The following is a 62,322-nucleotide window of genomic DNA, read 5'->3' as shown; positions in this document are numbered from 1 at the left end:
CCTTATGCAGCCCTTAGGAAATCGATGTTTGCTTCCTGCCGCCGATGGCGCTTCGGGACACATCGGCTTCCAGCGAACACAAATCGCAGTATCTGCCCGATGACGTTGCGGCCCTGTCGAGTTCGCCGCCTCTCAGGAGGTCTGTAGAGAGCATATTTCGGTTAGTTCCTGCCAGTTAGCTGCTTCAGGTCACCGAAGCCATTTGGAAATTTATAGCCGAGGCCAGTCTCGAGGGACTTGTCCCCATAATGGCATATTTAGACACCCCGAGGGGTCTTCAAAATATATCCTAGGGGGTCCTGCTTACAGTGGAGCTAATATACAAATATTATCTACTAAGGGTGGTTCACATGTCGGCCAGCCCCGAGCAGGGTCGGTTCTTGGAACAGGAAGTCTAGTCCCTCTTAACACAGGAAACCTCAAAGTGGGCTCTTCCTAAAAGAAAAAGAGAAAAAATGGTTACGGGAGCCTGGGTTCTACAGCTGGCACTTCATAGTTCCTATGAGGGGGGGAGTTAGGCCTTATTTTGGATCTCATGGTACTGGATCAACCTCCGAGGGGGTTCAGATTCAAGTTACCGACTGTCAGTCAGACCAGCTCCGAGGACTGGTCTGTCTTGATAGATCCACAAGCTCCTTAACTCCTCTTTCCCTTCTAACCCTATCACAGGAAGTTTCCGAGATCCGCTTTTGGGGGGAAAAGCGCATCAGTTCTGGACTCTTCCAGTCGGCCTAGCCTTATCCCCTCGCACCTTCACTAAATGTATGGACACGGCCCTTGCTCCATTGAGACTTCAGGGGGTCCGTATCTTATAGATGACTGGCTCATTTTGGCTCAGTCGAAAAGAACTAGCAATTCAACATCGAGATGTTGTTTTGCGTCATCTGAGGTGTGTGGGGTTGAGACTCAATGTGAAGGAAAGTTCCTTAACTCCTCTTCAGAGGACTACGTCCCTGGGAGTAGAGTGGGACTTAGTCACGCTGCGGGCACAATTGTCTCCTGCTCGTATAAATACTATCTTAAACACATTGAAGAGTATTAGGTTAGGCCAGGCTATCACTGTCAAACACTTTCAAGGAGTTTTGGGTCTTATGGCTGCAGCTTCCACGGTAGTACCCTTTGGTCTGCTCCATATGAGGGCCTTGCAGTGGTGGCTCAGGAACAAGGGTTTTTGTCCTCTGGGAAACCCTTTTCGTACGATCAGAGTTACGCGCAGATGCCTTCGTTCTCTTGTCGTATGGAAGAAACCATGGTTCCTGTCTCAGGGCCCGGTTTTGGGAGCACCATGTGAGAGAAAAACTCTGACCACGGATGCGTCCCTAACGGGCTGGGGTACGGTTATGGAGGGCCGTTACACCCGAGGTACTTGGAAAGACCATCATCTCACATTGCATATTAATCGCTTGGAGATGTTGGCCGTATTTTTGCCCTGAGGCACTTCCTTGTAGACCTCAGAGGCCATCATGTTCTTGTTAGGACAGACAATATGTCGGTGGTCTCTTATATCAACTGCCAAGGGAGGATTGAGATCTCGCCCTCTTTGTAGACTGGCGCATCAAATTCTTCTTTGGTCCCAGGACAAATTTCTCTCCATCAGATCTATTTATATTCCTGGGGTTGATAATATGGGAGCAGACATCCTGTCGAGGCAGGGGCTGAGGCCCGGGGAATGGCGGCTCCACCCTGAAGTGGTTGAGCTTATATGGAGAGAGTTTGGCCGGGCGGAGGTTGACCTGTTTCGCTTATCATGAGAACTCTCATTGCCCGCTCTGGTACTCTCTCTCACATCCAGCTCCTTTGGGCTTGGATGCCATGGTACAGATGTGGCCGAGGTCACATCTGTACACTTTTCCCCCGATCGCTCTGCTCCCTGGGGTTCTAGAAAGGGTCAGGAGGTACGGAGTGAGACTACTCCTTGTAGCTCCGTACTGGCAGGCCCGAATTTGGTTTTCGGACCTTATTAGTCTCTTGGAGAGTTCTCCATGGAAAATTCCTATTAGGAGAGATCTTCTGTCTCAGGCTGATGGTACATTATTTCATCCCCGACCAGAGTAATGGAGACTATGGGTCTGGCCCCTGAGGGGGTCCCACCCATAATTAGGTTGCCCTTTCCACCGAGGTGGTCAGGACATCCATACTAGAACCCCACTCTACTAGGAACTAAACAATTAAGTTAGGGAGGGCATTGAACCCAGTTTATTACTGCCCACTGGCTTCAGTACTGGTGTTCCATCCCGCTCTCTAACGGGATCTCCTGTTCATGCTTAGGGCCTCTGTGGCGGCCTCAGTGCCCTCCGCAAGCCTCTAAGGGTGTTCTCGAAAGGACGTTCCCACTGAAACTCCATGTTCCTGTAGATTGGAGGATGAATCCTTTTCATCCAGCCTATTGGCATCAGGCTGATGGGTTATCCCTGGCACCCATCATGTCCTGTGGGTGAGGTATACGAATATATATTTGAGATATATAAGTATATATAGGAGAATCTATTGAGTCTGCTTCCTGCTCGTCTTACTCCCTGGAAGAGTGGTGGTGCTGCCCCCTCTTACTTGCTAGCGTGGGAGCCACTCAACGTTATTTTTGCCCGGTACTGAGGTACCTGTAGGCAATGTTAAGATTCTTCGGGTATTCCATCCTCCATCGCATGTGTCGGATGGTCAAGGTCGTAGCCTTTGAGGTTCCTACATTAGGCCTTAGGCTGAGAGGAGTCAGTCCATCTAGTTATGCATCAAGGGTTAGGAGCTATTCCCTTTATTAAGAGTACAGTTGGTTATCTAAAACCACTTATATTTGAAGTACAAGGTGCGCTTTTGCCTTCACCTCTCATCTAATATTTTCTACGGTCTGGGGCTCCCATCCATGAGGTCAGTCGAGCCTCCGGCTCCAGACCTCCCCTTCTTGCACCAAATCTTATGACAAGCTAGTTTGGATCTGCCCTCTACTCATTCTATCGTCCGTGAGTGTGCCAGATGCTTTACACCAGGGCGTTTTCTCTCAGTGTGGCGGCGTGGGTATTCGTTCCCCAAAGTATCGAGTATCGATGCAGCGGGAGTTCCCTTTACGAAAGGGAACGTCTCGGGTTACGTATGTAACCCTCGTTCCCTGAGTAGGGAACGAGACGCTGCATCCCTCGGCCACACTTTTCGCGCCCCTGAGAACGACTTGCTTTGACCAATTAGAAGCTAACATTTCCTGGTTCCTGTGACCCTTTTGTAGCTTCCGGATCACCGTCACATGCGACGTCACGGGTGACGTTGCACCAATCAAGATTGGAATAGTTCCATAGTTGACTTCAGACGCTTCATGCCGAAGGCATTCCCCAAAGTATCGAGTATCGATGCAGCGTCTCGTTCCCTACTCAGGGAACGAGGGTTACATACGTAACCCGAGACGTTTTCCTTCATTCCAAAAACTCAAATTGATCTATGGTCATGTACATCCATGGCTAATGTCCAATGCTTCCATCCCCCCGTTTCAGCAATTCATCTTCACAATGTTGCGTTTACGATTGAATGTGACTTTGACATTTTTGTGTTACCTGTTTCACATAAGTAATTCTGTAGGTTCAAGAATATTTCAGAACTGCACTAATATTTTGTATAAAAGAATTGTACCTTTGTTAGTTAAATGGCCAGGAAGAGATGAGCTAAGGTTAACTTTGCCATTCTCATTTCGAAATGGATTTAGTCGATGTACATGCATTATCGACTGCTTTGAGATATTTACAGAGAAACCTCAGCTCTATTTAGCAAGATCCCAAACATATTCTTCTTATAAATCACACAATACAATGAAATATATGATTGGCATTACTCCCCAAGGCACTATATCTTTTATTTCAAAGGAGTGGGGGGGCCGGACATCTGATAAACACATTGTGGAGAACAGTGGCTTTTTGAATAATTTACTTCCTGGGGATCTGGTATTGGCAGACAGAGGCTTTGATGTTGCTGATTCAGTTGCTCTATTCAATGCTGAATTGAGGATACCTGCTTTTACGAGAGGAAAGAAACAACTGGATCCAATAGACATAGAAAAAACTCGAGGGTTAGCATCTGTGCGGATCCACGTGGAGCGCGTCATTGGCCTTACAAGACAAAAATGTACAATTCTTGATGGACCCATTCCATTGTCTTTGTTAGAGTCTTCGAATGGAGAAATGCCATTGGACAAAATAGTACATATTTGTTGTGCCATTACGAATCTTTCTGAATCAGTTGTACCATTTGAATGAAAACTGTGCCTCATATCAACAGATTCTATCACGCTTGTGTTTGAATCCTGCGGTGGGACATTCCAGGTTGCTGCTTAACGCTTATTAGCCATGAGGTCTAATCCTACAAGGTCGCACTACAAGGTCCCTAAACCCAAATATATGAATTACTTTTTTCAAGAATTTGAAATGTGACCCTGGACCACAAAACCAGTCTTATTGGTATTTTTTTTTAAATTGAGATTTATACATCATCCTAATGATTTTTGGCATAAAAGATAAATCGATAATTTTGACCCATACAATGTTTTGTTATCTATTGCCACAAATATACCCGTGCCTCTTAAGACCAGGGTCACATATGTGTACAGAATATCTGTCTATTGTAACAATGACAGTAAATAACAATGGGTTGAAATATATATCATGTTTTATTGCTAAATAACTTTGTAGTCAAGTTTACATTCATGTAAGTTGTTTGTGATATAAGGTACAAGAAGTAAAATGTAAACAAATTATAAAAGTGCATGTAAAATAAATAAAATTTAGATGAAATTATACAAGGTTACTTGACTTTTTACGTCTATTCAGTTTTTGTAACATGTCCATGACAACATCTAGTGTTAAATAAGTGCATAGTGTACCAACTAACCCTAACCCTAACCCTAACCCTAATGCATAAAAGAAAGTCACCAACCCTAAGACCGATAAATGTACTCTTTTAGAGATAAAAAAAAAAAAAAAAACTGTATTATTAATCAGTAATAATACTTATTACTTCTTAATAAGAATGTAACACAATCTTTATCATTTGTTCAATTAACTGGGTCAGTGGAGGGAGAAGTAGATATCATTTTCTGTGACATTCTTTTTTCCTTGTTTAGTTTTGTCCTACATCCAGGGCTGCGTTTCCCAAAAGCATCGTAAGCCTAAGTTGATCGTAAAAACGATCGTACGACTGATCTTAATATTACGGTCTGTTTCCCAAAAGCATCGTAGCTTAAGTAGCACTTGAAAATCTTCGTAGATCTACGAGTGCTCTGGAGTAATCGTACATCACCAAGTTCATCGTAAGAAGACAGATTTATGAGGACACCTGCAGGACAACCGACAGATTACACCTTTAACTTTATTCAAATGCAATGTGATTATAATATAAGGTTTGATTGTACTTTATTGTACACTTTATTACTCTTTTTTTGTTGTTGGTTAAATTAATGTATAAATTAAATAATTAAAAAGGTCAGAAAACAAAACAAAAAATAGAAATAATTTAATCTAATAATTTTAATCAAAATTAAATGAATGAACAAAAAATAAATAAAAGAAATCTTTTTAATCTGTTAAAAATTACATCTTTGTTTCACTCTATCTCCTCTAAAAGGACATTAATTTAATCTTTTTGAAAGGAATCTTTTTATTTTATTTTATTTTTTTAGCTATTTTGTCAGTGCCTCCGCCTGTAGGTGCTTTATATAGACTTGTCTTGATTGCTAATCCACAACAGATGACAATTATTAGGTTAAACGTTCCATATAAGGTTATATTTCAGCACTTCGCGAATGGACAGCGACTCTTAAGTAGCACGTAGAGCGCATTCTCGCGCGTTCATGTTAAGTGCATTTTTGGGAAACGCTCGTGGAATTGCTGCGAGCGTTCGTAACCTTGCACGTAGAAAGCGCTCTTAAGAGCTAAGATACATCGTTATCGGGAAACCCGGCCCAGGACAGTACCATCTTTTAGGTATTTTCATTATCTTTAAACAGCCTTCTCCACAACAGGAACATGAAACACAGGCATCGGGGGATGCACCGATAAAAGGATATTGAGGGCTAATCCGAAATCCAGCATCAGTTATAATGAAATCATCATGGCTGGTTCTCATATTGATTTCATATAATTTCCTTGCATTTTTTTCTTGATTACATCCCCAGTTGGTTGCCTCACTTGAAAATTTTGTGGACTCGGGGTCACAAATTTTATTGACTAGTGATTTGGAAGGGTTGTCAACAGATGTGCTTAAAACGGCTTTGACAGAAGAAGCAGTAATACGACCTGCCCTTTGTTGGTACCAAAGCCTACAATTTGTTTGCTTCCTTGTTTCAAACTCAACAAGGTCTGACTGATTCTTAGTGATTTAAATTTTCGCAAAAACATTGTCACTTTTTGCCAGTAGTTCCTCATTTGTGAGTTTGCGATTACTTACATCAAACAGATCTGTGAGTGGTTTTGGAATATTTGAGTTGCAAATGCGTGGGACATATGAGTCAGCATAGCCTGGTATGATTGACAAAATAGCGGGCTTAACAGGCTTGGACTCAGACTTGCATGTTTCAGACAATTCATGATAAAACATTTGTTCCTCATCTGGAGAAAGAGGAGGAATATCAGGCAACATATCAGGCTTGAGTCTCTTGCATTTTATGAACTGAATATCCTTGCCTCGTTTCGGCTCAATTTTGGTGATCGACTGTACACCTGACCACTTGCACTTTTTGGAGGTGACAGAAACAGATCGTTTCATCTCAGCTTGAGCCAAAAGATGGAAGAGAGTTGCAGACACATGTGAGCAGGCTTCTCCCAATCCAGCCATGCAGTTACAGTGAGCAACTTGCACAGATCCATCTCGATTAACAGCAACCCAGGGATGCAGAGGGGGTTCATTCACTTTCATGGAGTGTTTAACCTAAAAATAAAGACATTAAATTATATCCAGTTTGCAGTAAACAGTTGCTTGGACCTGATTAGCAATGACTGTGAACACTGCGCAGCATTGGGTCTAAACCCATACATGCATTCCTAGATCAGTTAATTCGTTAGGCGTATTATCATATTCAATTCTTTCGTTTTCAAATACCAAAAGCTGATCTTGTATTTTATTTGACACTTATTATAAATCGTTAGAAACACAGGTTGAGACAACAGTCTCAATGACAGTTTATCATACTACAGTCAGTATAAAAAAGTATATAATCATATTATTTTATTATTTTGAATCAAACTAGATTCAACAAATTCATTTAAGATACACTTAATCTTGTTGGTGATTTGTTTTGTGTTTTTCCCTGTAAACTCCATTTAAAATTTTTTACAATTTGGTGATAAAAATACATTGACCAACCTTTGCGGTAATGATTGAAAAATCCTTCCCCGCTGGCGTCCAAATCAAAGAGTTGCTGACCCATCCGGACTCGTGATACCGATAGCCTGCTAAGCTTTTGTATGCTTTTAATGAAGCTCCGGTGTAGCGTGATGGGAAGTGAATAAGGTAGCTGTAAATGTCACCGAACTCAATGTCAGGAAGTTTTTCCACACATTTAATGCCTGTAAAAAGAACTTGTGGTGCTTCATATGGATCTATGATCCCTAATTCCTTTATCTTCCTCTTGTATATTTCTTTTTGTGTTGACATGACGTGAAGAGTTAGCTGACGGCCGCTGCGCTAATAATAGATAGTGGTCAGTGTTCGTCTTTAACCAGTGACCGCGACGCTGAAGTGTGTGAGAACCATAGAGGTGAGAACAAATGAATAACATCAGTGCGAACCATGAACATTTATTTATTCACTATTTACATGTTTATGCCCAAAATGCTATAATATTCAAAGTAGTTGACTGTCGTTCTCCTCTACATTAGGCTATTGATTAAATAGCCTAACGTTAGCCTATTTAACATCGTTACAGGCACCTCGCGAGCATTCATTCATTCAACTATTTTAAAAGACGGGAATGAACACCAGCACACACAAGCAATCTTTTTTTATAGTCAATTTAATAAAATAAAAAAATTAACAACAGGTATGAAATGTCAGAAAGACAAAAAAAAAAACTGTTAATGGGAAGACGAGCATAGGAGTAGGACTGCTGCAGCTTAGTGGATAAATATTTTTAGCCTATTTATTATTCAGATTGCACAGTTGGAAAGAAAATATATTTATAGGAACACTTCAGCAGGCTCAAGATAATTAATACAGTGACCATTATTCATTATTTTAATCAATTCGCAGCCATAAAACATGATAATCCGCATTCTCATGTATGTAGGTGCGCTGAACGCTCTAACCATAGTATTCCGTCAAAATGGCTGACACGCGGCTAGGGGTCACGTGACTGGGAGATCCCTATATCTCTATGGTTTCTACAAGCGAGACCGAGGATAGCGCAGATATTACGTCATTGATAGGCAACAATGACAGAGGACGAGCCATTTTTTAAAACTGGAATTTCTCTGGATTTACAAATCCTTGGGAACTTTTGGGATAACAACTGCATGAAATATATCACACTGTGCAAGTGTTTTTTTTTTATATTTTATTAAACAAATCGTACATATTGTATCTATAATGGGACCTGCCACCTGTTCATATCATGTACACACGCATCACTGTGAATGACGTCACAATCCAATAAATAAGAGTGAAAATAAGAATTAAATAATTTCCTTGTTTTTGGAGTAAAATATGACTTGGAAATCTGTTGACTCCTTTTGAGATTCATCCATTCACAGTATTGTTTAAAGTAGATATTGTGCAATTTACACTGCTTATTTAAAGTGTTCATACCGTATATAACTATAGCATGCAATAAAATACGCTATAGATTTTTCTCTTCAATAAAATACTTGCTTTATATCCACCTCGACTCCAGTGACGTAAAGCTGTTTTAGGATGAATCGCTTTACATGGTGAAGTTTCAGTCAGAGACAGGCAGGCTCTCTCTCTCTCTCTCTCTCTCTCTCTCTCTCTCTCTCTCTCTGTCTCTCTCTTCCCTTTTCTTTCTGTTTCTTTAATTTCATGATCCATCCACGGCTCTATTTCTCCTCCTCACACAAACACAGAAGGCTTGTTCGACTTCATACAGCTCTGCGCAGACCGATCGGCGGTTGACTTGAAGCAGTGCATGCCCGCCACGTGACTGTGACATATGACATCAAAGTACCGCGAGAGCATTTCCAGAGTAGCCGGAGAACTCAGCCAGCGCAGCTTCTCAAGAGCGGCTGCACTGGGCTGCAGGAGCATAGACATGTATAGAAAGGCTAGATGGCTCAAGGCGGAGTCAGCTGTGTCGTCACTTGGCGGCCATCTTAGGTCAGGAGACTGCGCTGCTGCTCCCTGCTGCTGTGGACGGAAGGTGAGTGACATACGCCAACTAAAATGCTCGTAACTTGCTGAATTCTTGACGGATTTACAAACGGTTTGGTTTATTACAAACCTTATTAACGTGGCTATGATTTGTGCTGATGCCGTTTGTGGCTATAATTTTTCACAAGTATGCAGTTAAATAGCCGCATCCCTGACGTCTATGACACACCAAGCCGTTTGAAAATCGGTTGAAAATTGAGCAAAATATAGTTATTTCAGCACTACATGCACAATAGACTTTAATGTTATAACTGGACGAGCGGTCCTGTCCTAAGATGGCCGCCGTGTGACGTCGTCGGGTCCCATTGGCTCTCAGCGCCGGTAAGCTATCTAGCCTTTCTATACATGTCTATGTGCAGGAGGGCTGATGACGACACAGCTGTCCCACGATTGGCCGGATTCACCGCATGACAACGATCACGTGTGTTTCGTGTTTATTCGAACACCCTTTAGTTACTCTAAAGCTCACAAATCAGTTTTTTATAACAGTAAACACTCTTTTCATGTCGTATGTTATATTGTGTCATGTTTATCAAATTAAAACTGATTAAAAAACGTATAGACTCCACTTCATTAATAGTAGCAATTATGTTGAACTGTATTCTTGTTCAAACAGACGCTGTATGAAGCAGTACATAAAGTAGGCCTATTGAATGAAAATGTCTCTGAAAATCTGTGTATTATTTGGCCAATATTACATTTATTTCACTTCAGCTGTGGTAAAGTACGCGAACACCACGTGAGCGGTCACTACGGGAACCAGAAAGTGTCCGACTTCACGTCTCCGTTTGCAGCTCCTCCCCGCCTGCACGCGGCTACTCTCGCCGATCGGTTACATCCAGCCGCAGCCGATGTCCAACACACCTACAGACTCGGCCGTTTGTAAAAATCACTCGACAGCTTGTTATTTTGCAATGACTTGTAAATGGGTGATGAATGCTCCACAAATATGGAAAACGTCAGAGATGGGAAAGGTTAATAGACAGTAGAAGTTTTCATGTTTTTTTGTTTTGATAATGAAATTCAATTCACTTCCAATGTATTTGTATAGTGCTTTACAAATCGCTTTACAGAGAACAGAAGAGTGTCGTAAACCCCAGTGAGCAAAACCACGATGACAAGGGAAAACTCCCGTTTCATGCTGAGGAAAACAACATGTACAATATAAATATGATGTGAGTCAATGACACTCGGTGATTATTACAGTATTTACGCAGCAATAAATATGAGTGTGTTATTTATGTACTGCTCAGTGGGATTGTAACGGTGGCTGTTGAGGAACGAGAGTGGGATTCAGATGCAGAAAACTTTTTTTCAAACAAACATAATAAAAGTAAATCCAGGCAAAACTGATAACATGCAAGAAAGGCAAACAAAACTGACAACAAGCGCGCACACACACACACACACACACACACACACACACACACACACACACACACACACACACACACACACAAACAAACAAACACAAACAAACATGGCACAGAACAGGAAATAACAAAAGTCCACACAAGACAGGAATCATGACAGGTATAGTCTAGTGGCCTGTACCATGAAGCCGGTTTAGGGGGATAGCCAGGTGTGTTTCAGGTTAGTTTGCACCAACCCTGGGTTTTAGGCACTATGAAAGTGGTTTGGCTTTTAGCGTGTTCATCGCCATAGTAACTAACGCTCCACGGTAACCTGGTCCGGGTCAGGTGATGTTCCAGGTGAGAGGTCGCAAACCAAACTTGGACCAATCAGCTGTGAGCAAAGTGTCACATGTCTGATGCGATAAAGTCACTCCACTTGTTTCCACTCCAAATTAAAGATCACTACACAGCAAATCACTTTTAAAGACAAAATCGTCCGGCTTTTAGTAATGTTTTTAGAATCATAACTTTGTATGATTTAGATATTATGTAATTATTGTGCCCTTAATCGATCACACATGTACCATTTTAGTTGATCAATTATTATTACGCACATTATTATTTATTATATAAATTATTATTTAATTTAATAAATATATGAAGGTAATATAAATACGCTTTAGAATCAATAGATAAAGCTATTAAATGACTGCATGTGAGCTTAAATGTGACCCTGGACCACAAAACCAGTCACATGGGTCAATTTTCTTAAATTGAGATTTATACATAACCTGAAAGCTGAATAAATAAGCTTACCAGTGATATATGGTTTGGTATGATATGACAATATTTGGCCGATATACAACTATTTGAAAATCTGGAATCTGTGGGTGCAAAAAAATCAAAACATTGAAAAAATCTCTTTTAAAGTTGTCCATTTGTGTTCGCGATTGTGCTGCATTCACTCACAAAAATATTTTTTTTATATTTACAGTAGGAAATTTACTCAATATCTTCATGGAACATGATCTTTACTTAATATCCTAATGATTTTTGGCATAAAAGAAAAATCGATAATTTTGACCCATACAATGTATTGTTGGCTATTGTCACAAATATACCCGTGCGACTCGAGACTGGTTTTGTGATCCAGGGTCACAATGTTCAATTCTCTCTATACCTTTATCAACTGTATAAACTAACTTCACAACTTTTACTTGCACTGAAATAGCAAGACTTTTTCTTTTAGTTGTCCTCTTTCATAGACAGCTAATTTCTGGTTGCTGTGTAAATTTGTTTAAATTCTTTATATTTTTCAATCTCGTAATATTCTGTAGTGAATCGAGCTGCTTTTCTCATGAGAAATGAATCTCAGTTTCCCTCTTTCTCAGCCTGTGATTGGCTGTTCGCTACTGATGTCACTCCTAAACTCCTAAACTCCTAAACTCAGGATCAGTTGACAGAGAATGTTGATGAACAGCATCATGGTACCAACAAAGCCTGGTTGGATTGGTTTGGTTTTGTCAACTCATCCTGTAACCCTGAGTTTGTTCAACTACCATCATGGTACAGGACACTGATGTTGTTGTTTGACCTGTTTCAACACACCTTGATCAGAAGCTCCACCCTCTTACAGCACTAACCAGGAAGAGACTGACTTGTTATTTCTCTTTTCTGCCATGCTGACTTTGTCTCGACAAAAGCAATAAAGAATCAGTGATCAGTGGCGTACGAAGGGGAAATACTTTATAGAAGAATTTGAGAAGTTTGTTTCTGAACAAGTTTGTTTCTGATCTTTGTGATTCTCATGGGGATTTGTGTTTTAAACCGTCGTTCAGAAAGTGAAAGTAAAGTTTAGTTTGCTGGAGCTCAAACAGTGAAAATGGCTTCACTAAATGTATCTGAAAAAGAACTTTCTTGTCCTGTGTGTCATGAAATCTTCAAGGCTCCTGTTCTTTTATCCTGTAGTCACAGTTTCTGTAAAGAGTGTCTTCAACAGTTCTGGAGAACAAAGGAATCTCAGGAGTGTCCTGTCTGCAGGAGAAGATCCTCAAAATCTGATCCTCCATGTAATCTTGTGTTAAAAAACTTGTGTGAGTCGTTCCTGAAGGAGAGAAATGAGAGGCGTTCATCAGGGTCTGAGGAGATCTGCAGTTTACACAGTGAGAAACTCAAACTCTTCTGTCTGGAGGACAAACAGCCTGTGTGTTTAGTGTGCAGAGATTCAAAACAACATGACAATCATAAATTCAGACCCATCAGTGAAGTGGTTTCATCATATAAGGTAAGACAAATGTTTCTTGATTCACATGTAAAGAGCCATTACAAGTCATAAACACAGATCGTTCCGGATACTAACGAAACCTCGGTTCCATGAGCATTGCATCAGTAACTGACGCTTATGAGGAAAACTTAGTTTTTCCCTGAATACTGAAGCCTGATTGGTTCACGTCAGTGTATCTGCACAGACAAATGACTTTGCAGTCCGCCAAAACGGACAGGACCGACTGCCTATTTAAGTCACACCGAAAGCTGAATCTTTCTACTGATAAGCGGCAGCGTCGACTTGTGTAGAGTAGCACAACAAACTAGACAATACTCATTCCTGTTATCTCAGGGAAACAGGGTTACGTTAGTAACTGGAACATTCCCTTTTGATACGGTTCATTCCCCTTGCATAAGTAGCTGACACTTATGGGGAACACAATCCAATAGCGTCGTGCTACTAGTGCAGAATGGAAGAGAGCTTTATGACCTGAGCTCTAAAGGCCGTGGAAAGCATCTTAAGCACATAGCCTTGTGTTGGTCTAAGGAGGACTTTACTGTCATTAGGCCCAAATTCAAGGCAGAATGTGTCCACTGAAAGAGCCTGCAGATCACCAACTCGCTTGACCAATGCCAGAGCCAGCAGAAGGGCGTCTTTAGCGAGAGAGGTCGAAGGTCGGCCGTTGTGAGGAGCAAAGATCTTTGTGTGATCAGGCCTTCGATTAGGCCAAAAACAGCCAATCATTGAGGTAATTCAGGATGCGAACTCCCATCTGTCTCAGGGGGAGAGGGCCGCATCCACGAATATCATAAGAGTGCGTGAAGCAAGAGACAGTCAGAATGGTAGGATTGTCTGTGATAAGGGGAAACTGTGATAAGGGGAAATTTGGATATTAAAGTATGTGTCTTTCAGATCCACTGATAAAAACCAATCAGATCTGTAAAAGGAATTGTTTCAAAGTTAGCATTCTGAACGGCCGTCTTATCAGAGCACAGTTCAGACATCTCAAATCGAGGATAAGCCTGAGGCCGCCATCCTTCTTTGGAACGAGGAAGAAGCGGCTGTAAAAGCCTGAGTCACCCTTCACTAGCAGAGCTTGTGCTTCAGCTCGGAGGACGTGAGAGTCGCTGTCCGAGACTGAAGTGTTACCCCTTATTTCCACCAACTGCGGAACGGCTTCGGATACGCTCCGGAACGGCGGCGGAGTCAATAGGTTTCCATGAATTTATCCATGAATAAATAAACGCCTGTTTCTCCAGACTCGCGCTTATCGGTAGCTTAATCCACAAATCACATCACTTTCATAATCACTAAGCCATAGCGATTTCAAATTTATTAAGATGAATTGTTCAGCATTAAGCATTTTATTATTTGCATGGTTGAATGATGTCTTCCTCTTTTCTGAGTGACCATGAATAACTGAGTATTTTAAGATAATCCATGCGGTCCGTGTGATCATCGAATCCAGAGGATTAAGTTAACTCAATACAATATTTCAACTTTCCACATCCACCCCAGCCTGTTTACCTTCAGGAGTAAGAAGTACCGCGACTACTGTACTGTCCTCGCTTATGAAATCAGTCTGAGGCCAGCCGCGGGAGTGGAAGGGGGATCGAGCGGGATTCTTTATTAGTGTCGATTTTCAGTCTCTTTTTAATGATAGGCCTTACACATCTGTCAATCATCCCCGCTTGCTATATGGGGAATGAACCCAGCGCTATGATTGGCCGAACTCCGCTTATTTTGCTGTTGCTTGATTTGAGAACTGCACGTGCACAGTGGCGTCACCAGGTTTTTGCGTAGTTTAGAGTGACAAATCGTACCAGCGTACTTTGAAGTCAAAATGAAGAAGAAATCGCATCATATGACCCCTTTAATAATGATATTTTCTCCTGAAGAGTTGGATAGCCGCAGGGGAAAAGCACAGAGCTACAGGTGTCGAAGCGCCGTTAATCCACTGCTTGAGGCTCGTTTCAACGGTGAGCAGAAAGGCTCCTATCTTCTATTTGGAGACAGCGAGGAGATAAACTTTGCACTTGAAGGAGAACAATTCTGATGAAATTAGTTTTCAGCAGAACTTAAATATGCAGTCGGCCGCGTCCGTTTTAGCGGGCTGAAAAGCCATTTGTCTGTACAGATGCACAGACGTAAACCCATCAGGCTTCAGTATTCAGTGTTGATTTGATTGAACAGGACTGCAGTGATCAGGACTGGATGTGTTTAGTCCAGCTGAACTACATTATAAATGCAGTTTCATAGATTTGAGGAATTAGTAACTACGGGGGCAAATACATTTTCACGCCGGCCCAGTTGGTATTGGATAACTTTTTTGTTTCAATAAATAAAATTGTCATTTACAAACTGTACATTGTGTTTACTCAGATTGCAATTTCTGAATCAATTTAGTATGAGATCAGGATGGGGGCAAATACTTTTTCACGGCATTATATGATCGTCTCTGTATTGTCTTCTCGTCATTGTAATCTGGAGTTTTATGTATTTTTGTTCAATTCTAGGAGGAGCTCAATACAGCACTGAAGTCCTTACAGGAGAAACTTAAACGTAATGAAAAACTGAAAGGAGAGTTTGAGAAAACAGTTCAACACATCAAGGTGAGGAAACAGAAACGAGAGTCATTTTCCTTACAGCTGTTGGATCACTATATACAGTTATGATTTGATATAATCGATTCTAGTTTATTATTTCTGTAAATGACTAGCATCAATCTGCTTCTGGATCCGTTTTATGTTGGGTATCCGAGTTTATCTTGGATATTAATGATGTGTGTCGATCAGGGTTGGGGAGTAACGGAATACATGTAACGGCGTTATGTAATCAGGATACAAAAATCCAGTAACTGTAATCCGTTACAGTTACGTCAAAAAAATTTAGTAATCAGATTATAGTTACATTTTGAAAAAAGGGGGAATACTTTCAGGATTACAATGGTTTCATTTAAAACTAAATAAATAAGTATTTTGGCATAATAACACTATATTAAGTGCTGCTTGATTATACAGTAGTTCTTGGTTCTGGCAAATAACAGCTTTCTACAATCTCCTCAGACGCAGAGTGAATCACTGCTGCTAGTAGAAACGATGCCTGCGGGTAAAATCGCTTTTAATTCATAGAAATTCAACTGCTATTTTGTAGAAATTAGGAGAGTAGCTTTTTTAGTACCCAAAATGTCCTTTCTTAATCTTTTCTCACGTAATGGGGTGTTCGCTGTCTAGGTAACGTAGGGGAACTCCCACTGCCAACGCCCCACGTCCAGTCAGGCAAATTAAGAAAGATCACGGCTTTAGTCAACATGTAGGCCTATTTTAAAATAAACTAATATGTAGATTGTGTAAAATGTTTAAATGTTGTGTTTTTATTTTTTATTTAAAAATAAAACAAAATAATCTGTAATACCATACATTAGCCACTAGATGTCTGTATAGCCCTGTACATAAATATATATTCAGGCCTGTGTGTATATTTTGCAAATATTGTACACTGGACCAAATTCTTAATAAATAAAAGTTTTTATTTTTTTATTTTTTTAAATAATATTTCTTCTTGCTTGACTTTATTTATATACGTGACCTTGAAGTAATCCAAAAGTAATCAGTTACATTGCTTTCATATTATAGTACTTGGATTACGTTACTGAATACTTTTTTTATGAAGTAATTTGTAACTGTAACGGAATACATTTTTAAAGTAACCCTCCCAAGCCTGGTGTCGATTGAGATGATTGAAGTGAATGTGCTTTGATTTCAGTCTCAAGCTGAGCACACAGAGCGTCAGATTAAACAGCAGTTTGAGAAGCTTCATCAGTTTCTCAGAGATGAAGAAGAAGCTACAGTCACTGCACTGAGGGATGAAGAGGAGCAGAAGAAGCAGAGGATGAAGGAGAAGCTGGAGGAGATGAACACACACATCTCAGCTCTTTCACACACAATCAAAGACATGGAGGAGATGATGAAAGCCAATGACGTCTGCTTTCTGAAGGTCTGATTTCAGATCATTCGTTGATTGATTGATGATTGATTGAGTTCTTGATGATAAATGGTGTGTTTGTTCTGCAGGAGTTTCCAGTCTCAATGGAAAGGTGAGTGATCTGCTCCTGTCTCTGGTCTCTCTGGTTCTGATCCAAAGCCACTGCAGTTCTGACTCCTGAATGTTCTTCCAGAGTCCAGAGCTCACAGCCGGATCCACAGATGGCTTCTGGAGCTTTGATTCATGTGCCACGATACTTGGGCAACCTGCCGTTCAGAGTCTGGAAGAAGATGCAGGACATCGTCCAAAACAGTGAGTCTGACAGCAGGAGATCTGAGCTGGACATGATGGATGGGTGGAGAGTTAGAGGCTCTTCATGACAGAGATAGATAGATAGATAGATAGATAGATAGATAGATAGATAGATAGATAGATAGATAGATAGATAGATAGATAGATAGATAGATAGATAGATAGATAGAGTTTGATGTTGGTTAGGAGGTTACAATTTAAAAAAAAAAATTGTCTCAGAATAATAATAATAATAACTAGAATGTACTTTTCCTGAAGAAAATGAGTGGTGCTTGCAGTGGCAAAACTTGAACCTAGGTAGACGCTGACACAATTAGCATTTTGCTAACATGATGCTAAAACATTTATCATGTTGTTAACATGATTAGCATGTTTTTAGCATTATGCTAACATGATTAGCATTTTGCACACATGCTTTTAACCAAATGCTAACAAGATTAGCATGTTGCTAGCATGATGCTAACACAATCACCATGTTGCTTGCATGTTTTAACAAGATGCTAATATGATTAACATGATGCTAGCATAATTAACATGTTTTAACATGGTGCTAATGTGATTAGCATGCTGCTACTACGTTTTAGTTAGCATTGTTGACACTTAGTTAATCGGTATTAGCATGTAGCTATTCTGCTAGCATGTGAAGCATAATGGAAGTCCTGTTTGCTAGCATTAGTCAAAGGAGCCAAGCACCATGTCTCTACATTGTTCTGGTGCAGAGATATAGGTCTTGCTGAACAGTTGCTAGGGTACTCTGTTTAGTTGCTAGGGAGTGGCTTGGCAGCTGCCAATGATGTTACTTCAAAGGCTGCTTGCCAGTATGAATGATATAAACCAACCGCAACTCCTCTATGACATTCAGATTAGAAGATATCCCTCTTTGGATTGGGTTGCTAGGGTGCTCGACAATGGTTGCTAGGGCGTGGCTAGGAAGTGTTGAAGGAGATTCATGATTGTAAGTCAAACACAACAGACTGTCATAATAAACTAATTTAAAACAAAACACAGACTATAAGAGCCAATTAAATGAAGATGATCAGATGCTGCTGAAGATCAGACACACACTTACAGTTCTTCATCTACAGCATAAATCTACACAGATCTCATTGATTTATTGTTATTTAACTTTCCCAAAGTATCAGTTTCTCTTGATGGACACAAATGTCTGAATCTCATATTTAATGTTTGTAGTTGATGCCGTTAAACGCTGATGATAAAAACCAGTGTGAAACTAATAACAGCACTGACAGTGATCAGAGGAAAATGTGTTTGATCAACAGGACGAGTGTCATAATTCATAATAATCTGTGTTGGGTTCACTCTTGATCATTATATGAAGATCAGAATAAAAGCATCTGTTGATTGTGTCTCATCAGCTCCTGTTATTCTGGATCCAAACACTGCAGATCCGCGTCTCGTCCTGTCTGATGATCTGACCAGTGTGACAAACAGCTGGAACAAACAACCTGTTCCTGATAATCCAGAGAGATTTAACGGTTATTCCTGTGTTCTGGGTTCAGAGGGTTTTAACTCAGGAACACACTGCTGGGATGTGGAGGTTAAAGAGAGTTTATACTGGACTCTTGGAGTAACTACAGCATCAAACCAGAGGAAGGGAAGTGATTTCTTCAAGACTGATGTCTGGAGTGTGGAGTACGGATGGTCTTTAGCTTCTGGTTTTCGTGTTAAACAGGATCTTGATCGTGTGAGAGTGAATCTGGACTATGACGGAGGAACGGTGTCGTTCTCTGATCCTGTAACTAACACACATCTACACACATTCACAACCACCTTCACTCACACACTCTTTCCATTCTTCTGTAATTATAGATCTGGCTCTCTAAAGATCTTACCGGTCAATAGTCAGTAAACGTCACTCCTGTAGATCTGGATCTTCCTGCTTTCATCATGTTTCCAATATTTAATCCATATCACATGAGTAAGAGTGCTGTTGATCTGAATATCAGTACGGTGGCTGTGATTGGGCCGTGATGATCACATGACTGATATCCAGCACTACAGCAACACTCAGATCAATAAACAAGAAGTTTTCATTTATATTCCACTTCACACAATTAGACCGATTAGAGACCGTTTTAGCATTCATGTTTTCAGGATAATTGACATTTACCAGATTATTTCAGTCAGTGTGTGTTTATTAATTTCTAAACTTTTTGCATCATAATTATATATGATAATATCACACAATTATACCAATTAGAGACCATTTTAGACAATTACAGAAAAGTACAATGCAGAAAGTTCAAGACAAACACAAGGCATCGTCCAGAGTATGTACAACAAAGAATAATAATAAAAATAAAAAAATAAATAAAAAGTTGCTATATAATATTACAGCATGTAACATGAATTTGAAATGCTTTAGCTTTTTGTTTTGTGATTTCATGTCTGAAAGAGTTTCAAAGTATGTTATGAGATCAATATTATAAAAGGTAAAATATAAGTGTTTCTTTTGAGTTATTTTTGTGTGTTAGAATTTAAAACTATGCCAAAATAATTAAGATTAATCATATAAATTTGTTTTTCAAAAAAATATGGGTTTTGAAATCAAACAAAAAATGTCATAAAGTTCTAAATTAAGAGTTCTGTTGAGTTTTTGTGTGTCATGTCTATTTTAAAGTCAGTCCAAAAAGAAATAGAAAAGGGGCAATAAAAAATGAAATGTTCAATATCTTCAAATTATGTGTTACAAAAAGTACATTAATGACAAACAGTATGAATATATCTACTAATGGCTGCATTTACAGGAGAACATCTATGAATAATTTTGTAAATGATTTCTTTTATTTTATTAGAAATAACATATTTATATGGTAATGCTAAGATATACAATGAGGTTTAAGCCATTTTGATTTACATGAAGGATTGGATCTGACATTAAAGGAATTTCTTATAAAATTGTTATTAAAACGTTTATCAAAACAGGAGAGACCATTTACAGAAAGTTGGGGATTTTGTAAGATTATTATTAATATATACATTTGAGAACTGTGTTAAGATAATTATGCCATTGGGGATAGCCTTAATTACTTTAACTCTTTTTCATTTACAAAAAAAAAATATATATATATCTTGAAATAAAATGAGGGGAATTGTCATCATTATGTAGTTTATCAGTGTAAGCTGTGTTCTATTATTATCCTCGTGTGTGTTTGCTTTATAAGTTCATCTCTCACATTCATTCTCTGTTCGGTCTATGTTGTATTAAGTGTGTGTTGCCCGTCCTGTCCTGGTGTTATTGGTATTACTCTCATTAAACTATTCTAACTTTTCTACATTCTCCATGTACAACGACTTCTTATTATGAATGATATCACCATTGTTCCAGATAAAACACCAAAACTGTGTTTGTACAAAAGTGAGCAGAACAGGAATGCTTGTTTGTGATAATTGGCCAAAGCAATAGGAAGTTTTAGTTTACCAGTTATAGAAGGACATTGCAACAAAAAAATTAATACCCTAAATTTAAATTTAAAAAAAGAAGGGGAAAAAAGGGACGATATTGAATATATTTGTTTGATAAAAAAAAAAAAAGTTAAGCCAATTAATTTAAGATTTGATTGAAAATAGTCAAATTAAGAACATTTAACCCACCATCAGATAATTGATCATCAAGGACACTTTTCTTAATTTTATGAGGTTTGTTTCTCCAGATGAAATGAAAGAGTAATTCCTCTATTTGTGAGCATTTCTCCTTTGAGGCACTAATGAAGAGAGAAGAGCTGCTCTCCACATACATTCTGCCTTACTCACTATTCTCCCTGAAATATAGAGATCTCTTGTCAACCATGAGTTTAAAGGGTGTTTATCATATTACTCAACACTTGAGCTACAACTAAAAACAGGAATGCAGAAATTGGACAGCCGTCAGATGCCTCGGTTTATTTTAAAGGTGCCATTGCATGGATTATTTTGTTATTTTAGAATGTTTCCTGGGGTGCCCTTATAATGTTAGTATGTTTTTTAGATCAAAAGTTGTTATAATTTAGAAATAAAAGGCATATTTCCTAGCCTGATTTTAGCCTCTGATTTGAACACTCTGTTTGAAGGGGCGTGTCTGCTGTGAGACTTCAGTGTAAACGCCCACAGCTGTGATTGGCTGTGAGACTTCAGTGTAAAGGCCCTCTGCTGTGATTGGCTGCGAGACCTCAGTGTAAAGGCCCTCTGCTGTGATTGGCTGTGAGACTTCAGTGTAAACGCCCTCTGCTGTGATTGGCTGTGAGACTTCAGTGTAAAGGCCCTCTGCTGTGATTGGCTGCGAGACCTCAGTGTAAAGGCCCTCTGCTGTGATTGGCTGTGAGACTTCAGTGTAAAGGCCCTCTGCTGTGATTGGCTGTGAGACTTCAGTGTAAAGGCCCTCTGCTGTGATTGGCTGACATGCTTGCATATGAAATATTCACATAACCCACATGTGGAGCTCTCTCGAAAACGTTTACTATTACAGCTATTATACGTTTTTACTATTACAACTATCGAGATTAACGAATCGTGAGAAGTTTTTTAAGTATTTAGATCTATTCCCATCACATAAAAGGTTGCAGTGATGAGCATTGAGCAGATGACAGCCTGTTGATCACGTGAATGAAGATCTTATCATTTGTGTCCAGATAAATTTGCGCTGTGTGATTGACAGCTTGGGCGATTGGAAAGGGATTGTTCTTTGATCGCTTTCTGTATATTAATCACAGTTTAAGTACGATTATTTTCATCCTACCAAGAGAAACGATGTGAAGTTGATCGTTTAGTCACTGGCTTGATTTACTGATGCATAAACAGATTGAACGACTTTGAGAGAAAGATTATCTGTCTGAACTTGAACAATTACACATCAGAACTTACCGCTTGCGGGAATATAGTTGGAATTGCCCCCTTCTTCAGTATGAGATACTGCTTGATATTGTCCCAGGTTAGAAAAACAGTCCGTGGTGAAATGGGCAGAGCAAACTAACAACTTCGAATTAAACTGTTGCGGTATCCGATTATAGATAAACATCACCCACGCCTGTTGACATTTGACTGTTGACTGCGCAGTTCTGCCTGGCATTGAACATGGGCTGGCATATGCACATTTTTGGAGGCGTACATATTAATGATCCTGACTATTTTTCAGGGGTGTTTTTCACAAATGAGATTTAAATAAGGAGAAAACAATGGTGTTTGAGACTCACTGTATGTCATGTCCATGTACTGAACTCTTGTTATTTAACTATGCCAAGATAAATTCAATTTCAAATTCTAGGGCACCTTTAAATCTGGGAGATGTTCTGTTAGCGAGTTTAATAGAGCTATTACTGACATAGTCCATCGTTTTTACACTTTTGATGAAACCAAAGAATTTTAAGGAATCAAATATAACTATGGCTGACTGTATCAAAAGTTATAGAAGTGAAATGATCATTTGTTCATTGAAATAAATGGATGTAAAAGCTCTTGCTGATCCACAACAATGTTGAATGAAATAGAAATACTTAATATAGAAATACTTGATTCAGATGTTTATAAATCTGATCCTCACAACAGATGATCAGTCACGGGTTGTTCCAAGTGTAATTTATACATGTGTGTTTCCCCAAGGGTTAGGACATTTCCACCTCAGGGAACAAAGAATCTTCTGAGAACCTCTAAATGCACTTTGACTGGAGAAACCTGAGAATAATTTGAGTTCCAGAAAAATAGTTACAGGTGTTGTTTATTATTATTAAAAACAAATGTAGGCGGTGTTGTTGTAAGAGAAACATACAGAGAGTGAACCAATTGAGGGCATGATGAAATGAGAGCATGAGAACAATTTACTAAAATTATCAACACAATGTAAAGAATAATTTTGTCAACTTGTACTCGCACTCATGTCATTCCAAGCCTGCATGATTTCTTCTGTGGAAGATGATATTTTGAAAAATGACTCAAAAAGTCGATGGGATCCAATGGGATTTTCATTGTATGAACAAAACAGATTAACAATCCTTTTAATGTCTTTAACTTGCAATCATTGATAGCTTTAACTTGCAGCCTGAATATGTCATTTTTATTTTAAACAAATACAGAGAAAAAATGTACTTGTACAGAAAGAGAGTGACCTGTGCCTGAGTAGCTCTTTTGGGTTTATTTAGCTGTTTGACACACATCACAATTGAGGGAAAAAAAGAGAAGACAACTGAATATTAGTCAAATATTACATAAATCTATACAAATAAAAATGATTCTTTTTTTCATCAGTGATTATTGACTAATTAATATGTCAGGAGTTCTCAACTCTGGTCCTCGAAGTGCACTGTCTTTCAGTTTATGTCCAGACCTGATCAATCTCACTTGCTCTTTTAACCAGAAGAGCTGGATTAGCTTGTTCAGGCAAGCTGGACCAGGGTTAGTGCTAAAGTCTGCAGGACAGTGGTCCTCAAGGGCCAGAGTGGAGATCCCCTGCACAATGTTCTGAACATGATTAGATGGATCACTTACAGCAGTGGTGTCCAGTCCTGGTCATGGAGGAGTTTAGCTCCAGCCTGTCTATAGTTTCTGCTGATCCTGAAGACCACGATCAACTGGTTCAGGTCTGCTTAACTGGGGTTGGAGCTCAATGCTGCAATCAGGATTAGATGGCAATAAATACTGAAAAGAGACTGGACAAACAACATTTCAAATACAGTATTTGTTCAGGGGGTGAGGAACATCTCATTAAAAAAAAAAATATTCCCAAAATATTAACATAACATAAGCAAAATGTTTATGAAAATACAGTTATTTATATGGTGCAAAGAAAGTTTTTGTAAATGTCTATGACAAATCTACAATGCAAACACTGAGAATGTGTCAGACAGTGATTCCCACAGAATACTTACACAGAGCAGCACCAATTATCTGATTACACACGTGGAAAAGGGAGAAAAAGAAACAAAAATTTATATTTCAGTCAAATATTTACAGTATCTGTATGGACAAACGTTCTGATGAAATGTATACATTCAAAAGAAATTATTAAATGAATGAATAGTATTTCATGGCCTAAATGTTTTACTTCCATTATAACTTTACATAATTAAGTTAATTAAATATTACAGATGGTTGATTTCATTTCAGTTATCAATTAAAGTTAGAATTGTAAAATCTGTTATTTTTAGGTCACGTTAACATGATAGTTATGACCCCATGTAACGCTATATGTAAGATAACTTAATAGCCGAACTGATTTGCTGTCTGTCAGCACGCAGTGTTTATCGGTGTCTATCAATTATGAGCAATCATAATCATATTTAACGAGATGTAATAAGAGTGTGTAGCTTATGTATTGTATTTACGCTACATAAATCCTCGTTTACATCGCTATTTAAAACTTTAAAACAAAGACATGACTTGACATGACTTCAGCCCGGCCATGTGTCTGGCTCGGCCCTATTCATCACGTAAACGGGAAAACAATAATAAACCAAATTATAATAACACCAAAAGTGTAAAGCACGTACAGGTAATGAAATCATGCAGTATTAAAGTATACATTACCTCGAAGACTGTCTGAGCAGCTAACGTTAGTCGACCGTTATTACCGTTTCATTTAAACAGCAGCAGAGAAACGTTAGTGTAATGGCATGTTATGGCCACAGTGGGGCACTGGAGAGGTTTTAAGAGTAAGTAAGGTCTGTAAGAAGAAGAATAAAAAGTTATCTGTTTTCATCCCGATAGTTGTGTCCTTGAATACAGAGTATAGAGGAACAATACATGGTGTCAGAGTCAGAGACGAATAACCCACGACAGACAGAGTCTAGTGGTACAGACAAGAAGTCGGAGCAGCTTTAATGGTGTGTAGAGTGAAAACGCGGGACCTGTAGAGCAAGAGAAAGAGCGAGTCGGCGAGAGCAATAACAGCTAGTGGCAAGCTAAAAGCACACAGGATGGACCACATATTCACTATCACACCACCGGGACCATTCGACTTTGAGCCAAGCTCGTGGCCCGCATGGATCAAAAGGTTTGAACGCTTCAGAATGGCGTCTGGACTGAAAGAAAAAGACGGCGCATACCAGGTGAATTCTCTCATCTATACAATGGGGGATAAGGCTGACGATATTCTGAGCTCGCTGTAGTTGACGGATGAGAAAGAAAAGGACTTTGACGAGGTAAAAAAAGCCTTTGATGAACATTTTGTAGGAGTACATAATGTAATTTACGAACGAGCCAAGTTCAATAAACGATGTCAAGACGTCGGCGAATCTGCAGAAAACTTTATCACCGCAGTGCACAAGTTAGCTGAACATTGTAAATATGGCGTCTTACGTGAGGAAATGATTCGAGATAGAATTGTTGTTGGCATACGTGATGCTAAATTGTCTGAAAAACTTCAGCTCAACCCAAAGTTGGATTTAGCTACAGCTATAGTTCAAGTGAGGCAGCACGAGGAAGTGAAAAAGCAACAAGCTGTTCTGCGGTCAGCTGATTCACCAGGACAAATAGATGCACTGTCTCATAACAGTAAAAGACTGGCTCATAGAAAAAAATCTTTTCAACGCGGAAAATATTCTCAGCCTCACCCTACCTCATCAAAGACAAAACAGTGTGGGAAGTGTGGTAAAACCCCAAAACATTCATGGACTGAATGCCCAGCAAAAGACGTTGAGTGTAGAAAATGTCAAAAGAGGGGACACTTTGCGGCAGTGTGCAGATCAGCTCAAAAGATGGATTCAATTGAAGTGGATGAGGCGGCTTATCTGGGTGCGGTTGATTATCCACAGTCATCCACATGGACTGAAATACTCACCATAAATGGTGGCCCGTTGCGCTTCAAAGTAGACACAGGTGCGTCTGTGACTGCTATCCCAGAGACAGAATTCAAACAGGATAGATATGGCAGACACTCAGCGCCGTGCAGACCCCTGCTGGGCCCCGCCAACCAACCTCTGGAAGTAAAAGGGCAAGTGCATGCAGTCATTCAGAGAGGGGACAGAAAGATTGAGGAGGAGGTGTTCATCGTGAAGGACCTGACCATACCCTTATTGGGCCTCCCAGCTATCCGCAGACTACAGATGATCCCTCAGCTCAATAGCATTGACGATGCAGAAAAACACTTTCGCTCCACTTACCCTGAGGTATTTAAAGGGCTGGGTAACCTAAAAGGGGAGTATAAAATTAAGCTGAGAGACAACGCGGCACCCTATGCCCTCTCGGCCCCGCGACGTGTGGCCATTCCTCTCCGGGCCAAAGTCAAAGAGGAACTAGACCGTATGGAGAAGATGGGGGTCATAGCTCGTGTAGAAGAACTGACTGAATGGTGTGCGGGCATGGTCCCTATAGTGAAAACGTCTGGAAAAATTCGCATTTGCGTGGATTTAACCCATCTGAACGAGAGCGTCATCAGAGAGAGACACATCTTACCGGCAGTGGATGAGACACTGGCCAAGCTGGAAGGAGCCAGAGTCTTCACAAAGCTTGACGCGACATCAGGCTTCTGGCAGGTCCCACTCCACAAAGACTCCATGCTGTTGACTACGTTCATCACACCAGAGGGGCGCTATTACTTCAAAAGATTACCTTTTGGTATATCATCGGCACCCGAACACTTTCAAAAGAGGATTTCTCAACTGATTGATGGTGTTGACGGAGTCCTATGTCACGCTGATGATGTCCTGGTCATAGGAAAAGACCGAGCAGAGCACGACGACAGACTGCACAGGGTGCTACAGAAATTCAGAGAGGCTGGGCTCACTCTAAATGAGAAATGCCAGTTTGCCCTGACAGAGATCCGTTTCCTGGGTCATGTCATAAATTCTCAGGGCATCAGAGCAGATCCAGGAAAAATAAAGGCAATCCTGGAGATGCCAGAGCCAAAGGATGTGGCGGATGTTCGCCGTTTCATGGGCATGGTGAACTTTGTAGGCAAATTTTCGTCACGCCTGCCAGATCTGACAAAGCCCATTCGTGACCTTTTGAAGACGGAGAACAGCTGGACATGGGGAGCACCCCAACAGAAAGCATTCCTGGAGACAAAAAAGGAATTGGGATCAGAGACTGTGTTAGCCCAGTACAGCCCAAATCACGAAACCATGGTATCGGCGGATGCTTCGTCATATGGACTCGGAGGTGTCCTGACACAAAAACAGACAGATGGAGAGTGGAAACCTGTCGTCTTCATTTCTAGAAGTCTGAGCAAAGCCGAATCAAGATATGCCCAGATAGAAAAGGAGGCTTTGGCTGTGACCTGGGCATGCGAGCGCTTGCGTGGATACGTGAGTGGCCTGGACTTTACCATAAGAACTGATCACAAGCCACTCATAACACTTCTGAAATCCAGAGCACTAGATGACCTCCCGCCGAGGATTATCAGATTCAGACTCAGGCTGCTCAGATTTAACTTTAACATTATCCATGTTCCAGGTAAAAATCTGATAACAGCTGACGCCCTGTCCAGAGCACCTCTTCCAACCGCAGCCACAGAGGCGGAGCAAGACCTGGAAAGAGAATGCAAAGCTTACCTGGACAGCGTAGTTGAAAGCCTGCCAGCCACACCAACAAAGCTGGAACAGATTAAGAGTGCACAAACGTCAGATAACACCTGCAAACGTCTCAGCCGATACATTGCAAATGGATGGCCGGGACACAGACGAGATGTACATGAGCAGCTGCTGTCCTACTGGCCCAATAGGTCAGTTTTGCATGAAGGAAGAGGACTGCTCATGAAAGGAGAGAGACTTATAATCCCTGAGTGCATGAGACCTGACATCTTGCAGAGACTGCACCAGGGACATCAAGGTATCAACAAATGCCTAGCCAGGGCCAGAGAATCAGTCTGGTGGCCAGGTATCACGTCCGCTGTAAAGCAAATGGTCGAGAGATGTGAGATTTGCGCACGTGAAGCTCAAACACCAGTCGAGCCTCTGCTGACAACAGAACTACCAAACAGACCATGGCAGAGGGTTGCTGCTGATCTCTTCCAATGGCAGAATGGGAACTATTTAGTTGTGATAGACTATTTCTCTCGCTATATCGAAGTTTGTTCCCTACCTGGCAGCACATCAGCAAAACAGACAATTGCCAGACTTAAAGCTGTGTTTGCCAGATATGGATGCCCAGAAGTGCTTGTCACGGACAATGGTCCGCAATTCTCCTGTCACGATTTCGCCCAGTTTGCACAGGATTACGACTTTGCCCATGTGACAAGCAGCCCCCGTTACCCCCGCAGCAACGGGGAGGCTGAACGGGCCGTTAGAACAGTGAAGTCTCTTTTAGTGAAAGAGGGAGATTTCCACAAAGCTCTGCTGGCCTACAGGGCCACTCCATTGGCACACGGGAGCTCCCCAGCACAACTGCTGATGGGGAGGAGAATTAGAACACCAGTCCCCATTTCATCGGAGCAGTTACAACCACAGGGGCCCGATCTTGAGAGGTTCAGAGAAAAGGACACCGTGTTGAAATTGCAACAGCAACAAACGTTCAATCGGAGACACCGTACTCAAACCTTACCACCTCTCCAGCCTGGACAGCATGTGTGGATCAAACCCACACACACAAAAGGGACTGTTGTTAGTCAGGCACATACACCACGCTCATACGAGGTGGAGACCCCGGAGGGAGGACAGCTGCGACGCAACCGTTCACACCTCAGGGAAGTTCCAGTGCCTCCAGCATCAGGTGATATGACGGTGACTAGGTCAGGGAGACTGTCTAAGGCTCCTGTGAGACTGGACCTTTGAACATGAAACACATGCATACACACCACAGAGGATAAGAAAAAAAAAAGTAATTTTCTGTTTGAAAAGTGAAATGTTCATTAGAAAAGTCTTGTTCTGATTTATTGAATTTTCCAATTAATTTAGGATAAGGTCTACAAAAAGGGCTACTGTGAAGTAAAATATCTTCGGTTCATTTCTCTTTGAACGCTTTTAAGTTTGAAAAAGGATTTGAAGAAACTCGTAAAATCATAAGTTAAGTGAGTGAAATAACTAAGTAGCCATACTGTTGAAGGTATTGCGTTATTTAAAGGTTCTGTTAAAACAGTTAAACTTTCATCTAAAAAGGGGAGATGTAATGGCATGTTATGGCCACAGTGGGGCACTGGAGAGGTTTTAAGAGTAAGTAAGGTCTGTAAGAAGAAGAATAAAAAGTTATCTGTTTTCATCCCGATAGTTGTGTCCTTGAATACAGAGTATAGAGGAACAATACAGTTAGCTATACTGTATAGCTTATAATCATAACAATAAAATGAGTGTAATTTAATACTAATGAATTAATTACCATTTCGACCCATTTCAATCATTTTAATAGAAAACTCAAATTACTATGGAAATTTAAGCTTACCCGTTTGGGGCAAAGCTGGGCGGTACCAGTCGAGTCCAGAATGACAGCTCCTTAACATGCAAAGTTCCAGCAGTCTCATTGGTTAGAATTAATCACGTGATGACGCCATCTACTATATTACTTATCTTTTTTTTGTTGCAGTTTTAAGAAATATAATATTATATAAAAAATATATAATTTATCAGTGATGTATTTATTAGTATAAAAAATTTATATAATTTTATAATAATATTTATAAAGATGCAACCTGCATTGCTATAATGTTATTATGTTATTTATGAATGTATTAATATATAAGTGCTGTGATTTATTGAGGTATAATAGTCTACTGGTGTTTAAACTACTGTAATGTACTGGTCTGTCTGACTTTACCAGTCTGTCTGGGAACAGCTGCTACAAGCAAACAGGTAACGATAGTACTTGTCTTGCTATCTTGTTGACTGTGTGCAGTTTTAGTCAAGTATGGGATGGACTGTTGAATGAAATAACATCTATGACATTTTACGGGATTGTTAAAATAGTTTGATTAACCCTGAGCTTCTAATCTTAAAACAATGATTTAACTGTACTGTTATGGTGGGTTGCCCACAGTAAACCCTCATGGTGGCCCCACAGTGAAAAACAGCTATGGGTCCTGCAAGCCCACAGTAAATCCTAATGGGAGCCCGTGTGGGTTTTCTTTGGGCAAGCCCACTGTGGACTTGCCCACAGGAAGCCCACATGGGGCCCCAAAGGGTTTGCCCTTGCCCACACTGTCCCACAGAAAACCCACACTTACCCACAGTGGGCCCACACTGGTATGTTTGCTGGGGGTGTATCGAACTGTTGTACCAGTCTGTGGCAACGACAACTTTGATGTGATGACTTAATGAACAGCTGAGACAAGACAGTGAGATGTCGAAAGGATGGCAGGGTAATAAACAAGAAAAGTTTCAGCGCGGCCCAGGAAAAAACTCAGGAACTTTCTGGAACAAAATGGCACAGCTCAGACCAGCTCGCACGCGGCACGCACATAGACAGTATATAAACTCGACACAACTCCATTGGATTCAACTGAGAAAAGTGAAGTCAATTAGAAGCTCTTACTTCCTTATGGCTGAGCGTACTGCGCAGACTCAAACTGAGCTTGACGACGTAGATGTGACGTGAGCAACCCGTCTGTCTTCTAGTAGCTGTGCCAAGAGAAATCTAAATCATTCCCATCCGAAACTTGCAGAGACGGAGAGTGTGAGTAGGAGGTGTCCATGAGCTAGGAGCAGGAGAAACTTTTGCTAAGTATTCTGATTAATTATTTTGTCATTTTGCCTCCACGTCCCCCCGATTGCCCGTGAGCTTCTCCTCCTGTCCATACGGTAATCTCTCTACTGTGCGACAGAGAGTCGTGTGGTTATGACGCAATCGTTAGCCTATTTTTACAAAAATTGCTTCTATGGGGCCATAACGTAAGATACAAGGTAATGGAGCCTTTTATACATTTCCGTGTTTCTTTAGAAATAAATAATGGACAAATGGAGTCTTTAAACGCCTCAGATGTAAAGCTATTCGCTGTCAAAGTGACGCGCCAAAAAGAATGGGAGTCAATGGGATGCTAACAGCAGGTGGGGGTCCGCTAGCCAATGGCGGCGCCCGGGGAAACTTCAAAATAATATGAAACCCTGCCCCCCTGGGCATGCATAGATCGAATGATCTGAATAACACACAAAAAAATGTCTCTCAAAAACAAATCTTGATCATGGACGATCGTCAGTCTCTTAAAAAAAACGAATCACACCTTCAAAACCGATCGTTCAGCTCACAGACGCATTCTCGCGCACAAACAAGTGCACTTAAATGATTCGCAGAAAATGTCTCTCGCTTCAAAACAGTTTATGGATCACTCAGAAAAACAGTAGGAGGCTCAAAATTTCTTCATCAGAATAAAAAAAAAAAAAGCAAAAAAAACAACAACAAGTGTTCTGAATGAAACTCACGGCTCCAGTAGTCTCAGCCTCAGACGTCACGCCCACGGACCGTTGGCTAAACGTCTGATGCATATGGCACACTTTTCTGGAAACACTTCAGGAGTTTCGAAGTCGCGATCTGATTGGTTGAATTCTACAGGATGTCCGGGAGACGTGTGTGTCGCATTCTTTATCGGCCCGCCTGGAAACAAATGCCGTGATGCCAAAACCCCTCGTGGAAGAAGAAAGCCATTGTGTTTACAACTGAGACAATAGCGCTTGCCAGGATCAATTAAACGCTGGATTTTCAAAAAGTATGTGAAGTTCGCGGCTCCATTGTTGCAGTAAACTTGCACAACGTTCATGAATGAATAATTTATTAGATGCACACCGGTCTGTTATTGTAGGGACATCGACATTATATTGCCACGCCCCTAAACATGACGCGGAACAAAACGAACTGTGATTGGTTGGGTTACATGTCAGTCAAACGTCCTCTTGGGCGGTCCTTGGCCAAGAAAAGCTCAGATAGAGTCCAGACCTTCTGCCGTCAGTCTGAAGGTCTGGCTACGCGAGACTACGGCTCCAGCAACTCTCTCTTGTGCTCTCAGCCAGTCTCCAACACCGTTCTCTGTCCGATGACGCAATCAACCGAACTTCTGTTTTAACTGCGTCTCCAGTCTCACACAACAATGTTAATGTACACTAAACTCACGAAACTTAATCTGACCGTGCACCACTGTCTTACATTATAGCTTCAGCGAAAAAATGTCGACTTCTTGTAAACAGCGAGTGTAATTTGCCATTATCTCCACCTAATGCAAAAACGGCTTCCGACGCAGCACCGGATGTAACTGGGCGGGCTGAGACAAAACGCGGAAGCAATCGTGCATAGAGCCTATTGCTGATTGAAGATATAAATGTTTGACATAAACTGTAGCCAATCAGCGAGCTCAAATCTAGAACTTACTAGCATGACGAATGTTGATCACATTATATGAAGATCCACACGACTGCAAATGTGACATTGATTTTATACAACAGTTCAACAAACAAAATATTAATATTAAGTGATGTTCGTTTTCAACACAGTTGTCAGTATTTTTTACAACAAAATAATAGTTAATTTGAACAAATCATTAGAGTCAATGATTCAATGATTAATTCATAAATACAGCCACTTGCTTCATTACTGAGTGAATGAATGACTCGATGACTCACCACCTACTGGCGGTTTTAATTTGGCCTAATATTTAAAAGCATCACTTGACTTCCTTTTTACCATCATTGCATATTTCTCGAAAAAAAATTTATTTTAAGCATTATTTACACAACCGGTCAAAAGTTTTAGATCGGGAAGATTTTTAATGTTTTTAAAAGAAGTCTCTTCTGCTCACCAAGGCTGCATTTATTTGATTAAAAATACAAACAAAAACAGTAATATTGTGAAATATTATTACAATTTAAAACTGTTTTCTATGTGAATATACAGTAAAGTGTAATTTATTCCTGTGATCAAAGCTGAATTTTCAGCATCATTACTCCAGTCTTCAGTGTCACATGATCCTTCACAAATCACTCTAATATGATGATTTGATGCTCAAGAAACATTTATGATTATTATCAATGTTGAAAACAGTTTTTTACATTTTTATTTCATGCTATGATGAATAGAAAGTTCAAAAGAACAGCATTTATCTGAAATCTAAAGCTTTTGTAACATTAAACACTACCGTTCAAAAGTTTGGGGTCAGTAAGAATTTTAATTTTATTTTTGGGGGAAAGAAATAAAATAAATCAATACTTTTATTCATCGTTTGACATGAGTTAAACTGATCAAAAGTTACAGTAAAGACATTTATAATGTTAGAAAATATTCTATTTTAAATAAATGCTGTTCATTTGAACTTTCTATTCATCAAAGAATTTGGAAAGAAAATTGTACATGACTGTTTTCAACATTGAAAATAACAATTAATTTTTTTTGAGCATAAAATCATCATATTAGAATTATTTCTGAAGGATCATGTGACACTGAAGACTGGAGTAATGATGTTGAAAATTCAGCTTTCATCTGAGGAATAAATTACATTTTAAAATATATTAAAATAGAAAACAGTCATTTTAAATTGTCATTATATTTCACAATATTACTGTTTTTTTTATCAAATAAATGCAGCCTTGGTGAGTCTTGGTTCTTTTAAAAACATAAAAAATCTTACCGATCTAAAACTTTTGACCAGTAGAGTATTTTATAAAGGTATTTGTAAAGGTAAAAATGCACTGGAAAAATCTATTTAAGGGGGCAAATATTGTCCCTTACTGAAAAAGGTGTGACTGAAGAGTGGGGGTACGCAGAAGGATGTTAAAGCCTCATGGGGTACAACTCTAAAACGTTTGAGAACCACTGGGACTGAGTTAAAGAATAGAACAAAATAAACATCAACATCAAAGCACAATACACATACCAAGGGCAGAAAGTAGGCCTAATATACAGAGGTCACTTACAAAGTTAGGTTAAAGACACAAACAAAGAGGGATTCAAACAAATAACATATCAATAACAATGTAGAATTTACAGACTGTGAGCTGAAGAGTAATATACAGATAAAATATGTGTTTTTGAAGGAGAGAAGGATGGATGTTTGACGGATGTCTTGAGGAAGAGCATTCCACAACCTCAGAGCCACTACGCTAAAGACTCCCATGGTTACCAGACTATTGAAACCAACTGAAAATGACACAGCCCCACCTAAGATATTTTTCACCAGCCGCCACTGGTTTTTGAGGAAAACATTCCAGGATTTTTCTCCATATAATGGACTTCAACGGCAACCAACGGTTTGAAGGTTCAATGTCAGTCTCAATCATAGGTCTTCAATGCAGCTTCAAAGTCTCGACACGATCCCAGCCGAGAAATAAGGGTCTTTTCTAGTGAAACAATTGGTCATTTAAAAAAAAAAACTTTTTAACCACAAATGCTCATCTTGTACCATCTCTGAGATGCGTCATGCATTACGTCATCACGTTGTTAAGGTCACGGAATTTTTTTTCATAAAAAATAATAATAAATTAAAACAAAGATGTCGGACGATTTTGAAGTTAGAGGAGAAAATAAGAGGGAGTTTTTCGCCCTTCTCTACCTTTCTGAACCGGAGTATACAGACAAATAACTTAGAGAGATATCAAGCGTGACCTTTCCAACATGATGACGCAATACGTGGCCAATCGTTTCGCTAGAAAAGACTCTTATTCCTCGGCTGGATCGTGTCGAGACTTTGAAGTTGCACTGAAACTCACATTTGGACCTTCAACCCGTTGGACTCCATTGAAGTCACTATATGGAGAAACATCCTGGAACGTTTTCCTCAAAAACCTTCATTTCTTTTCGACTGAAGAAAGAAAGACATGAACATCTTGGATGACGAGGGGAGAGTAAATTATCATGACATTTTTATTTGAAAGTGAACTAATCCTTTAATGCTGCGCAGTTTTACCCGTTTAAAACAATCGTACTAAAAGTACATTTGAACGAAACCACAGTATTTGCAAGTTATGGCTTAATATTTTTATGCAACACATACTGTATTTAATTTCACTGCCATAGACTTGATAAGAAGCATTACTGAAGTAGGCTACAAACTAAGTGGAATATAATATGTGTGCAATAAATCATATATATTTGCTTACCTGTCTATTAAAACACATGCGATAGCTGAGTCTCTGTCAAGTCCAAGTTTGTTGTGAAGCTCTCCATCTGGAAAACTCCATGCCAATATTGATCCTTGTTTTATTTCTATGTTTTTCCCAAAGCTTGCTTGCCTCAGTTGATCAAGGTTTACGTTTTTTTTGTGGAATTTCTGAACTCGCAATCAATAATCGTGATCCATGATGACTGAACGACACCACAACAGCATCTGCAATATCATAGATATATACTGAAACGGCCGCTAATGAGGAATCTTTGTATATATATGGTTTCTCTATATCTCTATGGTTTCTACAAGCAAGACCGAGGATAGCGCAGATATTACGTCATTGATAGGCAACAAATGACAAAGGACGAGCCATTTTTTTAAAGGGACTGTGTGTAGGAATTTCTCCCATCTAGTGGTGAAATTGTATTTTGCATTCAAACAAATAATGCTATATCCACCTTGACTCCAGTGACGTACAGCTGTTTTAGGATGAATCGCTTTACATGGAGAAGATTCAGTCAGAGACAGGCAGGGTCTCTCTCTCTCTCTCTCTCTCTCTCTCTCTCTCTCTCTCTCTCTCTCTCTCTCTCTCTCTCTCTCTCTGTCTCTCTCTCTCTCTCTCTCTCTCTCTCTCTCTCTCTCTGTCTCTCTCTCTCTCTCTCTCTCTCTCTGTCTCTTCCCTTTTCTTTCTGTTTCTTTAATTTCATGATCCATCCACGGCTCTATTTCTCCTCCTCACACAAACACACAGACTCGGCCTTTTGTAAAAATCACTTGTTATTTTGCAATGACTTGTAAATGGGTGATGAATGCTCCACAAATATGGGAAACGTCAGAGATGGGAAAGGTTAATAGACAGTAGAAGTTTTCATGTTTTTTTTTATAATGAAATTCAATTCACTTCCAATGTATTTGTATAGTGCTTTACAAATCGCTTTTCAGAGAACAGAAGAGTGTCGTAAACCCCAGTGAGCAAAACCACGATGACTAGGGAAAACTCCCGTTTCATGCTGAGGAAAACAACATGTACAATATAAATATGATGTGAGTAAAAGACACTCAGTGATTATTACAGTATTTACGAAGCAATAAATATGTGTGTGTTATTTATGTACTGCTCAGTGGGATTGTAACAGTGGCTGTTGAGGAACGAGAGTGGGATCCAGATGCAGAAAACATTTTTTCAAACAAACATAATAAAAGTAAATCCAGGAAAAACTGATAAATGCAGAAACATGCAAGGAAGGCAAACAAAACTGACAACAAGCGCGCACACACACACACACACACACACACACACACACACACACACACACACACACACACAACACACAAACAAACAAACACAAACAAACATGGCACAGAACAGGAAATAACAAAAGTCCACACAAGACAGGAATCATGACAGGTATAGTCTAGTGGCCTGTACCATGAAGCCGGTTTAAGGGGATAGCCAGGTGTGTTTCAGGTTAGTTTGCACCAACCCTGGGTTTTAGGCACTATGAAAGTGGTTTGGCTTTTAGCGTGTTCATCGCCATAGTAACTAACGCTCCACGGTAACCTGGTCCGGGTCAGGTGATGTTCCAGGTGAGAGGTTGCAAACCAAACTCGGACCAATCAGCTGTGAGCAAAGTGTCACGTGTCTGATGCGATAACGTCACTCCACTTGTTTCCACTCCAAATTAAAGATCAATACACAGCAAATGACTTTTAAAGACAAAATCGTCCGGCTTTTAGTAATGCCTATTTAGAATCATAACTTTGTATGATTTAGATATTATTTATGTAATTATTGTACCCTTAATCGATCACACATGTACCATTTTAGTTGATCAATTATTATTACGCACATTATTATTTATTATATAAATTATTATTTAATTTAATAAATATTAAAGGTAATATAAATATGCTTTAGAATCAATAGATAAAGCTATTAAATGACTGCATGTGAGCTTAAATGTGACCCTGGACCACAAAACCAGTCACATGGGTCAATTTTCTTAAATTGAGATTTATACATAACCTGAAAGCTGAATAAATAAGCTTACCAGTGATATATGGTTTGTTATGATATGACAATATTTGGCCGATATACAACTATTTGAAAATCTGGAATCTGTTGGTGCAAAAAAATCAAAACATTGAGAAAATCTCCTTTAAAGTTGTCCATTTGTGTTCGCGATTGTGCTGCATTCACTCACAAATTTTTTTTTAATATATATTTACAGTAGGAAATTTACTAAATATCTTCATGGAACATGATCTTTACTTAATATCCTAATGATTTTTGGCATAAAAGAAAAATCGATAATTTTGACCCATACAATGTATTGTTGGCTATTGTCACAAATATACCCGTGCGACTCGAGACTGGTTTTGTGATCCAGGGTCACAAATGTTCAATTCTCTCTATACCTTTATCAACTGTATAAACTAACTTCACAACTTTTACTTGCACTGAAATAGCAAGACTTTTTTCTTTTAGTTGTCCTCTTTCATAGACAGCTAATTTCTGGTTGCTGTGTAAATTTGTTTAAATTCTTTATATTTTTCAATCTCGTAATATTCTGTCGTGAATCAAGCTGCTTTTCTCATGAGAAATGAATCTCAGTTTCCCTCTTTCTCAGCCTGTGATTGGCTGTTCGCTACTGATGTCACTCCTAAACTCCTAAACTCAGGATCAAAGCCTGAGTTGACAGAGAATGTTGATGAACAGCATCATGGTACCAACAAAGCCTGGTTGGATTGGTTTGGTTTTGTCAACTCATCCTGTAACCCTGAGTTTGTTCAACTACCATCATGGTACAGGACACTGATGTTGTTCTTTGACCTGTTTCAACACACCTTGATCAGAAGCTCCACCCTCTTACAACACTAACCAGGAAGAGACTGACTTGTTATTTCTCTTTTCTGCCATACTGACTTTGTCTCGACAAAAGCAATAAAGGATCAGCGATCAGTGGAGTACGAAGGGGAAATACTTTATAGAAGAATTTGAGAAGTTTGTTTCTGAACAAGTTTGTTTCTGATCTTTGTGATTCTCATGGGGTTTTTTTGTTTTAAACCGTCGTTCAGAAAGTGAAAGTAAAGTTTAGATTGCTGGAGCTCAAACAGTGAAAATGGCTTCACTAAATGTATCTGAAGAAGAACTTTCTTGTCCTGTGTGTCATGAAATCTTCAAGGCTCCTGTTATTTTATCCTGTAGTCACAGTTTCTGTAAAGAGTGTCTTCAACAGTTCTGGAGAACCAAGGAATCTCAGGAGTGTCCTGTCTGCAGGAGAAGATCCTCAAGATCTGATCCTCCATGTAATCTTGTGTTAAAAAACTTGTGTGAGTCGTTCCTGAAGGAGAGAAATGAGAGGCGTTCATCAGGGTCTGAGGAGATCTGCAGTTTACACAGTGAGAGACTCAAACTCTTCTGTCTGGAGGACAAACAGCCTGTGTGTTTAGTGTGCAGAGATTCAAAACAACATGACAATCATAAATTCAGACCCATCAGTGAAGTGGTTTCATCATATAAGGTAAGACAAATGTTTCTTGATTCACATGTAAAGAGCCATTACAAGTCATAAACACAGATCGTTCCGGATACTAACGTAACCTCGGTTCCCTGAGATCATGAGCATTGCATCAGTAACTGACGCTTATGAGGAAAACTTCGTTTTTCCCTGAATACTGAAGCCTGATTGGTTCACGTCAGTGTATCTGCACAGACAAATGACTTTTCAGTCCGCCAAAACGGACAGGACCGACTGCCTATTTAAGTCACACCGAAAGCCGAATCTTTCTACTGATAAGCGGCAGCAGTGACTTGTGTACAGTAGAACGACAAACTAGACAATACTTATTCCTGTTATCTCAGGGAAACAGGGTTACGTTAGTAACTGGAACATTCCCTTTTGATACGGTTCATTCCCCTTGCATAAGTAGCTGACACTTATGGGGAACGCAATCCAAGAGCGTTGTGCTACTAGTGCAGAACGGAAGAGAGCTTTATGACCTGAGCTCTAAAGGCCGTGGAAAGCATCTTAAGCACATAATCTTGTGTTGGTCTAAGGAGGACTTTACTGTCATTAGGCCCAAACTCGAGGCAGAATGCGTCCACTGAAAGAGCCTGCAGATCACCAACTCGCTTGACCGATGCCAGAGCCGGCAGAAGGGTGTCTTTAGTGAGAGAGGTCGAAGGTCGGCCGTTGTGAGGAGCAAAGATCTTTGTGTGATCAGGCCTTCGATTAGGCCAAAAACAGCCAATCATTGAGGTAATTCAGGATGCGAACTCCCATCTGTCTCAGGGGGAGAGGGCCGCATCCACGAATATCATAAGAGTGCGTGAAGCAAGAGACAGTCAGAATGGTAGGACTGTAGGGTGGTAAGCCCCTTCGAACGTGAATCTCAAGAACTGTGATAAGGGGAAATTTGGATATTAAAGTATGTGTCCTTCAGATCCACTGATAAAAACCAATCAGATCTGTAAAAGGAATTGTTTCAAAGTTAGCATTCTGAACGGCCATCTTATCAGAGCACAGTTCAGACATCTCAAATCGAGGATGAGCCTGAGGCCGCCATCCTTCTTTGGAACGAGGAAGAAGCGGCTGTAAAAGCCTGAGTCGCCCTTCGCTAGCAGAGCTTATGCTTCAGCTCGGAGGACGTGAGCGTCGCTGTCCGAGACTGAAGTGTTACCCCTAATTTCCACCAACTGCGGAACGGCTGCGGATCCGCTCTGGAACGGCGGCGGAGTCAATAGGTTTCCATTAAAGTCAATGTGTGTATTTTCACTGAATGCGGAACGGCTGCGTTTCAACTCCGGCGATCCGCAGCCCTCCAGAGCAGATACGCAGAGCTTCTATTTTTGCCGGATGCCGGAGAGCTCTGCAGCAATTCAGCACTTATATCGCACAATCATACGTGAATTCGCGTTAACAGTAAAACGTCCGTCATTTAACAAATTTTAAAAACACGGATGGATAATACAAAATGCTTTTTGACATTTTGACAGAAAAAAAAAACAAGCAAGAACAAAATTTAAACTTAGCCCGTAAATATGTAACATAATTACGTACTGCACTTAAGTTATTGTTAACACAATAACGTAACACATGAAGGCTACGTTTCTCAACACTGAGAATGAATAAATAAACGCCTGTTTCTCCAGACTCGCGCTTATCGGTAGCTTAATCCACAAATCACATCACTTTCATAATCACTAAGCCATAGCGATTTCAAATTTATTAAGATTTATTGTTCAGCATTACTTAAGCATTTTATTATTTGCATGGTTGAATGATGTCTTCCTCTTTTCTGAGTGACCATGAATAACTGAGTATTTTAAGATAATCCATGCGGTCCGTGTGATCATCAAATCCAGAGGATTAAGTTAACTCAATACAATATTTCAACTTTCCACATCCACCCCAGCCTGTTTACCTTCAGGAGTAAGAAGTACCGCGACTACTGTACTGTCCTCGCTTATGAAATCAGTCAGAGGCCAGCCGCGGGAGTGGAAGGGGGATCGAGCGGGATTCTTTATTAGTGTCGATTTTCAGTCTCTTTTTAATGATAGGCCTTACACATCTGTCAATCATCCCCGCTTGCTATATGGGGAATGAACCCAGAGCTATGATTGGCCGAACTCCGCTTATTTTGCTGTTGCTTGATTTGAGAACTGCACGTGCACAGTGGCGTCACCAGGTTTTTGCGTAGTTTAGAGTGACAAATCGTACCAGCGTACTTTGAAGTCAAAATGAAGAAGAAATCGCATCATATGACCCCTTTAATAATGATATTTTCTCCTGAAGAGTTGGATAGCCGCAGGGGAAAAGCACAGAGCTACAGGTGTCGAAGCGCCGTTAATCCACTGCTTGAGTCTCGTTTCAACGGTGAGCAGAAAGGCTCCTATCTTCTCTTTGGAGACAGCGAGGAGATAATCTTTGCACTTGAAGGAGAACAATTCTGATGAAATTAGTTTTCAGCAGAACTTAAATATGCAGTCGGCCCCGTCCGTTTTGGCGGGCTGAAAAGCCATTTGTCTGTACAGATGCACAGACGAGAACCAATCAGGCTTCAGTATTCAGTGTTGATCTGATTGAACAGGACTGCAGTGATCAGGACTGGTTGTGTTTAGTCCAGCTGAACTACATTATAAATGCAGTTTCATAGATTTGAGGAATTAGTAACTACGGGGGCAAATACATTTTCATGCCGGCCCAGTTGGTATTGGAGAACTTTTTTGTTTCAATAAATAAAATTGTCATTTACAAACTGTACATTGTGTTTACTCATATTGCAATTTCTGAATCAATTTAGTATGAGATGGGGGCAAATACTTTTTCACTGCATTATATGATCATATCACTGTATTGTGTTCTCTTCATTGTAATCTGGAGTTTTATGTATTTTTGTTCAATTCTAGGAGGAGCTGAATACAGCACTGAAGTCCTTACAGGAGAAACTTAAACGTAATGAAAAACTGAAAGGAGAGTTTGAGAAAACAGTTCAACACATCAAGGTGAGGAAACAGAAACGAGTCATTTTCATTACAACTGTTGGATCACTATATACAGTTATGATTTGATATAATGGATAACAGTTTATTATTTCTGTAAAGACTAGCAGCAATCTGCTTCTGGATCCGTTTTATGTCGGGTATCCGAGTTTATCTTGGATATTAATGATGTGTGTCGAATCTGTCGATTGAGATGATTGAAGTGAATGTGCTTTGATTTCAGTCTCAAGCTGAGCACACAGAGCGTCAGATTAAACAGCAGTTTGAGAAGCTTCATCAGTTTCTCAGAGATGAAGAAGAAGCTACAGTCACTGCACTGAGGGAGGAAGAGGAGCAGAAGAAGCAGAGGATGAAGGAGAAGCTGGAGGAGATGAACACACACATCTCAGCTCTTTCACACACAATCAAAGACATGGAGGAGATGATGAAAGCCAATGACGTCTGCTTTCTGAAGGTCTGATTTCAGATCATTGGTTGATTGATTGATGATTGATTGAGTTCTTGATGATAAATGGTGTGTTTGTTCTGCAGGAGTTTCCAGTCTCAATGGAAAGGTGAGTGATCTGCTCCTGTCTCTGGTCTCTCTGGTTCTGATCCAAAGCCACTGCAGTTCTGACTCCTGAATGTTCTTCCAGAGTCCAGAGCTCACAGCCGGATCCACAGATGGCTTCTGGAGCTTTGATTCATGTGCCACGATACTTGGGCAACCTGCCGTTCAGAGTCTGGAAGAAGATGCAGGACATGGTCCAAAACAGTGAGTCTGACAGCAGGAGATCTGAGCTGGACATGATGGATGGGTGGAGAGTTAGAGGTTCTTCATGATAGATAGATAGATAGATAGATAGATAGATAGATAGATAGATAGATAGATAGATAGATAGATAGATTTGATGTTTTGTTAGGAGGTTACAATTAAAAAAAAAATAGTCTCAGAATAATAATAATAAAAATAACAAGAATGTACATTTCCTGAAGAAAATGTGAGGGGTGCTAGCAGTGGCAAAACTTGAAACTAGGTAGATGCTGACACATGTTGTTAACATGATTAGCATGTTCTTAGCATGATGCTAACACAATCACCATGTTGTTTGCATGTTTTAACAAGATGCTAATATGATTAACAAGTTGTTAACATGATGCTAGCATAATAAACATGTTGTTAACATCGTGCTAACATGATTAGAATGCTGCTACTGCGTTTTAGCTAGCATTGTTCACATGTTTCAACACTGAGTTAATTGCTATTAGCATGTAGCTGCTTGCATGTGTAGCATGATGGAAGTCTTGTTTGCTAGCATTAGTCAAAGGAGCCAAGCACCATGTCTCTACAATGTTCTGGTGCAGAGATATAGGTCTTGCTGAACAGTTGCTAGGGTACTCTGTTTAGTTGCTAGGGAGTGGCCAGGCTGCTTTCTCATCAGCTCCTGTGATTCAGGATCCAAACACTGCAGATCCACGTCTCGTCCTGTCTGATGATCTGACCAGTGTGAGACTCAGCGAGAACAAACAACCTGTTCCTGATAATCCAGAGAGATTTGACCGGTATCTCTGTGTTCTGGGTTCAGAGGGTTTTAACTCAGGAACACACTGCTGGGATGTGGAGATTAAACAGAGTTCAGACTGGAGTCTTGGAGTAACTACAGCATCAAACCAGAGGAAGGGAGGGGGTTTCTTCAACACTGATGTCTGGAGTGTGGAGTATAATGTGCGGTATAATGAGTTCAGACTGTCTTCAGGTTCTGGTTTTGTTGTTAAAAAGGATCTTGATCGTGTGAGAGTGAATCTGGACTATGACGGAGGAACGGTGTCGTTCTCTGATCCTGTAACTAACAGACATCTACACACATTCACAACCACCTTCACTCACACACTCTTTCCATTCTTCTGGTGTTATTCCTCTCTAAAGATCTTACCGGTCAATAGTCAGTAAACGTCACTCCTGTAGATCTGGATCTTCCTGCTTTCATCATGTTTCCAATATTTAATCCATATCACATGAGTAAGAGTGCTGTTGATCTGAATATCAGTACGGTGGCTGTGATTGGGCCGTGATGATCACATGACTGATATCCAGCACTACAGCAACACTCAGATCAATAAACAAGAAGTTTTCATTTATATTCCACTTCACACAATTAGACCGATTAGAGACCGTTTTAGCATTCATGTTTTCAGGATGAGTGACATTTACCAGATTATTTCAGTCAATGTGTGTTTATTAATTTCTAAACTTTTTGCATCATAATTATATATGATAATATCACACAATTATACCAATTAGAGACAATTACAGAAAAGTACAATGCAGAAAGTTCAAGACAAACACAAGGCATCGTCCAGAGTATGTACAACAAAGAATAATAATAAAAATAAAAAAATAAATAAAAAGTTGCTATATAATATTACAGCATGTAACATGAATTTGAAATGCTTTAGCTTTTTGTTTTGTGATTTCATGTTTGAAAGAGTTTCAAAGTATGTTATGAGATCAATATTATAAAAGGTAATATATGAGGATTTCTTTTGAGTTATTTTTGTGTTTTAGAATTTAAAACTATGCCAAAATAATTCAGATTAATCATATAAATTTGTTTTTCAAAAAAACATGGGTTTTGAAATCAAAGAAAAATGTCATGAGGTTCTAAATTAAGAGTTCTGTTGAGTTTTTGTGTCATGTCTATTTTAAAGTCAGTCCCAAAAAAATAGAAAAGGGGCAATAAAAAATGAAATGTTCAATATCTTCAAATTATGTGTTACAAAAAGTACATTAATGACAAACAGTATGAATATATCTACTAATGGCTGCATTTACAGGATAACATCTATGAATAATTTTGTAAATTATTTATTTTACTTTATTAGAAATAACATATTTATATGGTAATGCCAAGATATACAATGAGGTTTAAGCCATTTTGATTTACATAAAGGATTGGATCTGACATTAAAGGAATTTCTTATAAAATTGTTATTAAAACGATAATCAAATCAGGAGAGACCATTTACAAAAAGTTGGGGATTTTGTAAGATTGTTAATAATATATACATTTGAGAATTGGGTTAAGATAATTATGCCATTGGGGATAGCCTTAATTACTTTGTTTAATTCTTTTTCATTTACAAAAATATATATGTATTTTGAAATAAAATGAGGGGAATTGTCATTATGTAGTTTATCAGTGTAAGCTGTGTTCTATTATTATCCTCGTGTGTGTTTGCTTTATAAGTTCATCTCTCACATTCATTCTCTGTTCGGTCTATGTTGTATTAAGTGTGTGTTGCCCGTCCTGTCCTGGTGTTATTGGTATTACCCTCATTAAACTATTCTAACTTTTCTACATTCTCCATGTACAACGACTTCTTATTATGAATGATATCACCATTGTTCCAGATAAAACACCAAAACTGTGTTTGTACAAAAGTGAGCAGAACAGGAATGCTTGTTTGTGATAATTGGCCAAAGCAATAGGAAGTTTACCAGTTATAGAAGGACATTGCAACAAAAAAGATTAATAACCCAAGTTTAAAAAAAAAAGGGACGATATTGAATATATTTGTTTGATAAAAATAAAATTAAAAAAAGCCAATTTTAAGCCAATTAATTTAAGATTTGATTGAAAATAGTCAAATTAAGAACATTTAACCCACCATCAGATAATTGATCATCAAGGACACTTTTCTTAATTTTACGAGGTTTGTTTCTCCAGATGAAATGAAAGAGTAATTCCTCTATTTGTGAGCATTTCTCCTTTGAGGCACTAATGAAGAGAGAAGAGCTGCTCTCCACATACATTCTGCCTTACTCACTATTCTCCCTGAAATATAGAGATCTCTTGTTAACCATGAGTTATATTTATTTTGCATTTGTTCAATATCAGGCCTGAAATATACATGACCATTACATCAGTGTTTTTAGTGATAATAATTCCCAGATAGGCTACCACACCTTTAACAGGAATATTACACAGTGGATAGGTTGTTGTCCTTAAGTTGTAGGATCTAGACAAATTTTAATTCAATCTGGAGAATTTTGAGAAGCTATTAATGGTTTTCAAAGCCAAACCTCAGTGCTATCATCAGGAGATATTGTCGTGTTCATCAGCAAGTTGCGATATTTGAATTTGTCTTTCATGAATTTCAATACCTTTTAAAGGGTGTTTATCATATTACTCAATACTTGAGCTACAACTAAAAACAGGAATGCAGAAGCTGGACAGCCGTCAGATGCCCCGGTTTATTTAAATCTGGGAGATGTTCCGTTAGCGAGTTTAATAGAGATATTACATCGTTTTTACACTTTTAATGAAATATCGAATGAAACCAAATAATTTTAAGGAATCAAAAATAACTGTATGGCTGACTGTCAAAAGTTATAGAGGTGAAATGATCATTTGTTCATTGAAATAAATGGATGTAAAAGCTCTTGCTGATCCACAACAATGTTGAATGAAATAGAAATACTTAATATAGAAATACTTGATTCAGATGTTTATAAATCTGATTCTCACAACAGATGATCAGTTTCTCTGCGACTCACTGAAATCTCTGACAAAGTTTGACTAATAGTGATAATCCCTTGAACTATGTTTTAAATAAATAAATAATACCCATGTGATTATGTGATTTAATGTTCAGAGTGAAAGATTAAATGTTCGCGTATATCGCAAATTATATTGTATCTTTCGCATCACATTGAAAAATGCAGAGAATAATGAGGCAATTGAAATGTGCCAGTTTACTGCTTACTATTTCCACGAATAATAGGCCTAATAATAAATTATGAAATATTAATCAGAAGATGATGGTGAAGTGGGACAGCTTGTCTGACAGAACTGCATTTATGTGATGAAGCCCATGGGTTTGGACAGGGCAGCTCATTTCTCCTTATGCAAAATGTTAGGATCCATTAACAAGATTAGTACAGTAAAATGTTCGGTCATATAGCAACAATCTTTAACGTTAGTCTTGAACATGTAGTCGAGCCAGTTGCGGTTTGAGAACGCGTGTATTCAAATCATTCAAGACAAAAAAAAGTTGTTAGTTCTGGTTTCAGAGTTCAATAACATCAAATCAATCAAAATCATCAAATCGCTGCTATTTCCCCCCCCCCCAGGGACAGAACTGTAACCTAACTTTTTTTATGTGTGTGTGTGTGTGTGTGTGTGTGTGTGTGTGTGTGTGTGTGTGTGTGTGTGTAGGGCATGCCTATATTTAACTTTTTTAAATGGTATCCGACCTGCTGTTTTAACAATCTAAAAATCGTTTAGAGCTTTTTGAGTTCGACACCCTTTATTTTTTTCTAATTTGTTTGAGATAAAATGATATTACATATTAATAAATTGTATTTATACAATTATTTTAACAAGTGTCATGTTTGTGATTTTCATTTGTCAAGTAGCCAGATCCTTCCCATAAAATTGTGATTTTATGGCATTCATTTTATTTATTCAGATACAGACGTAACATGTTGTTTATTTTACCTTTCTTTCTGGCAGTATTGGAAACTCCTTCATTCTTCCTTCATTTGACAGACGCACATTTGTAGTTTGACGAGCTGCAGAAATGTTCAAGGTGCTATTTTCCTCATCCATTTTGAAACAACACGTTATTATAAATTATTAAATTGTCTACATAAAATGATATAGACAAGGAGGCTGTCCCCATATTTTTCAAAGCCAGACCAGTTCCTTATGCAATGAAGGCAAAAGTAGAAGCTGAAGTAGAACGCCTGTGAAGAGAAAACATCACTGAACCTGTTAAACCCTCTGAATGGGCTGCACCTGTAGTGCCGGTGTTAAAGTCTGAGAATACAGTACGACTACAGTATCTGGCGACTACAAGCTAACAGTAAATCAAGTTTTAAAGTTGGAACAGTTCAACATCCCTTGAATAGAAGATTTGTTTTCAACATTGTTAGGTGGGCAGAAGTTCACCAAACTGGATATGAGCCGTGCTTACCATCAGACTGCATTAGATGCAGAGTCCAAGAAATATGTCACTGTGAATACCCACAAGGGGTTGTTTACTTACCGTGTTTTACCCTTTGGAGTTTCTTCTAGTCCTGCCATCTTCCAGAGGACCATTAAGGGAGTACGGCAAGGTATACCAGTGTGGCAGTTTTCCTCCATGACATCAATCATGAACTAATCAACAAGAAAAACTACAAAGGACTACAAAACATGGCACAGAACAGGAAATAACATAAAAGTCCTCACAAGATAAGGGGAACACAAGACAGGAATCATGACAGGTATAGTCTAGGTCAAGCTGATCTTTTGCTATGAAAAGACGCCCAGAACTTTAGGATTAATAGGAATTTAAATAAAAAATTTATAACAAGGATTTTTCTCCATATAATGGACTTCAATGGGGTCCAACAGGTTGAAGGTTCAAATGTCAGTCTCAATCATAGGTCTCAATACCCTGGAAATCCAGAGTTCTCATGAGAGCACAAGTTGAATTTGCTCAGTGAGTTGCTCTGGCTTTGAGTAATGATGCTCATTAAATATGCCCTTGTATCCGAGCTGCACCAATCACATCAGGTTATCTGATATAGGCGGGCCAGAGGCGAGATGACGACAGCACTGTGACGTCGAAGTCATTAGTAAACATTGCAGGATGGCTATGGAGGAACACCAGTTGTTTGAAACGGCTTTGGCCGCTACAATGATCGAGTTAGACTTGGCTTTTCATCTAAAACGGGAACAGAAGACGCCGCTCGAATTGATCCTTTGCAAGAAGGACGTTTTTTGCTGTTTTGCCGACCGGATACGGCAAGAGTCTAATCTACCAGCTAGCTGGTAGCTAAGCGTATGGGGTTTATTGTTTATTGTTGTGATTGGTCGAAGTGTTATCCAATTGTGTGTAATGAGATTTTCAAATGCATGCTTGGTGCCGCCCCTCGAGCTGGCCGAGTTTCATTAGTCGGTGCCAGACCATTAATCTTTCAGATTTAGGTCTGGATTTCCAATCATAGGTCTCAATGCAGCTTCAAAGTTTCGACACGATCCCAGCCGAGAAATAAGGGTATTTTCTAGTGAAAAAAAAAAATTCTATACTTTTTGACCACAAATGCCTGTCTTGTACCATCTCTGAGATGCGTCAGGCATTACATCATCACGTTGGAAAGGTCACAATTTTTTTTCATAAAAAATAATAATAAATTAAAACAAAGATGTCGGGCGATTTTGAAGTTAGAGGAGAAAATAAGAGGGAGTTTTTCGCCCTTCCCTACCTTTCTGAACCGGAGTACACAGACAAATAACATAGAGAGATGGCGTCACGCGTGACCTTTCCAACGTGATGACGCAATACGTGGCCAATCGTTTCGCTAGATAAGACTCTTATTCCTCGGCTGGATCGTGTCGAGACTTTGAAGTTGCACTGAAACTCACAACTGGACCTTCGACCCGTTGGACTCCATTGAAGTCACTATATGGAGAAAAATTCTGGAATGTTTTCCTCAAAAACCTTAATTTCTTTTCCACTGAAGAAAGAAAGACATGAACATCTTGGATGATGTGGGGGAGAGTAAATTATCAGGACATTTTTATTTGAAAGTGAACTAATCCTTTAATGCTGCGCAGTTTTACCCGTTTAAAACAATCGTTCTAAAAGTACATTTGAACGAAACCACAGTATTTGCAAGTTATGGCTTAATATTTTTATGCAGCACATACTGTATTTAATTTCACTGCCATAGACTTGATAAGAAGCATTACTGAAGAAGGCTACAAACAAAGTGGAATATAATATGTGTACAATAAATCATATATATGTGCTTACCTGTCTATTAAAACACATGCGATAGCTGAGTCTCTGTCAAGTCCAAGTTTGTTGTGAAGCTCTCCATCTGGAAAACTCCATGCCAATATTGATCCTTGTTTTATTTCTATGTTTTTCCCAAAGCTTGCTTGCCTCAGTTGATCAAGGTTTACGTTTTTTTTGTGGAATTTCTGAACTTGCAATCAATAATCGTGATCCATGATGACTGAACGACACCACAACAGCATCTGCAATATCATAGATATATATTGAAACGGCCGCTAATGAGGAATCTTTGTATATATATATATGGTTTCTCTATATATCTCTATGGTTTCTACAAGCGAGACCGAGGACAGCGCGGATATTACGTCATTGATAGGCAACAATGACAAAGGACGAGCCATTTTTTTAAACTGGAATTTCTCTGGATTTACAAATCCTTGGGAACTTTTGGGATAACAACTGCATGAAATATATCACACTGTGGTTTTTTAATATTTTATTAAACAAATCGTACATATTGTATCTATAATGGGACCTGCCACCTGTTCATGTCATGTACACACGCATCACTGTGAATGACGTCACAATCCAATAAATAAGAGTGAAAATAAGAATGAAATAATTTCCTTGTTTTTGGATTAAAATATGACTTGGAAATCTGTTGACTCCTTTTGAGATTCATCCATTCACAGTATTGTTTAAAGTAGATATTTGTCACATGCCTGTCCTGTCTTGTGCTGCACATGGGTGTTTTGGTTATTTTGGGCCATGTGCTCGTGTCTATTGTCTAGCCCCTCCCATCTTGTTATCTGATTATTGGTTAATTTGTCCCACCTGTCTGTCTCGTTACCCTCCTTTGTTTGTTCCCCTATTTAGCCTCCTTGTGTTTGTAGTCTTGTGCTGGTTTGTTGTCCGAGTTACCTGTCCTTGATGTTCCTGTCTGTTGGATATCTGAGTTCTGAGTTTTTGTACTTTGTTTGTGTTTGTTTATTAAATCTCCTCTGCACTTGAATCCTCGTCTCTCGTTTAGTGTTCCGTGACAATATTGTGCAATTTATACTGCTTATTTAAAGTGTTCATACCGTATATAACTATAGCATGCAATAAAATATGCTATAGATTTTTCTCTTCAATAAAATACTTGCTTTATATCCATCTTGACTCCAGTGACGTACAGCTGTTTTAGGATGAATCGCTTTACATGGTGAAGTTTCAGTCAGAGACAGGCAGGGTAGGGTCTCTCTCTCTCTCTCTCTCTCTCTCTCTCTCTCTCTCTCTCTCTCTCTCTCTCTCTTCTGTTTCTTTAATTTCATGATCCATCCACGACTCTTTCTCCTCCTCACATAAACACACAGACTCTGCCTTTTGTAAAAATCACTCGACAGCTTGTTATTTTGCAATGACTTGTAAATGGTTGATGAATGCTACATAAATATGGGAAACGTCAGAGATGGGAAAGGTTAATAGACAGTAGAAGTTTTCATGTTTTTTTTTTTTAACCTCCTAGCTCAACTTAGGAACCTAACAATGAGGTCGTCTCTACCCAGTGACCGGCCATGCAAAGGTTTTGTAAACGCCGCAATGGCCGCCACATACACTTTGAGCGTGGAGGGGGACCTGCCCTTGTCCAAAAGCTCTTGCAGAAAGGAGAGAACCTCTGCAACGCTACAGCGCTGTGGGTCTAAGTTTCGGGCCGAGCACCAGCCGGAAAACACTGACCATTTAGAGGCGTAGAGCCTTCTCGTAGAGGGTGCTCTAGCCTGAGTAATTGTGTTCAACACTGCCGCTGGGAGGTCAGCGGGTACCCGTTGATGGCCCATGCATGCAGGGCCCATAAGTCGGGGCGCGGGTGCCAGATCGCGCCCCTGGCCTGGGAGAGGAGATCTTTCCTCACCGGAATCGGCCACGGGGTCGTGCTCGTCATTTGCATCAGCTCTGAGAACCACACTTGATTCCTCCAGAGCGGCGCCACGAGGAGCACAGAGCATTTGCTCTCCCTGATGCCCTTGATTACCTGTGGTAACATCGCGATCGGGGGAAACGCATAGAGCGGACGGCTGGGCCAGTCGTGGGCCAGCGCATCTCTCTGTTTCGTGAAGAATACTGGGCAGTGCGCATTCTTCGTCGACGCAAAGAGGTCGACATCCGCTCTGCCGAAGATGTCCCATAGTAACTGGGCTATCTGAGGGTGCAGGGACCATTCCCCGGGGGGAACGTTGTCCCTGGACAGCATGTCTGGGCCCACATTTTGGGAGCCCGGGACATGTGACGCTCTCAGTGAGCGCAGGTTGTGATGGGCCCACAAGAGGAGGCGTTCCGCCAGCTTGTGAAGGCTCCGTGACCTGAGACCGCCCTGGCGGTTGATGTATGACACCACTGACATGTTGTCCGTGCGGACCAAAACGTTGTGGCCTTTGAGGAGGGGGAGAAAGTATCTCAAGGCATTTTCGACCGCTTTCATCTCCAGACAGTTTATGTGTAGGCGCCTTTCTGAGGCTGCCCACAGACCAAACACTGGTCTGCCCTCGTAGAGGGCGCCCCAACCTGAGTTGGATGCGTCTGTCGAGATTACTTTTCGTCTCGAAGCCATGCCCAGATCCACTCCTGACTGATACCAGTCTGCCGCCTTCCAGGGATTCAGTGCTGTGACACAGTTCTGAGTTACCCTGAGGCGAACGCGGCCAGCGGACCATGCTCGCAGCGGGACCCGCGTCTTCACACTGCATGAAAAGTGGGATTTTCGACAGTTACCGGCGCTGTAGATTGTCGTGGAAGTTCAGGTTTACGACTGCAAACGGCAATTTACAGGCAACACTGCAAACTGTCGGAAATTGTCGGAAATTGACGTGGGACTTGCTTGCCCCGTGACCCCCCTCCCTCTAATGCTTTAACATGTAAATGAGACTGCTGTGAGCTTTACAAATGCAAATGAGGGTAGCAGGGGGAGTTTTATCCCAGGTGACTAAAAGGTATTAACTTAATTCTAAAAAAAATACAATACAATACAATATTTATTTATAACGCACAATTAAAAACAGCCAAGGCTGACCAAAGTGCTGTACAGGGCAATAGATAAAATGCAGGGCAGAAACAGGACAATAAAAAAAAAATAAAAAAAAAAGCCAATAGTTGTATCATAGTCAAGGGGTATTAAAAGCAAGAGAAAATAAATAAGTTTTCAAGGATGTTTTGAAGATGGAAATTGAGGGAGCTAGTCTGATATAGAGGGGTAGACTGTTCCAAAGTTTTGGGCCTGCAGTCGCAAAAGTGCAGTCGCAAAAGTGCAGTCGCCTCGTTTTTTAAGTCTGGATCTGGGCACTTTAAAGCCACACCGTGGACTTTGTGACCTAAAGAGTTGACGCATACAAGTTATTTTAAATGATTCCTCAGGCCAATATACAGCGTTTGACACTATTAATGCTCCGAGCGGGGCTGCCCTCTTGAAATACCGCCTATGTAAGTTTGGAGAAGACGGACCGTCGTTGGCCAGGTCATGTGACCTGGAGAACGTATCGCTTTACGGCCATCACGTGACCATAGGCTCTGATATACTCATGGAGCAGACTTTTGCGACAGTGCTGCGGCGCTTGTGGCCTCTAGGGGCGCTAGACGTGAAAGTTACAGGTCTAGCGCCCCTAGCGCCCGCAAAAGTTCCGCGGTGTGGCTTTAAGAAGACAGTGATCACTGGATCTCAAAGTACGAGATGGAGTGTACGGGCAGAGGAGATTGGTCAGATATTGGGGGGCCGGTTTGTTAAGAGCTTTATATACAAATAGTAAAATTTTAAAATCAATCCTGAATGTGACAGGTAGCCAGTGGAGTCTGAATAGCGCTACCACTTTTGGAGCAATGCACAACATGTTGCAGAAATTTTCACTGCCCTTTTTGTGATAGCAGTATTATTAAACAGACAAAATGGGACAAATTGAATAACCACATTAAAATCCACTTTAAAAGGCTGTTGTTCATGAAGGAACATCTGGACTTACAGTGTACAGTGGCAATATATATTATTTTACATTTATCCATTTGTCAGACGCTTTTATCCAAAGATAGATGGTTTTCTGCATGATTTAGACAAAATATTAAATTATCTTCATTAATGTCTAAAGGTTACACAAACAATCCACACTGGAACTTAAGCTAACAAAACACAAACAATTATATATTCCTGTATTTTCTGTATTGTTTCTCGCAGTAAACTGCCATGCAGGCTAGAATTGCGAAACATTATTGGATAAATCTTATAATTAAAATTTCTCTGGGCCAATCGGAATCTTAGCACTTTTTCTCTTGGCCAATCGGAATCTTAGCACTTGCGTCATAATCTTGAAGCACACACGCCATCAACAACAGCTGAGCTCGCCATTTGCCTGGCTACCGTGCGAGTCTAATGGAAACTCACGCATGAATTTTCCTGCATTGAACTTGTTTTAGCGCCTGCCAAAGTGAATTTTTGTCCCGCCAAAGTCTTATTTGATCGGTGAGTAATGTAGATGAACGGCTGCGTTTGTGACAGGGCGCATGTTTTAACTAAAAGAACGACCAGAGAGAGAGAGAGAGAGAGCCGGTCGCGCGCGCGCACTCTCTGTGTAAACAACTTCTCGTTAGCTTTTGGCGCTTTTTTTTTTTTTTTTTTTTTAGTTAGCTTGCTGCTCATGGTTCATGTTCAGTTTCCATGTTATTTTAGCTGTACACGAGAGAATATGTCAATTTGGGATACTAAACTGCACGTAAACCGATAGCAGCATGGCATAGAGTTCTGAGTCTGACTGGCTAACTTAGCTCTTTGCTAACTAAGTTAGCTTGTCCATATAGCAGCTTGCTACGGGGTTCACAGATGATGCAAGGTGGGTTTAAAGGTGAATTGTCTCATTTATAAATGTGCGTCGTGAATGTGACACCTAACGTAACAACGTTACCAGGCAGAGGAGAAGGACGATGAGGTGATTAGATCTAACGTTAACTTAACGTTACGAGGAAGCACACAAAAAAAAAAAAAAAAAAAAAATCGGAGGGTTCTGTTAGAAATGGTGTTCTCATTTTCAGATATTTTATACATTTGAAATATAAAATCGGTTGATACACATTGGGCCTGAAATTTTATACAAATGATTTTTATTTTGCAGTATTATTGGATTCGGATGAGAATATCAGGGGTAATCGTTTTCTCTTAATTTATAATTGCAGTTTAAAAATTAAATTCTTTAACTTTATATATTTTATTTTACATTACCTCTGTATAAGCGTCAAGATATAACGTTACCCCCTTCAATAATGTACGAAGGAAGCTGCAGCCCATTGAGGGACACCAGCATGTTGCACAATACTGGTGAGTACTGATGACAACTTAAACATAATATTGTGTTGTGTACAACATAAGTCACAGGCTTATTCATGTGTTTTATCTAATAAAGATTGTGCCATGTCTAGCCAAGTGGAGCGTCCTGGCAGTGAAATGTCCACTCCTGGTAAGTACTTTTCCCCCATGCACAAAACATTGCTCTGCACAAAGTCACACTCCATTCAAGACAAGTAGTTTTTTACTGCTTGTGAATAATCTATTTTAAATATATACAGTGCTGGTCAGAGTTATTTAAGCCGCTTAATTAAGAGTGAGAACCTACTCAACTTGAATGGACAAAAAAAGCGAATGTTTTAGTTTCATCTTTCCATAGAACGTTTGTAAAAGTAACTGACACTACTGGAACTTCAAACAGGCAGCGTTCTATGGTCAGAGTCTGGTCGTCCCTCTGCCCGTTTGAAGTTCCAGTAGTTTCAGTTACTTTTACAAACGTTCTATGGAAAGATGAAACTAAAACATTTGCTTTTTTTGGTCCATTCAAGATGAGTAGGTTCTTCTCACTCTTAATTAAGCGTAGTAATGACTCCAGTATTTCATTATTAATTTAGTATAGGCAACATGACCGTACTTACTGGCTGACTCATGTGTTTCAGACTCTAAGTCAAACTTTGAATGTCTTGTGGAAGCCTTCTCTGACCCGGAGAAATGTGCAGCCAGATTTCAGCGCAAGGAAATTTCTAGTGAGTATTCACTTTATCTGTTGCCCCAACCTTTATTTCTTTTTTCAGTGGAAAATAAATTAAGTTTAAGGAAAACATTTCCATATTTTTAATGGCATATACTTTAATGGCAACCAACAATCCCAATGTTCAAAGAAGGTTCAAATGTCTGTAATGCCAGCAGACTAGCACAAGACAAACAATTGTTTAAAAAATACATAAATGTATATATGTGTATATATAATTTTAGAAAATGACAGATGGTTTTGCTAGATAAGAACCTGATTTCTCGACTGGGATTGTGTAGAGACTCTGAAGCTGCATTGAGACGGACATTTGAACCGTCTTGGAACATTGAGATCTTTGGTTGCCATTAAAGTATGCCATTAAAAATATGGAAATGTTTTCCTTAAACTTAATTTCTTTTCCACTGAGGAAAGACAGACATGGATATCTTGTCAGTCAGTGTGAGTAAATTATCAGGAAATGTTCATTTTGAGGTGAACTAATCCTTTAAGGCTGATTTATACTTTTGCGTCAGACCGAAGCCCGAGCCTCTACGCTATAGGCTGTTTCATTTATACTTCTGCATTGTTGTCCCTGTTGACGCACAATTACACATGCAGAAAGAAGCCTGTGAAACCCGAGGGAGGCGTTCTAGACCAATCACAGTCCACGTAAAATTGACGCATTGTTACATTTTGGGAGAGGTGCACGTCAGGGTGTGCTAAAGGGTACGCTATGTACACAGCCTACTCTGTAGCTACAGTGGGAGGTCGACGCATAACTATAAATTGGTCTTTACTTACTGCATGAGAATCAAGTTTGGTAACAGTTTATTTTATTGGCTTAATGACATGTTTCAGACAGTCTTGCTTAGAAGAGCAGAGTGTGGCAATTCTTACCTTTTTGTTTGATTTCAATAATTGTACATTTTTGAATATTCTTTGTTTTTTTCGCCCTTAAGATGCTAGCGCACCTCTGAGCAAAGACCTGTTTTGACACCCAGTAAGTATTCACATTCTTTAATTTTTTTACTTTCATAAAAACTTACAAACATTTTAAAGGTAAGATTCAAAGAATATGCTTTCATTCTCTTGTATAAGAAAATAGATCCGTTATAGATACCGATCTTAATCATACATTTTGTTTCCATAGAGTAACCTCGCCTCATAACGAGGGCGTAACCTCACATTTACTCAGAGCTATGTCTGCAAGTCCAGATTTTCATGACGACATTGTAAGTAACTTTTACTATTTTCTCCTTGTTTCATTTTACTGTGACTTGTGTTGTTTTTATTCATATCACTCTCATTTAATTGTTTTCCAGCTGCCTGTAAGACGTACTACGAGACAGTACGCAGGAGCTTCAGGTACAAACAACCAGATCTGGCATTGCAGGCCGAAGCTGTGAAGAGTTCAGCTCGGAGTCGAGCGAGAAGAAAAAGGGTAAGATTTTTAGTCAATGTGACTATTTTTCACGTGCATTAATAGATGTTTTGTGTCCATACACAGTGCATCACAGTACTGATTGTCTGTATTGGTGGTTTTTACAGCTGCTAGAAGCGAGACGGTGTGCTAGGTGAGGATGACGTGGGCATTTGGAAGTGCGCCACCATAGATCTGATGTCCGATGAAGTTCAACCACCAGCCAGGAGCTCACAGAGCTCTGTGCTACGCTGCAGTCGAGATTAGAGGCGACTCCTAAATACAGGGCAACGCACCACAGACGTTTTCAAAGTGGATCGAATTCAGAGAGAACGCCGCTAGTCACCTACAGCTCCGAAGATGAAAACAGACACTGAGCTTCCAATTTGTTGTGTGTGCAGATGATCTATGCTTTGTACATAGGTGTATATTGTATTGTTTTGTGTTTGTGCTAATAAAGCTCTTTCTTTGAATAAACAGCATGTCCCTGGCAAATGTTCCTTTCCTTTATAAATTCATGTCCTTGATGGTAATAATAGTGTAGTCCATAGGTTAACAATGACATGAATATACCACAGAATAGCATATTATGAATATAAAAAAATAATTTATATATCATAATTTATATAAATATTATAATTTTTTGAATTTATGAATATAAAAAAATTATATACTATTATTTATATGAATATTATAATTTTTTGAATTTATAATGAGCGAGGGTGACCAATAGTAACAGATCTGCCAACCAATCACGAGTGATTTTTCTTGTTTAAACCACGTGGGTTCAACCAATAGTGAGTGAGGAAATTCAAGCCTTTCTCTGGCGGGAGCTGCTATTCATATGGTAATTAGAGCCATTCACACCTCCGGCGCGAGCGCTCTGCATACGTCATGGTTCATTTCCGACAATATTCGGCACAGACGAACGCGACGTTCACAGGCTGTAAATTGTCGTTAACTGCCGAAAATTAGGGAGATTTACGGCCGTTTACGGGGTCGGAAACCCCAATTTTCATGCAGTGTCAGCCAGTGCTGCAGCGGGCGCATGAAAAGCAAGCCCAGCTGAAGCACTGCCGAGGCCGAAGCCATAAGACCCAGCATCCTCTGAAAACATTTGAGAGGAAAAATGCTGCCGGTCCTGAAAGCTGCAGCTGAGCGCTGAATCTGCAGCGCGCGCTGTGACGTCAGCCGCGCTGTCATTGACACAGAGTCTAAGTCTGTTCCCAGAAAAGAGATTCTCTGGCTGGGAGACAGTAAACTCTTGGTCCAGTTGATTTGGAGACCCAAATCCCGTAAATGGTCGAGTAATAGAGCCCTGTGCGCTATTAACTCTGACTCTGACTGGGCTAGAATAAGCCAGTCGTCCAGATAGTTCAGTATTCGCATCCCCCGTTGTCTCAGGGGAGCGAGCGCTGCATCCATGCACTTCGTGAATGTACGGGGTGCTAAGGACAGACCGAACGGCAGGACGGTGTACTGATAGCTCAGCCCCTCGAAGGCGAATCGCAAGAAAGGCCTGTGATGGGGCGCTATTTGAATCTGAAAATATGCGTCTTTCAGATCCACAGAGATAAACCAGTCCCTCGGGCGAATTTGCGCGAGAATTTGACTGGTCGTGAGCATTTTGAACGATCTCTGCATAAGGGCTCTGTTCAGCCGTCTGAGATCTAGGAAGGGTCTGAGACCGCCATCCTTCTTTGGAACGAGGAAATATCTGCTGTAAAAACCTGCCTCGCTCAGTGTGTGAGGGACGGCTTCTACGGCTCGTTTCTCTAACAGTTTCGCAATCTCGGCGCGAAGTAGGTGTGCTACTTCGCTGTTCACCGTGGTTTCGACCCTGGCTCGAAAGCGAGGGGGTCTGCGAGCGAACTGTAGTGAATAGCCTCGTTCTACCGTGTTCAGTACCCATTCTGACACGCCCGGCAGCTCCCTCCATGCCTTTATGTGAAAAGCTACAGGGAGAATAACGCGCGGGCTGTTGTCGCTGTGTGTGTGTGGCACATATCTCACAGCGCCTGAGAGAGAGTGCGCGCTCATGGAGGCGCGCGCGCTTCGCACACACATAACACAGCTCGTGTCTGGTAGAGGGTGATTTACACACGGGACACGTTTTGTGTTTATTGACGGGGGCTCTGAATGAGTGCTTATCACAGAGCAGCCCGTGTTTGTGTGTAGGGATGAGCGCTGTACAGCGGGCACCTTTCCCACATTCAAAACACACACGGCGCGAGCCGAGTTTATGGATATGGGCCGTGAATGAGTGTGAGTCACTGAGTCGGCCGTGTTTGTATGTAGGCGCGAACACTGTGGAGTGGGCACATGACCTACATTTATAACACCATCGGCGTGAGCCAGATAAACAGACGGAATGCTCTTTCTGTGATTTATTTGGGCGGCCGAAAAAACGGCCTTTGGGTACAGGCGAGCGTGTTGTGTAACGGGCTTGTTGGCTGTGAAATACACATCTCCAGTCACCTCTGCTGAGGGAACTGTGAGAGCGAGGCGCGCTGATTTTGATGGCGGTCCGGCCGCAGCGGGACTCGACCATCTTCGTCTTCCTAACGCGGTCAGGAAGACTTTGAGGGCTCTGCCTTCAGCACAATCTTGGACCGGGGTCCCCGAGGGGGAGTCGGTCTGTGGCGGCTGGAAGAGTGTGAGCGCTGGGAATCCCTCGGCTGACGGCGCTGTGAGGCTGATGGCGGGGGAGGCTGTGGCGCTGATTTCCGGTTGGGCGGCTTTTTACAGCGACCCGTAGCGGAACTGGAGCGCTTCGGCAAGAAATGCCGCATAGCCTGGGAGGTTTTCTGAACCTCGGAGTACCGTTCCGAAAACCCCTTGACAGCCGGGCCGAAGAGACCGGATGGCGCCACGGGGCGCGTCGAGGAAAGTGGCTCTGTCGGACTCCTTCATGTCGGACAGCGTTAACCACAAGTGCCTCTCGGTGACAGTGAGAGACGCCATATTCCTTCCGATGGCCTGAGCAGCGGACTTAGTGGCTCGTAGCGCTAAGTCGGTCGCGCTCCTGAGGTCATTAAAATTCTCAGGGTTCGGGCCCGCCTCGTCCATTTTACGGAGAAGGTCGGCCTGATAGACCTGAAGCACGGCCATCGTGTGAAGTGCGGACGCGGCTTGACCGGCGGCGGTGTAGGCGCGACCGATCAAAGCCGAAGTAGTCCTGCAGGCTTTGGAAGGCAGTGAAGGATGAGACTGCCATCCGGCGGAAGGCGGGCAGAGGTGCGTGGCTACCGGTTCCTCGACCGGAGGAATGCAGAGGTAGCCCTTGTCTTTCGCGCCGTCTACTAGAGAGAGCGTCGAAGAGACAGTAGAACGCAGCCTGGCAGAAAATGGCGCCTTCCAGCTCTTAGTGAGCTCCTCGTGGAGCTCCGGAAGAAAGGGGGAAGGCCTCGTGTGAGGCGTCGAGCGGCGGCCTGGCAGAAAGCAACCGTCCAGCCTGCTGGGTGCAGGCTCGTCAGGAAGCGACCAATCGAGGCCGAGGTCCTCCACGGCCTTGGTAAGCAGGCGAAGAAGCTCGGCGTCGAACGTAGACCGCACACCGCTCGATTCCTGAAGAGAAGGGGCGGGGTCCGGAATGGAGCCCGACCAGCCTTCGCAGTCAGAAGCCAGGATAGAGCAGCTGTCCCCTTCTGCGTCATCTCCCCCCAACTCGATATCCACAGCGGGCGGCTGGCCGGCCGTGATAGAGGTGGGGGATGTAGAGAGCGATGCACACGGGGAGAGATCCGGCATGCAAGTGCTCGCGGCAGATGCCTCCGGTGTTCTCTGTGAACGGTGCTTTTTACGGCGCGGCCCAGAAGAGAGAAGCGGAGGGGCGGGATCCACGCTGAAAGATGCTAGGCGAGCCCGCAGGGTCGCCATAGACATCACTTCACATTCCGGGCAGCCGCCCAGGGAAAGCGCGTGGTCCGCGTGTGTCTGTCCCAGGCAGGAAACGCACAGGATGTGGCGGTCCCCGTCGCTGAGATCGGCTCGGCAGGAGCCGCATTTTTTGAAAAGAGGCATTTGCAACAACGCCTCGCTCTTTTAGATGCAAGCGTGTGTAACGTAACACGCGGTAATGAAAAGGATATTCGGCGCCGGATAGCGCAGCAGGAACGGCAGAGGAAGCGGCGAGATGGCCGGCTTGAAGCTCGTCCCGCTGAAGGAAGAGAACAACCTCACGGGCCTGCTTTTATAGCCTGTAGCCATGCCCATTCTGGCGGGACGTGACGCGCACGGGTTGCTGAGCAACCAATAGGCGCGCGAGCCGCTCTGCCTAGGTCTGCTTATGCAGCAATGCGTTTTAAACTTATGCAAAAATTAAGGATAATTTTTTGGCTTCAGTATTCTCGAGAAAAGGGTTTTTCCCGTAGCGTAAGCTAGCTTACGCAACACGAGAGTACTCTCGTAAGAGAACTCCCGTTTCATGCTGAGGAAAATAACATGTACAATATAAATATGATGTGAGTAAAAGACACTCAGTGATTATTACAGTATTTACGCAGCAATAAATATATGTGTGTTATTTATGTACTGCTCAGTGGGATTGTAACAGTGGCTGTTGAGGAACGAGAGTGGGATCCAGATGCAGAAAACATTTTTTCAAACAAACATAATAAAATTAAATCCAGGCAAAACTGATAACATGCAAGAAAGGCAAACAAAACTGACAACAAGCGCGCACACACACACACACACACACACACACACACACACACACACACACAAACACAAACAAACAAACACAAACAAACATGGCACAGAACAGGAAATAACAAAAGTCCACACAAGACAGGAATCATGACAGGTATAGTCTAGTGGCCTGTACCATGAAGCCGGTTTAAGGGGATAGCCAGGTGTGTTTCAGGTTAGTTTGCACCAACCCTGGGTTTTAGGCACTATGAAAGTGGTTTGGCTTTTAGCGTGTTCATCGCCATAGTAACTAACGCTCCACGGTAACCTGGTCCGGGTCAGGTGATGTTCCAGGTGAGAGGTTGCAAACCAAACTCGGACCAATCAGCTGTGAGCAAAGTGTCACGTGTCTGATGCGATAACGTCACTCCACTTGTTTCCACTCCAAATTAAAGATCAATACACAGCAAATGACTTTTAAAGACAAAATCGTCCGGCTTTTAGTAATGCCTATTTAGAATCATAACTTTGTATGATTTAGATATTATTTATGTAATTATTGTACCCTTAATTGATCACACATGTACCATTTTAGTTGATCAATTATTATTACGCACATTATTATTTATTATATAAATTATTATTTAATTTAATAAATATATAAAGGTAATATAAATACGCTTTAGAATCAATAGATAAAGCTATTAAATGACTGCATGTGAGCTTAAATGTGACCCTGGACCACAAAACCAGTCAC

General features: G+C 40.6%; 1 protein-coding gene, 3 long non-coding RNA genes and 1 pseudogene across 5 annotated transcripts; 4 read left to right on the top strand and 1 right to left on the bottom strand.

Annotated features, from left to right (window-relative positions):
• The first annotated feature begins 12,351 nt into the window (after positions 1 to 12,351).
• Positions 12,352 to 19,626, top strand: LOC309512991 (nuclear factor 7, ovary-like). Its single transcript, XM_082188769.1, has 6 exons — positions 12,352 to 12,990; positions 15,489 to 15,584; positions 16,738 to 16,968; positions 17,046 to 17,068; positions 17,150 to 17,268; positions 18,645 to 19,626. The coding sequence occupies exons 1-6, from the start codon at positions 12,589 to 12,591 to the stop codon at positions 19,136 to 19,138; spliced, it is 1,365 nt and encodes a 454-aa protein (XP_082044895.1). The 5' UTR covers positions 12,352 to 12,588; the 3' UTR covers positions 19,139 to 19,626.
• Positions 19,627 to 23,751: 4,125 nt separating this feature from the next.
• LOC309513125 lies at positions 23,752 to 29,614 on the bottom strand. Its single transcript, XR_014211327.1, has 3 exons — positions 29,569 to 29,614; positions 24,126 to 24,144; positions 23,752 to 23,895 (listed from the first exon to the last, which is right to left on the bottom strand). It is a non-coding gene; the product is annotated as an uncharacterized lncRNA (long non-coding RNA).
• Positions 29,615 to 38,094: 8,480 nt separating this feature from the next.
• Positions 38,095 to 43,641, top strand: LOC309512829 (nuclear factor 7, ovary-like; annotated as a pseudogene). Its single transcript, XR_014211665.1, has 6 exons — positions 38,095 to 38,730; positions 41,005 to 41,085; positions 41,619 to 41,714; positions 41,929 to 42,265; positions 42,347 to 42,465; positions 43,133 to 43,641. The product of XR_014211665.1 is annotated as a nuclear factor 7, ovary-like (transcript).
• A 10,065-nt stretch (positions 43,642 to 53,706) lies between these two features.
• LOC309513060 lies at positions 53,707 to 56,504 on the top strand. The gene is made up of 4 exons (XR_014211254.1): positions 53,707 to 54,514; positions 54,611 to 54,952; positions 55,440 to 55,526; positions 56,473 to 56,504. It is a non-coding gene; the product is annotated as an uncharacterized lncRNA (long non-coding RNA).
• Positions 56,505 to 56,578: 74 nt separating this feature from the next.
• LOC309513059 lies at positions 56,579 to 57,385 on the top strand. The gene is made up of 3 exons (XR_014211253.1): positions 56,579 to 56,745; positions 56,836 to 56,954; positions 57,062 to 57,385. It is a non-coding gene; the product is annotated as an uncharacterized lncRNA (long non-coding RNA).
• The last annotated feature ends 4,937 nt before the right edge of the window (positions 57,386 to 62,322 follow it).

This window comes from Leuciscus leuciscus, assembly GCF_965113295.1.
Source record: "Leuciscus leuciscus genome assembly, chromosome: 13".
NCBI classification, from domain to species: domain Eukaryota; kingdom Metazoa; phylum Chordata; class Actinopteri; order Cypriniformes; family Leuciscidae; genus Leuciscus; species Leuciscus leuciscus.
Note: the sequence above shows the minus strand (reverse complement) of the source record. Positions and strands in the feature narration are given on the sequence as shown.

Bases quoted from the DNA above. Each gene is read 5' to 3' on its own strand.
- LOC309512991 (XM_082188769.1), top strand. From the start codon at position 12,589: ATGGCTTCACTAAATGTATCTGAAAAAGAACTTTCTTGTCCTGTGTGT. The intron at 15,585-16,737 runs GTGAGGAAACAG...CTTTGATTTCAG, and splicing joins AAACAGTTCAACACATCAAG to TCTCAAGCTGAGCACACAGA. The intron at 16,969-17,045 runs GTCTGATTTCAG...TTTGTTCTGCAG, and splicing joins ATGACGTCTGCTTTCTGAAG to GAGTTTCCAGTCTCAATGGA.